At 38.2% G+C, this 72089-nt stretch overlaps 2 long non-coding RNA genes across 6 annotated transcripts; one reads left to right on the plus strand and one right to left on the minus strand.

Moving 5' to 3' along the window:
- Window positions 1-30680: 30680 nt before the first annotated feature.
- Window positions 30681-38877, minus strand: LOC147648373 (uncharacterized). 5 transcript variants are annotated; one of them, XR_015280207.1, is made up of 6 exons: window positions 38458-38875; window positions 37992-38031; window positions 36793-36918; window positions 34711-34991; window positions 32209-32321; window positions 30681-32098 (listed from the first exon to the last, which is right to left on the minus strand). It is a non-coding gene; the product is annotated as an uncharacterized LOC147648373 (long non-coding RNA). The 5 variants fall into 5 exon arrangements; XR_015280208.1 differs by having other exon boundaries at window positions 31509-32098; window positions 32452-34991; window positions 38458-38877; XR_015280205.1 differs by lacking the exon at window positions 36793-36918.
- LOC111941724 (uncharacterized) lies at window positions 32922-52264 on the plus strand. The gene is made up of 6 exons (XR_015280210.1): window positions 32922-38307; window positions 38411-38990; window positions 41113-41243; window positions 41467-41606; window positions 42483-42636; window positions 49636-52264. It is a non-coding gene; the product is annotated as an uncharacterized LOC111941724 (long non-coding RNA).
- The last annotated feature ends 19825 nt before the right edge of the window (window positions 52265-72089 follow it).

Consider the following 72089-nt stretch of genomic DNA (forward strand, 5'->3'; position numbering starts at 1 on the left):
TACACATGAAGTATGTCAGTACAATATAAAAAAGAAACCATAAGCATGACATATATAGTACAGCCTAAAAACTGCACACTAAATACTTGTTTTCTTCCCATATGGCATGTCTGCAGTCACCAGATGAAATCCCAGTTGATAACTCTGCAGGCTTATTGCATAACAGGAACCGATTTGTTGATGAAAGCCAAGAAAAGATTAAACAGAGATTTTTCAGGGTCAACCCACTTTACATCCATTCAGATTTGTTGTAATTTTAAAAGCATTCTTTGCAAATGTACAGCAAATAGCTATGGCTAAGCTTTAAGCATGGTAAGGAATTAGACCAGACGGTATCCTCCTACATTCAGTTCTTGAAGTATTCATACTTCCACTGAAATTGCAGGAGTAAGAACTGTAGTTTTGTAGATAGTAGATCAGTCTAAACAACTAAAAATGAGATATCTGTTATGAATATCCAAATCCCTATCTAGCAAGGTACAGGAAATATCTTTTGCTCTAAAGGAGATTATCAAGATTTTTGGAAAATATTTGTAATAAATTATGTATATATGTTTACCAGATTCTAGTTCTGAAATACATGAAATAATATTTTAATGTCTTAAAGGTAAAAATTTATATTTATATAAACAAACTGTGGAATTGAAGTCATTGATGCAGTCTATGCAAAACTAGTATCTGCTTTTGCATGTGAAGCTGGGCAAAAATTCTTCTGTGAGTCATATAGCCTACAAAACCTCCTGTTTCAAAGCAGCTGAAAGTAACTAGGTTTTTCTGAATAGTTTCAGCTATAAAAAAAGCTACAGAAAATCTTGGTAAATTTTGAAGTTACTCATATCATTATCTTGGTTCTTGATTTACATAAAGAGGAGAGATGACAGTCTATATACACATAAAACATAAATATATATATTTATATAGGGCATCTTTATGTATATATATATATATATCAGATTTCAAGGTTATATACATATATACCATATATACCACATCTATATAATCATATGTATATATATATTAAACATAATTAAACATAACAAAACTGTTAAATGTTTTAAATGCTATATGCATATATATTCAAAACTCTAACATTGAGAGCCTATTAAAATATATTTCTAGGCTTACTATCACCATTCTTATAGGGGTCAGTAGGAAAGCATCTCTTCAATGGGGAAAGATCTGTTCTCCCACATGCATTATACACTTCAAACACAATGCATGAGAAATCACTAATTCAGATCCTACAAAGAGTGCATGTTCTGTTTTTTGCTCTAGGATGCTGCAAGATGTTCCTGTGAGAATCTGAACAATATGAAGCTATTTACAACCAAACTTTTAGAAAGTCTTATAGAAAAAAAAAACAACTAACAGTCCTGACCTGAACTACACCCAGGCAAGCACCTAAAAGACGAAGGGATATATTAGGAATTTGTCTCTTGAGATTAGTCAGATTCATATCTGTCTTTCTGGAAACAGTGTCTGAAATCCTGACCTGGAAACAGGCCCTCCTGTTTCATGGACACTCAGCCTGGTCAACATGATCTTCAGCCTCCTCCCAGCTGTTAAATGAAAAGCTTTCATTTAAAAAAAATTATGCTGCTAATAAAAAATACTAAGCAATTGCCCATGAAGTTTCAATTACTTCATTAGTAGTTTCAGTAAAGTTTTTAGGAACGCATTAAAAAGGACTGGAATAGGCCATTATAAAAATTTGATGCATGTACTGGAACTTACTTTAGAAACAGGATGACAGTTTAAGAAGGTTGTCCTAAGTTTTTATTTTATTAATATATCTACATAACTAATTTTGATAAATTGAGAGAGAGAGAGAGAGATATGATTGCATTGTCTCTTGCATATTATTCAAGTCACAGTCTTCACAAGCTTACAGCTACAAGAGCAATTTGCAGTAGAAGCAGGTAATAGTGCTTCCATGTCAGTTACTGCAGGGAGGTCATAAGACAGAACTAACTTGATGATGTAAGAATCTTGAATTTCACTCTTGTCTTCAGCATCTAAATGCATTGCTCTCTTTATCAAGCTCTCTGAAAATTAACCACAAATTCGATACATCTTTTGACATTTAAAAACCTCTAGGTAGATATGAAAACTCTAGTGTTATTGAGCTTCCTTGTTACATTCAAAGATCAGTAATAAAAGGAAAGTTTCAAAATATTTCACCCAGAAGAAGCACCAGGATATTCCTTACTGAAAAGTAGAAGAGTTCATTAAAAAAAAATGCTATTTTCTATCCTCAATCTTTCATTTTTCTTTCAAGATTACTTATCTTCTTGGATAATTTTTAATCCTCCAAAATATTATATGTAAGAGAAAAAACTATGACCTATGTGAAAACATTAAGGATTTACAGCTTTAATACTTAAAATATGGTCCATCTTATATTTTGTAGCTTTATATTCATTTGCTTTACAAGCACTTTTATGTCAAGGCTCTCTTTCACTGAGGTGTAAGCTATACACTTCAAGTGAAAACGGACAACATTTTTCCTTCTTCCTTTCTACAGTCATTGCAGATGCATAATTTAAACAATGTAATATAATTTTTTTTACAGATAGATTCATAGAATCATTTAGGCTGGAAAAGGCCTCTAAGGTCATTGAGTCCAGCCATTAACCCATTAACTGTTTCCCCTCTAAAATCATAACTTTGGGTGTCACAACCACAACCATCTTTTGAACACTTTCAGGGGCGTGACTCTAATGCTTCCCTGGGAAGCCAATTCAATGCTTAGTCAGCCTTTCAATGAAGAAATTCTTCCAGATGTTCAACTTGAATCTCCTCTAGAAGAGTTTGAGAACAGTGCCCCTGTCCTGTCACTGGTTGCCTGGGAAAGAGGCCAACCTCTATCCAGCTACGCCCTCCTGTCATGTGATTATTTAGAGTGATATGGTCTCACCTCATCCTCCTTTTCTCCAGGATAAACACCCCCTCCTCAATCAGCCTTTCCTCACAGGACTTTTGCTCCAGACTCTTCCCCAGCTCTGTTGACCTTCTCTGAATGTGCTCCATCACCTCAATGTCTTTCTTGAATGGAGGGGTCCAGAGCTGGACACAGACCTCAAGGTACAGCCTGACCAGTGCTGAGTACAGAGGGACAATCACTGCCCTGGTCCACACTATTTCTGGTAGAAGCCAGGGTGCCACTGGCCTGCATGTAAGCTCCTAGAGAAAATCCATGCAGTTATACTTGAACTCAAGAAAATCCTTAGAACACAGTTGGTGTGAAACCTCTGTTACCCCAAACCAGTTTAAAACAATTTTTGTTCTGTGTTTATTTTGAAATGTCCGCTCCAAATTTTTATCAATAAAAAAAAAAAAAATAAATTGTCTCATTACAAAGCAGAAAGAAATTTTGACCCAGTGCAGCGTAGGAGCAGAAGAGAACTGTAAATGGAAATAACAAAGGTCAGGGCATCAATTTTGAAGATTATACTGAAATTAGACAAAAAAAAAATAACCCTCTATGAGATCTTTGAGTATCTGTCTTCAAAATAATTCAAATCACTTACAGGAACCATCTGGAGATATTCTAGAGACCTCAGCTATTCAGAATGGGTTAGGCAGCTGATCAGTAGATGAATGAAGTAACTGATATCTTATATCATATACTGAAGAAAGGCACTCTTAAATACCTGTTACTTACTTATTCATATTGATGTAGAATTCAAATTAGAAGTTAACATTAGAAATACTAATAAACATTCACCTGGATGATGTTATGGTACATCAGTCAGCTTAAGCAATACTGTTTTCTGAAGCATGTTTAGCTTTTTCAGGTATCTTCTATTTAGCAGTGGGATTTTTTGTTTCTTCCTCACTAGCTAAACAGCAGCATTACAAAAGTAAGTAAAATATATTATTAAATAAATAAATAAATAAAAAATGTCTAAAACTGCTGCGTTGCATTATACAAAAAAAAATATCTAGCTTAGCATGCAGAAGAATTTATTTCTTGTCTTTCATGAGGGGGCTGCGTGTCTAGCCTCTTATAGTCAAGAAAGCACTATTGAATTTAATTTCTCATCTCAGTGACAAAGGTATGAAGGATCCTTCTGAAAATAAATAAATATTTTTGACTGTTTTTAAAAATAATTTATCTAGGGATCACAGAGCTGATTGTGATTTATTTGTTATAGGGATCCCAGTTCAGCAGGGCAGCACATGGAAAGCAACATGCAAGAAGTCTAACCACTCCAAACACTGAGTCATCTTCCTGGTGGGCCCAGCTTAAATTTCTTAAATACAATTTACATTCTCCAGCATTATCACTAAATAAAACTCATTAAAATGAAGATTAATATAGGGTGGAGTTTACTAAAGTGAATAATAAATAGTCCATCTGAAATTACGTGATGAAGCCAACTAACGCAGTCGAAATTTCAAGAGCCTTTTGCAATAATAGGCACTGTGTCTTTCACTATCGACAGTTCTAGGAGAGCAAACAAACCTCTTGATAACATTCATTTTTCAGTTTCAAGATTAGAGCAACAGTGTCTAGTTGCTCCTCCTGCTCTCTTGGCATAGCTAGCAGTGCCATGGCTGTTTAAATTTGGACAAATGCAATGAAAGAGAGGCTCAGGCAACACTTCAGCTGACAGAGCAGCCACCACATCAATTCACTTCTTTTTAGTTAGCTTGTAAAATTTATGTGCTGCACTCGGCTGAATCCTGCTCAAACAAATGCCTGAAGGCACTTAGGTAAATGCAAGATCAGGTTCCTCACACCTGAGCTTACCCTGTAGTCAGCTTTTCAATAGAGCCACATGCCTCTCTTTGATGGAATCAGCTGCTTTTGCTCTGACCAGCTGGCACCAGGAACTGCAGTCTAGTAGTAAACCCTCTCTGCAAGACTTGTGTCTTTCCCTAAATACCAAGGACCAAAATTCGAATTTACTTCCAATGTATATATTGGAATGAAACACATTATGCACGGGAAGCATACATTTTCTGTCTGGTACAATATAGCACGGAGGTGAAGGGAGAGGACAGACAGCACAGAAGCATAAATAATAATTAAGTAGTTTTATTACAGGTGAAGTGATAATGAATACTGGAAGTGACTGAAGTGAAGGCTGGGATGTCAGGCAGCTATGCAGGTAAGAGGTACAATCTGACAACCACTCTGTGGGAAATGGAAAGATAGAAACTTCCACAGAGGCTGAAGGGTTCAATCTGCAGCCTTAGAAAGAGCTTGGGTTAATGTAATGATAAATGTACACAGACATTAGGTAGAAAAATCATAAATTTATGATCCTATAGTTGTAAGAAAGAATATGCCTTGAGTAAGTAAGAAATTAGGTAAAATAGTGAGAGGTTTACACTGTAATAATGTGACTTATAGGGCAGGCTGAGGATCTAGAAGCCACAACAGAGGTGTGTCTGGGGATGTGACTTATCCGTTTATTGGCTAAAAGACGGATGCAGTGCAGCAGAATTAAGCAAAGGTGCTAGGTCATTAAGTAGAAACAAGTTTTGCGCTAACTGTCTTTCGGACCAATATGTCCAATATTGCGGTGTGAGGAAGAAACCCTTGACTACCTTGAGCTATGGCTGACTTATTGCTTCTCTCCAAAAATCACACCTTTGAGACTGATATCTTTTCTGGCTTACTTGAACAATAAATCATCTTAAATAGCATGGTGGTCCCATTCCTCATTTTTCATCTCAACACCACTCCTTTGGAAGCAGGAAAAAAAATCTCAAATCAGGATGTCTACCTTCTGTCTCTCTCACCTGAGACCTGTGATTAAACCACAATAAGTAGTGCTTAGAGGTATGACATCTATTTAAAGGGAAGAAAAATGCCCTTTACTAGATCTTTCAACATTTCATTACTGGGGCTTTCCTACTATTAACACAGCATTAAACCACATAGTAATACACACACACACAAAAAATACATATTGTATCACAAGTGTTAGGTATGTATTAATAAATACAGACATATTTTAAGTGGCAAGGGTGGGGTAAGAACAGATGCATACCAAGAGCTAATCTATTTATATCATAGACCACAGAAAAGACTGATGAGGTGGTGGTTTTCTTCCTGTGATACTTTCATAAAATATGCCAGTGTGCTAACCTGATAAAACAACCCTAGAAACTGAAACACAACCCACAGCTGAAGAACCACAAGGAAAGAGCATGAACCAAAATAGTTTTCTCTGGAACATTTCTTCACTCTAAACAAAATTAAGGGTCAAATTCAAAAGGAAATGAATCCGTAAATCTGAGGAAGAAAGGAGATAAATCCACCTATCCTTCATCTTACTTTTTCATGCTAATTTATACATGCAATATGAGGAATAAATATTAAAAAGCAGACCTTCAAAAAGATTCTAACTCTTTTGAGTAACTAAGTCACTATCTGAATGATGTCTACTAAAGAAAGGGTTTTCCTCTAATGCCTGTTCAACATAGAAGTATGCTCCTTTGGTGCACATAAAAATCCATTTATACTGCTCTAAATTCTTGTGCCTGTGTTTCTAAACATACACTTGGTTTATTGACAGTAAAACTAGCAGCTACAAGGATTCTTCATTTCTTTATATTCAGAAGCTCCAAAGAGTCTCAGTTCCTTATCCAGTTGTTCTGAAGCCTCAGATATACAGAACCAAGTCTGCATGCAGATATCCTCATCTTTCCTTGTCTGGCATTTCTGAATGAAAGTCACTCTTTAGTTCCCATCTCCTCTTTTCTCAAGAAAGCCTGATTTGGTGCTTAAAAATTTCTTACTCAAACAGGATTAAAAACCAGCACTAAAATCTTTGAAAAAGAACCATTTTCACAGTACAAAATACTAGAAAATGGTCCCAAGGCAACAATACTGTTCATGGTAACTTCATGGATTACTGAGTGGAATTAATAAAAATTAAAGGATTTTATCCTGCTCCTTTCCTACTAGTAGTATTTGGTTAAATTTTTGCAAACTGTTAATGTGTCCTCCTTTATAACAGCAAAATGACTTAACAAAAAGAAAGAAAAAAATTATGATATGCAATTTCCTTAGATAAACAATAGTATAAAAATCTAATGGCTCCAAGGACATTTTGCTCTAAGGCAGAGGTAGTCATGGTTTGTAAACAATGTTGGTAAATTCACAGTTATAATACTATGATCAACCACAAGGACTTCTCCAGAAAAGAATACAGACCTAACTCTGTCTTGTCATTTGTCTCTGTCATTTGAGAAAGAGTCACATAAAAATTCTGTATAAATCTGAGGAATACAAACAGTCCCTGTCTTTACCTGTGCTTCAGGGGTGATCATAGTGATACACACTGAATTATGTCAGCTGCTTTATGGAATTGTTTCCTCCATTAATGTCCCCAGTTGATATTATTTAATCCTATTTTCTAAGACTTGGTAAATCCTTGTCCAGAAAACATGTTATACTTTAATTGCAAGACATCAGTATTTTCTCTAGATTTACTCTCTCTTCACTTGGTTTAGGAATTTTAGTTAAGCATGGAATTACCTAATCCAGTATTCAGTGCATGGCAAACTCTTCCAAGAGCTATTATATTCTCCTAGGCATAAAAAGATAGATGACTGAACTTGTGCTTCTGAGTATCTTCACAAAATGCTGTGAGCTGATTCATCACTGAAGTACTAATGTTTGAAGACAAATATTGGTAGTTCAGTGTCCCAACTATAAAATCTTCAGAATACCATATAAAAGAACTGCCACAGGTGAACATTGTTTCAAGCAACATTCATTTAAGAGACTTAGATGTAAGACAAATCCATTAAGAAAACCTTAATCAGAATCACTCACAGAGAAATATATAAGAAATGCCCTCTACAAAAGACTAGAAAAGGGGACATTAGCATTTTATAACCTTTATACTATGTGAAAAACCTGACTACATAACAAAGTTTTATTCTTATGAGACCAATGGCAGCTTCTCTTGGTTATACAATGAAACTGGTGGTTCCTTAGCTTAAATACTTGCCTAAGCAAAATAAAAACCCCAGAACAATTCTTTTTGGTGAGACAGAAGAAAGTGAAGTGGTTTAAAATTTTTATTTATGTATCAGGAAAAAGGCAAAATCTGTCCAAAGGTACATTTTTAAAAAAATGAAAATATGCTCTTCAGAGAATATACCACTACCAGATAAAGGCAGTATCAGAAATATTCAGAAATGCATCTGAATATTTCCATCAACCCTTTGCTTGTTTGCTAAAAGATTCAGGTGAGCCTACATTTGGTGAAATGAAGATTTGTTTCTGCAATTAAAGCACTGGAGTGGAAGACCTGTCTCCACCACAGAATCAGTGTATAGCTTTAGGCAAGACTGCTTTTCAGTCCCTCTTGTAAAACTGGGGTAGCATTTCTCTTATCCAGTCTTTTCAATCAGCAACAGTTAATGTACTTTTGTTTGTTGCTTAATACATAAAGGGTGTTTCTAAAGAGCCATTACTCCACAGGTTAATAAAATTTAATGGTCACTTCTCTGAAAGGCCCCAAACTCCATCCTGACAACAAAGGCAAAGAGAGGGCTTCCTTTTATATGCAGTCATTATGGTTAATTACAGTTATAGCCTGCATTGCTAAAGAACCATTTCCACTGAATAGCAATTCCACCAGGAGGAAAACACATCTCGGTGCTGATGATGCCACCTGCTTAACTATTAAACCTCAAGTGCTGGCTTTTGTTCCACGAGTCTACCACAGAGACCTTCCTCTGGGGCAAAGCACCGGTGCGTGAATGTGACAGATTTTGCCTGGCTGGAGGGCAAACAGGACATGCCCATAGGGTAAACCTTGGTCAAGTGCATTTCCATTTCATTAAAGATAGATGCTGAACTGATCCAAATTGTTTCAATATTCTGGAATCTACCTCTATATTTTCACTAATTGAAACGTTTCAGCTTGCTGGTAAGATCTGGATTAAAAGGTCAGAATATTAAGGAGCTTCATGATCTGGAAATAACAGGTTTTGACACGCTGTTCTAACAAAGCTACAATTCTCTTCTTCCACCATGATGCATGTAATTCCATTCTGTCCTATTTCCCAGAACCGGAGGTAAACAAAAACACATTAGAATGATACTTTCAGAGGGCAGGATGTTTTCAGCAGCATTAACATTGAGATTTCATGCAGTTCAGCCTTCTGAACCATGCATTTTTTTTCTGGACATTCAGTGTGGTTTATTTTTAAATCTTGTTGATCATGGAAAGCTGTCTTCTCCTTTCCTCTTTCATGACAAATCAAGATTTCTCATCCGCATTTTGATGGCTTCTAACCTAATACTAGCTTCTACTCTTAACAATTGTGCATTACAGTAATTGAAAACGCAAAACAGGAGCACATTATTTACAAAAACAGAGACCTGAGGTTCTCAGTTCTCTAATTACAGCTGAGCTGAACATAGTTACTTCATAGATTTTTTATGAATTTCTGATTTTGTTCTCATTATTGAATAACATGGACATCTATTAAAAGAATAATAGCATAAAAAAATAAAATAGACCATTAAAATCTCAACAAGATGCATTTAAATTGAAATATGCCCTAACATTGAAACATTACCCATCATTCTGTATTTATCAGGGCAAAAATATATGAAATTCATTTTATGTTTAATCAGCTTCACTTCATTCTTGTTGCATACATTATATAATAAGGAAAGTAGTGTTGTTTCCTTTAATTAATTTATAAGCCTCGACACACAAGTTTGCTTCTTGTATTTGAAGAGTTCATCGTGTTTCAGGATATATTTTTGCATAATTTAATATGTGAAGACCATATTATGAAAGACAAACCACAAACAAAACTAAAACACTTGGTAACTCTTACCTAACAATGAAAAGAATTAGATGTCTGTAGGAAACCATAAGGACAAGGTTAATTTACTCTCCAGTGGATGTGAAATTTCCATCATATGTCTTTTATCTGCTATCCAGTCTGCTAGGTCTTTCAGGAATTTAGCATATGACTTTCTTAAGTAAAAAGAAGCAGTGGAGACAAGAACATGCTTTAATACTAATAGTGTTTTTATATCTTTTATATTCATACTGTGTTTCATTTGATATTTCATTTGATATATAATAGGTTGGAGACATTAACTACAGAGGCAGAATTTCTAGTGTACATGGATCAAAAAAGTCAAAGGAACACTAAATATTTAGTTGGCAAGTTTGACTCAAAGTATAAATTTTCTTTTTCATTAATATACAAGAAAAATTCACTGTCAAATAAAGTTTTTCACTATCATTTGACAAAAGGCATTGAAGAACTTATTTGCCTGTTCATATGCAACAGAAATAAAGGGAAGACTGAGTTATTTATCTGCCATTCCTATTCTCAGTTTCACAATTGTGAAATTCTGGTCAGAAGGACCCACAGCAGCTCAGACCAAAGCCCAACCCTGCCAGCAAAGTCTCCAACACTGGGCAAGGGCAGATGGTGATCAGCAGGCAAATGCTTACACTGTCCCTGAATATACTCACATTTATTTGCAGAGATCTCCAGCCCAGGGATGCTGTAACCCATAAATAGTGTTCAATAGCTCTGCCTACAGTTTTCTTCTTTCTGCAGGAACCTCTTTGTGAATGTGGATAATTGTGTTAATCTGGTAAAGTCATACATATCAATAGGCTGAAATATCAGACAGTTCATGTCTCCACTATAAGGTAGGTAAGGGAAAGAAAAAAAATGCATTCCTTTTTTTCAGGTTTGAATTTAGCCATAATTTACATTGATTGAAGATATAAGAATCTGTAATACGACCTTTGTGAGAAGATATAAGGATATTCTAGAACCTGAAAACTGGTAAGATGTTCAACTTCTAGAAGATAAAAGCAATAAAGGTGAAGAATCTACGATAAATATTTTCAACAGAACACATTTCTTGTGGATTAGTACAGAAAATCTTATACAACTACCACTGCATGCATAAAAAAAATGTAGAAAAACCTTTAGACAAAAAAACAACTTCTTAAACCCCATAAGAAGCACCTGACATATAAAAACAGGAGAAAGCTTGAAACCAAGTGCTGATTTCTTCCATCTGATACTGAACTGAAAAACAGCAAGACCAGGAATTGCTACTTCAGTCTTGAAGATCTGACATTTATTTTGTAGACAATTGTAAATCCCCAGCAGTCTGATCAAAACACAAACCTTGATCCTGTGCTAACAAAAAGACTGGTTATGAAACATTAGAGAAAATGATCCATTACAGATTATTTGGTTGGATGAGTGTGTTTCCTTGTATTTATTTAGGTCATGACAGAACTTTTAAGAGCTGGATTAATCTGGGTTTTAACAGTGAGCTACTTCTACTTGTCAGTGTATGTTTAGAGGGGGCAATTTACTCTGCTTTTCCAACTAATGTACTCCTGTTTAGCATTTTCAATTACTGTAATACATAACTGTCAAGAGTAGAAACTAGTATTAGGTTAAAAACTGTCAAAAGGAGGAAGGGGAAATAACTTCAAACTGTCCTCTTACACTGGAGAAGTTAAAGAGTTCTCTGCTTCCACCTGTTGGTAAAAAAAAGCCCCCAAACCTCATCCATGAAGCTAGTCTGCCTGCATACTCATCTACACAAATGCTTAGGAAGCAAAAACTCTCATAATTTGTTGTGACACAGCTGCTGAAGATTTTTACAGTCAAGAGAAGGCCACATGAAGTATGGTGCTCTGTCAATCCAACAGTCCAGTCTTCTTACTCATTGAAACCAATGCATGTGTCCTCTATTAATGCTGCTAAGAGTCACTGTCCTCTAATTATCTAAGACCTTCAAAACACAAACATGCATGATGAATCAGCAAGTTCAATTAAAAGTGAAAGAAAACACATTAAAACAGCAAGCAGTTCCAAATTTCCGAGATTTAAAATGGAGATTGCTCACTCAGTTGGACTGCTGGTTCTTACAGCTTGCATTTCTTGTATATTTTCAGTGAATTGTTGATGTTCTGTTATCTGCAATTGGCAGTGATGCTTTTTGTTACAGACTCAAGGTTTCCTGTTTTCTTGGTGTCTTAAACAGTTAACTAAAGACAGTTAAAAACTGTCTTTGCCAAGTGTGCCACTGAATCTTACTTTTTTATTAAAACATATTTAGGCTCTTCTTATCTTTTAATCTGTTCTCCATTTTCTTCTCAACTTTTCAAGTTTTACCATGTTATTAAAAATGCTCCTTCTGCATTTCGACCTTGCATATTTCTCATCCCACAGCTTTCATTTTCTTTCAAGAGCTATTCACTTATTTGGCTTTCAATTTTCTTTGTCCCTGAACTCCTTTTCCTGTTTCCTTTTTTTCTAATCATTAATGCTTCTGTACAATTTTAAACCATTGTTTAAAATTAAATACTTTCTGAGTACAAAGCTTACAAACCCCTATCAGGTTTGTTTTTTTTAACTGTTATCAGGTTTTGACTTCTATGGCAATACCAAAAAGTTTTAGTGTTCCTCTATCAAAGCAGGGACAAAATTAGTAATCACATTTTCCACTAGATTCTCAAGCTACACAGTTCACATTGAAATTCCAAGCATTTTGTCCACCTCATCCTCCATAGGTCATTGCTAGTTTTCTGCTAAAACATTTTCATGCAATTTCTAATGGATTCCTATTCCACTATAAAAATATTATACAGTTTGAAGAACTACTAATAAATGTAGGAGCAACAAGTAACAAGATTGTTATCGTGGGATACTATTAATCATTCTGGATAATGAAAAGAAATATAAGAAAAACTTATTTAGGGAAATATGAGAGTAAGTATTATTATAGAAGTGCTGTTTTTCTATTTATTTGGTATACCTGCATATCATGCTTCAATTGCCTACATTATGCCTAAATTATATTAAATTATATTTTGGTGACCTATTCTTTTCTCAGTCCACTTTCGTCCTACTGCTTATAATTAGCATATTTTCTAGCAGACATCTCACTTTTGACTCAAAATCTCACAGTGGTTCCTGGGAAGATCAGGGGAAAGAGCCAGAAGAAAAGCATGTACAGCCCTTTATCACTTTTAGGCATATTGAAATTCTACAAGTTACTCTACCTTTCTATCATTTTTTTTATATGACATTTAATTATGTCTTGTTTTATTAACCAAATCCCAGATAAAATGAAAAATGCTTTTAAGCTCTTATGCTGCACAGGTATTGCGTATTGTTTTGCTGAGGCAATCCCTGAAACAAAAGCTTGTATCTCAACAATTTAAGTGTTTGTTTCTAAGGAATCTCAGATAACCACAACTTGAACAACTGACCTTTGTGTGAAAGTTCTGTGTAATGTGTGCAGTATGTAACATTCCAGTAGTATTTAAATGGCCATCAAAGAGCTTGCGGATTTTTAGTCCCAATCTGACTTCCTCCTAAGCAGTCTGGTTTTACAAAAAACACCACAAAAACAGGAAAGCTCATTTTGTAATGGGTAGAGTGGTTGGGTGGCCAGTGTCTTCCAGTTTTAGATCAGAGACTGCATAACAGGAACATGAAGGTTTCATTTCCAGCCAAGTTTCAACATATGTAATTGAGCGTTAAAGAGTTTTTCCAAGAAATTTCCTGCTAACAGCAGGAGCTTTCTTTCCATGCCAAAAATGGCTTTTCTTTAATGAAAGTTGCATGATGCAGTGCAGAGGAAGCATGGAAACAAATCAAAGTAGGGTACTTTGAAAGATGTCAGATGAAAAGACCTGGCAGCACCTTTGAGAGAGGAAGCACTCTAAATAGATATTCAGCTGTTCAACAGACAGTTCAAACGGGATGAAAAAGGAATACAGAAGAGCTCCTCACCCTGCCAGTTAGACCCAACGACATAATTGCTTATGTTGTTCACAATCTGCTCACCTAACAAAGGCAATAAAATACTTTTGCATACAAAATACTAATTGTCAGAAAACGTGCTGAAACCCCCCATGTACAGAACTATTTATTGAGATATTTAACCATGCTACTGACGTAAACATATACATGATGCCTGTGGGGTTTTTTCCTTCCTTTTTCTTGAAAATTTTCAGAACCAACTTGTAATGCCAAAGAAACAAATAATTCTTTTTGTGTACCAAAACATTTTAAGTGGTTATATTTATTAAAGCTTAGCTGAAGAAATTCCACACTGGGGTTGGATAAGACTTTATACCTGACCCTTGAAAAGCCACTGCTTGTGAACAGGACGCAATTTTCTCTATTATGATAAAAATCAAAGTGATAAAGGTTTTATCTGTTAGTATATTACTTAAATTGCAACTAGGCCTAGAGGTAACAACTGAACTGGGCATTGTATACATTTATATAATAACAGGATATTTTTCCAAACACTGAAGTAGGTGGGGAAAAATCCTGTGTATTTCTGACTGAGAATTCAGACTTATTTTTTTCTGGTTTCTTATAGGAATTCAATCAGTTAAAAATATGCATAATTCACGACCTTAATTAAAAGATGGTCTGTGTGTCTCAGAGAAGTGAATATCTAAGCCTATCTAAATAAGTATATTTCAGGTCAAGTAGCAAGATTCTCCCACTCAAGCTTCACCACTTCAGGCCTGTTCTTTAGCCTCTGTCAAGATACAGCCAGTTTATTTTTGGGAATTATTTATCTGCCAGGTTGCAAAATAAATCTACACACACTGAACTTCAGATAAACCATGCTCCACAGCTGCTATTGATGTAGCTTGAATAATAAATGTATGAGATTCAGTTGTTTGAAAACTGATGGGTCAAATACTAAGGGAAAAAATCTACTTATCTCTTTAATATTCATCTGTATTCCTCATGGATCAATTTAAAGGTCTGAAACTAGAAAAATAGTTTGTATTTTTAGTTTGTATTACTACACTGACAGCAGTGCTCATTCATTATAGCAAGGAAATTACCTCTGAGGACCTTGAATTCTGTTATATAGCCTTGGAGCTTAAGAGCACTTATGCCATGCTTATTTAGGATGGCTGCTGAAAACAAAATTAGATTTGACAGGTAGGACAAATGTTATAGTGTCTGCATGACATTTAGTTTGATTATGAAATGAGTGTTTGAGAGTTCAACACAACATCTGCACAGCACAATATCAGCACAACAGCTCTGCAGATTAGTGGAGAAGATTACGGGACACTAAAATTATAAAGGCACTTCAACATCGAGCGGACTCCAGTCGTTTCACGCTGGTTTGGAGAAACAGAGCGTGGCACACACTGGAGCAGTAAGACACACCTAAGGTCTAATATAATAATGCCTCAAATCTCAGTGCTCTCAAGCAGTACCACATAAATGCAGAACACCCCAGTGGCAATTTAAGTTGCTGTGTGAAGCGACTTCATGTGTAAGTAAACAATGGGAAAAGAGAAGGAACTGGTCTTCTTTAACATTAGTAGTCTGGCATCTCATCTGACTAAAAAAACATTACTCAAACTGCTAAGATGGATCAGCTGAACCAATGTAAAGGCATTTGTCTTTTTTACAAAAATTAAAAGACTCACAAAATTTGTTTGCTTATGAAATCTGGTTAATTTCAGTTTGTATTTTACATTATTTGTCCTTAAAGTAAGAGATTAATACTAAACCAGAAATATCTTTGCTTAACTGCTGCCTGTAGAAAATACATATTGTCATTTAAAGCATGGAATTCACAGGTTGGTTAGACATATGCTTCAGATTCAAACAAATTTTCTCCATTCAGTAGACCTAGAAAGTTGGGCTGTGGAGTCTACCACCCAGTGCTGGCATCACACAGAGCTGGAATTACAGAAGCTTTCTATCCTATTAGCAAAAAAAAATATATAATTTCACTGATGAAAACTTCATACTAAAAATCAGTTTTTTAGCTACTCCTGTATGATGGACCCTCACATCAACCATGATTTCTTATGTCTATCAAATACCCAGTCTCTTCTTGCATATACTTTCATTCAACCATAAGGAAGTAAATGAGACCAGAAATCAGTCACATTTGCAGGAGAACACGATGCTATTAGTAAAAGAGAAGAAACAAAATTGAGTCATTAGATTCAGGAGAGATGAATGCCACCCTGCCAAACACTGTGCCAATCTCTCTGCCAGTGCCAGATGGTTTCCTTGGGAGGTTGTTCAATAGTCTCAGAAATCTCTGAGATTGCTGTCAATCAGGCCAAATTTTAATTTGCATTTTCATCCCGCTAATTTTATGTAGAGTTTTATGCTCATATACTCTCTGGAAATTGTTTTTAAGTCTCTTCTGAGCATCTAACTTCATGCATTACAAATCATCTGCTTTCAACATCCAGCCTGATTCTAGACAGTTTTGCCATTACAATGTATTATTTCATAAAAGAGCACAGTTAAATCATACATTAAGGTAAGGAGTTCATCTATTTTTGACCGAGCAAAGTTAATCTTTTTCTTCCAATATCACTTAGAAACAGCAAGCCAGCCTGCAGAACCCTAAATTACCTCTGACATCCCAACACTTTCATATTTAGGAAACAAGTTGAGAATAAGATTGAACACTAATTTTGCAATGCAACAACTGTGTAAAATTATGTGTCTCACATTTATTTAATGTATTGGAAAGTCTGCTGTGTTTTATTAAGACTGCTAATGAACCCTAGCTATATATCAGGAATATAGAATATTTAACAGCTGTCAAGTTTAAAACTAAGTCACAATTTGCTTTGATATGATTCTTTATGACTAATTTTTTTTGCAATGTGTACATGAAAAATCTGTCATACACTATGTTTTAGTTACATACCTTTTCTTTTTCCTTCCCAGAAGAGTTAAAGTTGTTTGTTGTAAGACTTTCTGTATTTTTTTTTTTTCCAGATGACAGAGTCTTCTTGCACTAAATGTTACATCAAGTAGAGTAACATGAATATCATTCAGTATATTTTTAGAGGCACTCAGTGGAAAAGAAAGTATTTTAAAGAACATAATCCAAGGACACAAAGTGAAGTACTGCTGAAGGCAGACCCAGTTTGTGAGATAAACAATAAATACACTAGGAATCATATGGCTGCAACAGATACAACTGAAAAAAATGGAACCAGAACTCATCTGTAAGTCCAAAATTTGAAAAAGACTAACCCAGATATTGAGTTTTAGGCCTTTCTCCACTTCAGATGCTCTGTCAAAGCATTGATTCATCTTATCAGAGTAAATGTAATCTGAATATCTCTCTTGCAGTTATTGCTGTTCTACCATCGGCATGAAGCACAACTGTATCAGGACTCAGATAAGGCTGCCACATCCCTACATGCATTTTCACACAGGCAGGTTATTAAATACTTCATACTTACACAAAATCTGAAGGAAAAAATTAAGTTTAAGATTAGCTTGAAGGTTCAATTATTCAGTACTTTGTTTGCAAGAGGTAGAGAAATTAACATGTTTGAGAAACAAGGACTATCTTTTCCATTGGGGCAGGCAGGAAATTTATAGTAATAAAACAGGTGGTTCCATGAAATTTCCTTTGCCAGGATACAGGTGAAGCATGAGCATGCACAGCAAGTATTTTAAGAGATATAATTTCTATGTTTCATTTTCTGACACACAGTAATCTGTCCTGACTCCAAAAACTTCAATAGAAAGTCAGATAGAGAGCACAGTTTCCTTGCTTGCATCCCTGTACATATTATCTGCACAACATTTCCTTGACAGCGTATTTACGAGGAATTCTTTTCAATCCAAAATGCACGTGTCCATAAGACCTTCCTTTACTGACACCTATAGAAAAGTTGATATTATTGAAAATTTCAGATTAGTGGCTGTCCTGTTGATTAATGGTTGCTTCTGTTGTAACTCATAATAAAATTGGACTAAATTCCTTATGCTATTACTTGTATAGGCAAGTACAAAATCATACTTTTCTTAGAAAAGGATCAATTCTTTTTCCTTTGGATTACATAAAGCAGCAGTGAGGGTGGTTGTGACTGCATGTGTACACACACCACTTATGTTGAAGTAAAGGCAGCATAAAACAAATTGAATCAAGCAATCTGTTAGAAGGCAGAAAGTTAATTCCTTTGTGAACAAACACCCCACTAAAAAAAAAATCATGGTTTTGCCTCACTGTGGAGAAAAGGGTCAAGAAAGGATTGAACCAGTCAAACATTTTAGCATAGAACCAGAACATAAATCATGAAGAAAACTTAATCAAGTTTTCCCCATCTTTTAATACATAATTTTCTAACTAGTATAAATAGCACTTTTTTTCTTTTTTGCACGAAGTAAAAAAGCTAAGACAGAGACACTGAAAATTTCAAAACACTGCAATTGTTTAGATAAATTTGATTTGAACAGCAATACCAGAGAAGTCAGAGGATGCACTATCTAGGAGGTTCCTTCAGGTGAGAAAATCCTGGATATATTACTTGTTTGCCAGGCAGTAACATCACTTTTATGAAAAATTCATGTTGCATAATTGTCTTTCAGGTTTCTGTCAAAAATACTAATTACTTTGTTATTATAGTGCCAAAAGGGTAATTAAAAATTTATTACCACGACAGTCAAATTTACTCCAAAGCAATGGATAAGGACCAAGTCATGTTCTTGATTTCTTGTTGGTGCATTTAAACTGAGAAATATAAGGCAGCAGATGTCATGCATCTATAGTAAGTCTTTAAAATAACCTGCGTGGATCTTTGTTTTCTGCAGAACCGCTGTGCTTGGTCACTTGGTTAAGCAAAGCGTTGTTTTACGAGGGAGGAAGTTAGCATTTCATTTGAACAGACAATTACAGACTCTGCTTTCAGAGGCATGTCTAGCATATAAAATCTCTGCTGAGACAGTTGCACTATCCTTTCCAAGCTTATGAAGTATCACTCAGTCACTTGATTAGCTGTCAGATGCAGTAATCAGTTCCTTAACAGTTTATGAACAGTAAATCAAACCACTAAGAACATTCAGTGCTAATTTGGCAGCCTTCCCTATTTCCTACCACTGGAGATCTGGGAAAAAAGAGAAAAACAATAAAGGAAATGGTATAGCACAACACTCAGGTGCCACACAAGACTGTTTCATGTTTTATATTTGCTTGTTCTAGGGTTGATCACCATGAAGAAAAATCATCAGATAAGACAGGAATTCAGGAAGATTGTTAGGATCACAATGGCTGTGGGAGACAACTTGGAATAAGCTTCAATATTTGCAGTAATTTTCAATAATTTGTAAACAAATAATCTTTAATTTACAGTTATTTTTAGTAGACCACAGTTTTTGTTTTTTTTTAAAATTACCTCAAGATTTAATTTCATAAAGCTAAATGTAAGCTTGTTATATAGGAGTGGGGGGGAAATAAAAAAAAAAAAGAGAAAAAATTTAAATAAATGAGGTATAGGTCTTTTACTGAATCTGTGATGTCTGTAGGAAAAGATCAGAAAAGTTAAGATATATTCTTCATATACAGGAAGTATAAAAAGAGATTATGAAATTGCAAAAACATACTGTTTAAAAACGTGATCGTTGTTGCTATATTTCAGAACAGATGGAATGTCTTTCACTTGCCTGGCATTTATTTAAGTAATACATTATATCATAATAAATCTGCTGTCAGAAAGGAAATTCATCCTTAGAGGCCTTTTCACTGAGGACACCTTAGGTATAAAAAGGTATAAAACAACAGAAGTCAGAAGTAGGTTTACCATCGAGGATCTCAATCTCTCTTTGAAATTATTCTCTAGAAATATGCAGGATAAAAAACCTGATTACAACAGGATCTACTTGAATATTTACACAAGTTCTACTTCTATTTTCAGTTATAAAATGTTACACCATTCTAACACAGATTCATAGAATCCAAATAGTATTTATTGGTTTTGATTCTATTATCTCCATTCACATTGATGTTATCTCTCAGAGATAACAAAGTCAGATACTTGAGTTCCAAAGTCAGATACTTGAGATATACCCAGGAAGGTCTTACCTCTGACAATCCTCAGCAGTACTGAAATTTGTGAATGTTAAATAAAAACAAATGATCAGTAATTAAGACTTGTTTAGTTTTGGGCTGAGACATTATTTTTGGTATCTAAGACAAAAGTAAAATTAAAATCCCTTAGCAGAAAATTCTGGCTAGCAAGAGAAGTGAAACTAATACTACTAGCTCAGAACACTGAAATAAAAGACTATTAATTGTCATCTATTGATGTGTTGCTGAGTACATCATTATAGCACATTAGCATTTCTTAAATCCTTTCAGTGACTTGTCCAAACAATATTCCTGGAAGACAGCATCTCACTAGGAAGAGAAACACATGATTAAGGAAAACCATTACATTTCCATCTGTTTTTAGAAGCACAACTACAGAGAGAGACCGTGCTGTCAATGGTAATTTTAGCAGTCATTACTCATGGCGCTGTAGCAAGGCAATACCAATACCTCTTTTCCTTGACACTTTCTATCTGCAGTATCAAGGAAAATACCAGAAGTGTTTCCTGTGTGAGCGTGTGTTTCCTCTTATTTCCACCCATGTGACAAGCATTACTGTCAGTAAGCCAAGTTTCCACCACCTGTTTATAACAATATCATTGCTTTCTAAGCCTTTCTGAAATAGATCTGCAAAGAAGGCACTAGCTAAAACAAAGAAGCCACACTTTGCATGATAAGACTGCCCTGAATTTTCATTTTAAGAACTGCATTGGGTATTAGATATGAACTATTTTAGTGTAATATGTGAAATACTTTTCACAACTGAACACTAAGGAAGGAAATTTCTTCATTGGTAACTAAAAGACACACCAGGATACAAATAAACACTTAACAAAAAAAGGATAATATCACTTCAGTTTTATTGCAATCAGAAATACTTCCTTAGTGTATAGTTTAAAATTTTCCTTTGGTTTTGTTTTAGGTCTTTTCTTCACTCCAGTTTTTCTAATTTAAAGACTAGGAATTTGTTTCCCTATCATTGTGCCATTAACTTATTGTTACATTGACAACAATGCCAGTCTTCTTTTTCAAAAACAATCATATTTACCCCTTAATAAGCCAAACAGTAGCAGCATAAGAAAAATAAAACACTCCAGTGTAATCCACAGGTTTTGGTTAGACATGAATAATCAAGTGCTATAGCTAGAGACAGCCACTGGCTTCATTGTCCTGGTGGAATGATGTGGAAACCATGATACATGAAGGCACTGGAGAAATTAATGGAGAACTGTGAAAGGGACCCCACAGGGGATGAGTGTGAGGAGTCCTCCCCCAGAGGAAGAAGAGGCAGCAGAAATGGCATGTGATTGACTGCAACAGCCATTCCCATCCTTCTGTGCTGATGGAGGAGAGGAGGTAGAGAATCATAAATAAAGATAAGCCCAGGAAGAAGGTGATATCAAAAATGTTAATCCAATTTCTACTGTAACTGTGAGCTTCTATTTGAAAGACACTGTGACTGAGAACTTTTATCAGAAAAGACACCATGGTCTTTGGACCTTTAGCAGAGAGGCAAGGCATACAGAAATTGTTCTCCAAGCAAGGATGTTGGAATGTTTGGCTTAGGAATGCAGTTACAGCCAAAACAAGGTTTGAGTTTTGGAACTTGGGGAACATGGGGAAGGGTAAAAAAGAAAATTATTATGGGGAGGGGAGGGGAGAGGAGGGGAGGGGAGGGGAGGGGAGGGGAGGGGAGGGGAGGGGAGGGGAGGGGAGGGGAGGGGAGGGGAGGGGAGGGGAGGGGAGGGGAGGGGAGGGGAGGGGAGGGGAGGGGAGGGGAGGGGAGGGGAGGGGAGGGGAGGGGAGGGGAGGGGAGGGGAGAGGAGGGGAGGGGAGAGGAGAGGGGAGGGGAGGGGAGGGGAGGGGAGGGGAGGGGAGGGGAGGGGAGAGGAGGGGAGGGGAGAGGAGAGGAGAGGAGAGGAGAGGAGAGGAGAGGAGAGGAGAGGAGAGGAGAGGAGAGGAGAGGAGAGGAGAGGAGAGGAGAGGAGAGGAGAGGAGAGGAGAGGAGAGGAGAGGAGAGGAGAGGAGAGGAGAGGAGAGGAGAGGAGAGGAGAGGAGAGGAGAGGAGAGGAGAGGAGAGGAGAGGAGAGGAGAGGAGAGGAGAGGAGAGGAGAGGAGAGGAGAGGAGAGGAGAGGAGAGGAGAGGAGAGGAGAGGAGAGGAGAGGAGAGGAGAGGAGAGGAGAGGAGAGGAGAGGAGAGGAGAGGAGAGGAGAGGAGAGGAGAGGAGAGGAGAGGAGAGGAGAGGAGAGGAGAGGAGAGGAGAGGAGAGGAGAGGAGAGGAGAGGAGAGGAGAGGAGAGGAGAGGAGAGGAGAGGAGAGGAGAGGAGAGGAGAGGAGAGGAGAGGAGAGGAGAGGAGAGGAGAGGAGAGGAGAGGAGAGGAGAGGAGAGGAGAGGAGAGGAGAGGAGAGGAGAGGAGAGGAGAGGAGAGGAGAGGAGAGGAGAGGAGAGGAGAGGAGAGGAGAGGAGAGGAGAGGAGAGGAGAGGAGAGGAGAGGAGAGGAGAGGAGAGACTTCTAACTGACCTCTTTTTTTCTTTTTTGCATCACACATGTCACTAGCTTTGTCAGCCAAATCCATCCGACTGTCTGTTATGTTTTGTTAGATTTGGGAAAGTGCTCTAGGCCATCAGAATAACAAAGTACATTTTGCAGATATCAGGCAGCTCCACTTGAAAGGATTCAGTTCTTGAAATTCAGCCTTTCAGACATACATATAGAAAAAATTGCTGTCACACAATCCTTGATGTCCAAAGAGAGATAATTTCTGCAGTTTTGAACAAATTATTTAAATTATTAAACTCATTTATTGCTAAATATTACATGTATAGTGTAGGTACACACCATTTCAAAAAACCTTCCTGGCTTTTTATGTCTGCTACTGTTCTGGTCAGTTACTTGAATAAACCCTGTATCACAAGACAAAAAAAAAATGTTCATGGTGTTAAACCAAATCAGGATCAAAGTAGTATATTCATTTATTATTGACATGTAATTAACTGGCAATCACTGAACTACACTTTGAGATCAGTGTCAGCGATGCAACTCATGAACTACACATCAGGAGCCCTTCAGAAAATGCCGATAAACACCCCCAGTCCCTGAGCTCCCCTCTGTCACTAATCCCAGGAAGGGCAATCCCTGCAGCATCTCTGGAGCAGCCCCAGGGGAAGGAGGTTCTCCCCTCCTGAGATCCTGGCTGCAAACCCTGCAGGGTGGAGCTGCTGTGGGAGCTCCCAGCCCGCAGCCCAGGTCCTTCTCCATCACCCAGCACCGAGCAGGAGCAGAGGCTGCCCAGGGCACCCCCGGCAGGGCAGAGCTCAGGACACCCCTGCGTGACTCGTGTGGTGTCAGACGGAGCTCTGATGGCATCTGCTCCCATGGCACCATCCCTTCTGCCACGGCAGCCCTGCTGCTTCAGCCAGACCTCTCCTTGGGCTGATTATTTTTTTTATTTATTTATTTTTATTATTATTTTAGGGATCTCTTTCATTCCCTAAATGCTGCTTAATCCAGCCAACTATCACAATCTCCAGCCTGATCAGTTTTTGGGGCAACACTCCCTGAGTGTTTTAAATTTGTGATTTAAATACACCACACTGTCAGAGAGTTCCTCAGGTAGATTCCTACCTGTTCTCTTGTTGGCTTGCCAAATGTAGGTGCTGTGAAGACTCTGCAAGTCTGCAACAAAATTCCAATTGATTTCAAACAAAATAGATAGTTTTTCTGGGTCATGGAATCCAGTCTATGCTGCTTCATTCACTACATGGAAAAATCTATTTTTTACAGAGATATTTGAATACTATTCTCAACAGAAGCTTTGGAGGCAAAAAGAATTGCAGACTTTCTTTTTTTTCATTAATATGTACGACTTTTCAACATAATATGTACAACATAATATATACAACATGATATGAAAGATCACTCTGTTTCTTAATGAAAACACAGTAACTCATTGTAGATTGAAATGTGACATTCAACCATTTTACTTCACTCGGGCATATTTCATACACTTCTAAAAAAATTGTGACAGAGAAGAAAATTCAATTTGTCTTTGTTTGATCAATGATGAAATTCTCATTTAAAAAATGGAAGATAATATCTTTTATAGCCACACTATAAATACATATAGAAAACTAGATACTTCTTTCATTCCGTGTTTAAGGTCATGTACATATAAAATACAAACAAGAAATAAACAGAGATATATTATTTTCCTTTGGTTTCATGCCCATACAATATAGCAAGCAAAACAGAATTCAATGTCAGAATTCTAGATGTTCACTAGGAACATGCAAGTTATTGATTGAACTACTCTAGGATCAGCACACAGTGCCAAAAAAATAAAGCAGTCTCTTGTCCATGTAAGAGCATTGCATGGGCAGCTGTTGCATCCTTCTAATCCAGATCACAGTCAGATCAGCACTTTATCAAAACTGTCACTCATAAGAAAGATACAGTCCTGCTACTTTGTTAAAAACATACAATGATTTCATTACCGTGGTAGATTTTATAATTGCATATGGATCATAAACACAGAGGTCTAGCCATTAAATATGAACTTGGTGTCTCACACTACTGATTTAGGAAAGTTACAAAATTTCAGCTGTATTAATTTCTCTTGAGTACAATCAAGAACTGTTAGATTTTACCTAGAGAAGGTCTTCTGAAACTGAAGAGCACAAACCTTCCTTGCCTTCTCACCTCTCTACAATTAATGGAAGATCATTGCCGAAGCAGATGAAAAGAAGTATGTGCATGAAAAGCCTCCAAGGTAAAGTCAACTATGGTGACACAGATGGTAAAAGATCTTTACCTAGAGACACTGCAGCTGTACATGAAAATACTCCTCTCCCTGATACTAGCTTTAGTCATAGCTGGGGTAATTGGAAGGTACTGGTAGCTTTTTTTACAGCAGCACCACATTAAAAACACAATGTATACTGGAATCAGGTTCAATATTCATATTGATATGAATTCATCATTTATATGATGAATATGAATGATACTCAAAATGCAGCAGTGAACTGCCACGATAGTTTCTGATGTGCTATTAGGAAGGATTCTGAAGCCATTTTTTGCTGTAACTGCAGCTCTGGGCCACATTTACACAGAGCTGAGGGAATCATTTTCTCCTGAAATCGCTGATAAGTGTGCTTTGCCTGAAAACACTCTACATCCTGTTTAAAAGCAGAGGAAAACAGAGGGCTGGGTGGAAAGAAGCAGAGCTCAAGAAAAATTGGTATTTTACTGAGAAAAGCTCTTAAAAATGAGCTTCAGGTATCTCTGACTTTAAGGAAACTGAAAGAGCTCTACACATCACATAGCTTTTTCTCAGTATTAAAACTGTACTAGAATTCTATAGCTTTCTCTTTGCTCTACTCTACCCTCACCAAAGAAAGATTTTCTATCTTACTGGAGAAAAGTTCTAAAAAACTTTGGAAACTTCAATCAACCTTCTGCAATCAGATGCCCTGGCCCTGGTTTAAGGCTGCAAAAAATTCCAACAGAAACTGTTGAGAATGCCTGAGAGAACACAGTTTCTCTCCCATTTTGGTTTGGTTAAATGCAGAAGGGAGAAACAGCCTTACTCTTTCCTTAATCCCATGTACCCTCATATTTGAGACACTACAGACATCTGACCGTGAAAACATAAAAAATAAGCAACATTCTACACAGGCTCCAGTTTGTACCTTTTAATTTTTACAATGATTAAAAAGAAGGGAGTTGGCATCTGTAGCTCACATAGTTTCTCTCTTTGATCAGTGCATGAAAACATTTTCCTGGAAAAGTTACATAAAATGCATCAGGACAGGAAAACCCCTGCCATCCCACAGATACAACACTGTAGGAAAGAAGCTTATTGGTTCAATTGCGCTTACATAATTCATGGCTTTCCTGTGATAAGACAAATTAAGGTAATAAGTATGTCATTTCTTTTTCTGCATTGTGTTTGGAGTGATTTTTTTTAAGTTTGTTGGGGGTTTTTTGTTAGTTTTTTTTGTTTTGTTTTGTTTTGTTTTTATTTTACTAATACTATATGTCCATGAACTGCAGTGTAATTCTCAACCAAGTTTACTCCAAGTTATCATTATGAGTGAATTTTGTTAGTCTGGTGCTACCTTTCCTCTCCTCTGTCTACTCTTGTTCTTTCCATGTCTTTCTTTTCTTTGTATATTTTCTTCATTATATTTTTTTATGGAAAGGATCAAATCAGTTATATGCCTCCCTTCCATTGCAACCAAATTGATTTAAAAATAAACCTGCTTCGTATATACATCTTGTCACATCACTGCAACTGCCCCAAGGGATTCATTAAATAGAACCTCAGCTGCCCTGACTCAGAGGTGAGTTGTAACATGGTGCATACAGACTCGCATCAGGATGAATATCAGGTGTTTTTTGGGAGAAGCAAAGTTGTCCCTGAAATTGATGCAGAACACCATAATTAGGATATCATTAGGAGTTAATTTCTGGAAGAATATCTATCTGTGCAGACAAAGGAATCAAACCTACTTTCCCTATGTAGATTCGTAGGGTAACTTAGGTTGCTACCTTTACGATCAAGTCCAGTCATTAACCCAGCACTACCAGGACCATCATTAATCACGTTCCCAAGCATCTACATGGGTTTTGCACCCTTTCTGGACCCTTCACCAGCTCTATTGCCCTTCTCTGGAGGTGCATCAGCTCCTCAAAGTACTCCTTGAATTTAGGGGCCCAGAGCTGAACCCAGAATTCGAGGTGAGGCCTCACCAGTGCCGAGTACAGGGGAACAATCACTGCCCTGCTCCTGCTGGCCACACTATTGCTGATACAGGCCAGGATGCCATTGGCCTTCTTGGCCACCTGGGCACACCTGGCTCATGTTCAGTGCATCAACCAGGACCCTCAGGACCCTTTCCACCAAGCCTGTGGTGTATGCCCATGGTGATGGACACAACTCATTCCCAATTTATTTAGCCTCTTTGCTAAAAACAAAAGAGCAAAACAAAAAGGATAGTCACCTATGGGTATGTTTTATGGAACTTTGTCATAGTTCTTCATTGATTCTTTTATTTCACTAATATCCAGACCATATATTCTCCACATAACTTTTGTGGGAGGAAAATATCACCATCAAATAAGGCCCAGTTTCATAATAGTCATCTCAAGGGAGTGAAATCTGTCAGTTATCTGTGTGAAAGGATCTGTGTACCCAGGACTGTACCACCATACATTCCATCCCAGCAACAAAAACCTTTCCTATCACTCCCCAAATTAGAAACATTTACACCTTGATGGCAAGGAGTCCCTGCAGTCCAAAGGATCTCACTGCCTTGGTAGTAAATGCAGGGGCGTTTATTGAAAGGAACTACAATTAAAAACACTGAATGAATCCTCACTGGATGATTATCCCAAATATTATCTGAGCACCTCTTGAAAGATGCTGAGGGTTTAAAATGGCAGGAGGGAGGAAAGAGACCACACTGTTTCGATCTGTGTCTTTCTTCCTACCCTCCGATACCTTCCTCAATACTGTCTGTGCAGGACACCTACAGTACACAGCTTCGTCCAAATTACTATCCAGGAATTGAATTTGACCATACTACAGCAATACAACAGCTCAAAAGCTCTGGCTTACTGTGCACATACCACCTAAATGTAAGCCATCCTACAATAAGAACAAGAATGATTAGCAGGAGGATATGACTCCTGAATCTGCCTGCCCATATAGCTATTTCCTACAAACCATACTTACTGAAGCAAATAGCATTTTTTCTCTTCATATTGAAAACTTAATTTCCCCCTTACTTCTCCAGAAGAAAGAGGGGTAAACCCACATCCTCCACCAAAACACCAAAGCCCCCACATCCCAGTAGTTTATAGGTTAAAAACCCCAAATGAAATATACTTGTCAAAAAGAACTCTTTGTAAGGAAAGTCAATCAAACCTGCATTACATCAGTAACAGCTGACCTTGCAGTATCACATTTATCAGCTGTTCTGCGATACAGGACTTTTAAGATACTGCACCTTCACCTACGAAAATTGCCTCAATCAGTGATTGAATCTGCATATTTTTGTCTAAAGGCAGCCATGGTTTATGGCACAATGTCTCACTAGTATGAAAATTCAAATGACTGCACACATCAGGGAATATTAAATCACACAAGTCAAATTTTATTTTCTCTAAGGAAGATTCCAGCTCTCTCCAGTGTTCTAGATAAGATAGTTCTATTGCAAATAGGAAAAAAGCTAACTCACTTTTTGAGGGATTGTTGTCTTGGAACTTCAATATAATAGAAGGAATAACTTAAAATAATCACTGAATTGCTAATCCAAAAATTACTGCCAATAACAGGTTGTATCCTTTTTCTCTTTAGTCATCTCTATAAATAGATTACAATATGACTGTATAAATTCCATGTCTGAGCCTCAGTTCACTTATCTGTGGGATAGACTTTGATATGTGTGCTGCTGAGAACAGTAAGGATAACAATAGAAAGATATCTAAAATGAGGACTAGTCTCTTGGTTTTCATATAGGATGGGAAACCAGTTGTTATTTTTGTAATTCAGAGCACTTATATTTATTGATAAAGGATGCTATGTCATCTGGCAGAACGAAATCCATCACACTGTGCAAAGGAACCTGTTCACAATTTTATCAGACGACAATAACACTCATGACAACACTCTTCTTATCCACTCTTCTACTCTTAGCAGATCCCCCATTATTTTGAGGTACCCAGGCTGCCCCAAAATGTCTAATGAATGAATAAAAATGAGAAATAAGTGCCTTTACTACACTGGGTAGTTCTAACAAATACTGACATTTTAATAACATCTTTTTCAGAATATAAAGATATTGCTGTCAAATATTCTAAGAGATGTTTAAATTCAAGCATATGCATTTACATTCTTGCTATGTTCTGATATTTCAAAGGAGATATTGGATTGTTAGCAATGTCCTGTGACTAAGTTTAGTCAACAATAAAACAAATATGCAGATACACACTAACTCACTAACACCACTTGAACTACCCATTAAATTTATATTCTGATCCTAAAATGAGCTAAGATAAAGAAGAGGACAGCTCAGTAGGACTAAGTTTTCTGTTTCAACTGAAGGTTGTTGCTGGAGAACTGTGGAAGTGGAAAAGAATAGACACACAATCATAAGCAAAAATTATATCCTACAGGAGAGATTTGCATTCAAGATGAAGTGTAAAACAAAACAAATAGCTATCTATTCTTTTCATTAATAATGCTACTGCATGGGATTTATACATCAAACCAAAGGACAGTGTAGTGTGTTGGCCCTGGCTGGACACCTAGTGCCCACCAAAACTGTTCTATCATTCTATCACCCTCCTTAGCTGGGCAGGAGGGAGAAAATACAATGAAAGGCTTGGGTGTTGAGATAAAAACAGGAATGGGTTACTCACCAATTACCATCACAAGTAAATTGAATCAGAGAAGGATAATGAGGAATAAAAACCTAATTTTAAACCCAACCCTCCTTTCTTCCCTGGCTCAACCTCAGTCCCAGTTCTCTATCTCCTCTTTTTAAGCACCAAAGATAGACAGGAATGGGGGTTGTGGTCAGCTCATGTTGTCTTTGCTGCTCCTTCTTTCTCTTCCTATTCTGCTCCAGTGTGGGACCCCTCCTGTGGTCCCCCAACCCCTTGCCCACCAGCTGGAGGCCTGTGTCCTCAGTGAGCAGCAGGTTCTCAACAAGCAATGGCCCTCCTGATTCAGGTGGGCACTGTGGACTCTGCAGACTGTTCTTGTTCTCCTGCATGGCAGGACATCTGGAAGATTACTACCCTCTGCCAGTGCCAGGCTGGGCCCTGGAGAAGGCAGCTGGCCTGAAGCTTGCCCAGTGTCCTGAGGGAGCAACACAGGGCTGGGTTGATGTCCAAGTGTTAGATAAACTACTGTCAGTACAATTACCTAGATAAGGTTTAGATTTGGACATGCATCAGTGTCCTAAGGTGACGTTGACAAAGCTTGGGGAGAAGTACTCTTTACTGATAGTGAAAACAATGAATGCAGAATTTACAGGCAGCACTCTCAAGATGAGGAAGAAACTCATAAAGCCAACTCAGCAACTGTGCTGAAATCAGCTCTGTCTGGATAAAAGATAATTCTAACAGGAGGAGATCACAGCCACTTACTCATGGCCCACTGACCCAAGAAAGCCACCAGATATGAGCATGCAGATTAATCAGTATAAGAAGCAAGGGAATCCTTTATCCAATAGAATATAAAACACTAATTAATAAGAAAACATACAACTTGTAGACAATGAACATTACTGTCTTTGATAAAACATATAAAAACAATTAAAAGTTGTGACAGTCATCTTGCTGTCTTTACAGGTTAGCCACCCCACACCCTTTCTCTGCAAAACTGTAAATAAAGCAAATACTTCGACTCTGTGTGAGGATTGGCTTCTTCACATGGGGTGAAAGAACCCATTTTGGGAAAACAGCTTTGCTGAGGACACATTAATAAACATGATTTTCTAACCATTTTTGCCTGTACCTGGCCCATCCTGGGAGCAAGGTGGGGGCAAACAAAGCACCAGAGGTTTGAAAACCAACACTACGTGGTTGCTGTGGCCCAACAAGTCACCAATCACCACTTGACCCATGACAGCGACCAAGAGGGCAGGATAAGGAAGAAACTCATGGATAAATGACCTGCTGAATTCAGGCCATTTGTCAACAACCACTTAACTTTTAAAGAAGGAAAGGACAAAACAAAAATGAAATAGGACAACACTGAATTTGCTCTGTCTTTAAAAAGTCAAGCTTTTTCATGAGTTCCCAAAATTAATTTTTATTAGTTTTTATTTTGGCTAATGAAAAAGAAAGATACAGTGTACAGAAACCTTTTACTAGAACAAGACTCATTTAATAACACTTACATCACATTGCAAATCAAGAAGAACATAAACCTACCATAGGCCAAGAAAGAATGAAGTCCCAAATACAGATAGAGAATTGTATTTGGACTCCCTGGATATTATTTTAGGGTAGGCAAAAATGACTCTTACAATGAATTACTTGATTGAGGATGAAGGACAAATTTATGCCCTAAATTACACTATGTGATACCTATATGTGAGTAAACACATGCAGTTGGAAAAGGGACTTATCACTCATGAAAAAAGTTTCACTTTTGAGGCCTTAGTGAGATCTGAAAGCAGTTTTCAAGAGTTAAGCTCTTTTTTGTCTCGAGTCTTTACTCAACTTATACAAAGCATGATCTGAACATCTAGACAACTGCGGATTTTCTTGATGAAAATAATGTCTCACAAGAAAAAGGTTCTCAAAGGATAACGATATAAGTGATTTTTTTTCTTTCTTTACTTATGTTTTATATTTCAAACATATTTCCATAAGGATGAATCCATTTTCACAAAGACAAAAGCAAACATCTATCACAAAGTATCTCATTTAAACCACAAACCTGATTCCCTTTTACACTCATTCTTTATAAAACACAGAGCTGAGTACACTGCTAGGGCTGTGTCCTGGTTTGGGGAAAATTTGGGAGAGAACCTCTGAATGGGGTCCCTCCAGAAAGCAAATTAAAGTGGCCCCTCCCCCAACAGGTTCAGGAAAAGATTTCCTTGGAGAAAAGCGAAAAAAAATGTTTATTTAACATAAATTGAATAATATTAAACAATAAAACCTCTCATTGTTCAATGAGATGGCAAATCCAAAAAAGTCCTTTTCATGTGGTGTAGCTTGGTTTGCTCAGTCTCTAATCAGTCCCTCCAGTGCTGGAAAGTGCTGAGACCCAGGCCCTGGTGGGCCACAGGTGTGAGCTCTTGGGGTTTGGCTGGGTTTTCAGTCCAGAGCAGGTTTGAACAGACTGAAGAAAAAAAAGTAAAAAAAAAACTCTGGGGAACTTTTCTGTCTCAGCTTGCTGAAAACTAACAGCAAAGGAGAGCTCAGTCCCACTGTCTGTCCATGCTGCAGACAGCACAGTCCAGGAGCAGGATGCAGGGGAGTGAGTGCCATTTCTGGACACAAACTGCATGCTTCTTCTTTCCCCCCACTTCCCTCTCAGAGCCAGTCTTAAAGGTGCAGAATTTAATATCCAGCATAAATAGAAGACACAGTTGGGGATAAAAGCATCATAACGTCATCCCGGGACAGGTTTTCATGATGGTTCCTTGACTAATGATGAGACTGTGCTAATCTATTCCTCTCTTCAGTTACCTGAAAGCAAAGCTCACAGTTATTTTATTGATACAAAGGCCATTTCTTACTCTTCATCACAAAGAGCTACTAAAAATAACTGGGAGATTTACCTTTGTCTTACTACTTACTATATTTAAATATGTATTCAGATAGACACAAAGTTAGGGTCCATTTTTGTTCCTAGATTCTGCAGAAGTTCATTCTTGGCAACGAAGCTTGTAATTATTTTCTTCCATTTATGCTGGGCATGAAAACATTAATAACAGAGAATCAATATAAGCATTTTCTGAATTTAAAGCTTCAATTTTCTGGAAGAATAAAGTTTGTAAAATACGTAAGGAAACAGTAATTCCTGTATTTTTATTCCTTACCTTTATTAATTTCCATATATTTTCCACAAAGTTAATAGTCCTGGATTCAAAAGGTCAACTGGATGTCTCTTGTTTTTCTTCACAAATGAGCTTATATCAATTTTTTGCATGCACAAAATAATGAAGAAAGATATTGACCTGCCTGAATTTCTTCAAAAAATAATAGAATACATCTCACAGAATTAGTCTGTAGGCTAATTACTGTATTTAAGAAAGCAATTTTCTGTTTATAGTCTTCTGCACCTCCAATTTTAGAAATATGATTGGACAACATAATTTCAAAATACTGCTGATTCTTTAAATCAGTTTCTACAAACTTTCTCTTGGTAGTAGAAAAAATTTTCAAATTTGTACTCTGTTCATATTGTAATTTTTATTGCAAATTTTGACACAGAACTTCTCTAAACTTAACTGAGATATTTGCATAGGAAATGGGATAATGTTTCCTGCCTGAACACTTCAGCAGACCCTTTTTTTTTTTTTTTTAAGTGTTATATAAGAAGGCAGAAGCACAATCCAGATGGCCTTCATCTCAGCTGTAATAATCACCCAAGTTTGTCAGGCAGTGTTGGAAGGCAAGTCAGGCAGGTAGAGAAGCAGCTTAATATCACTTCCTTAGTACTTCTTTTTTTAGGCAACAGGTCTACAAATTATTTAGGAAACCTCAGAAGTACTTATACTTAGATCAAACCTGACTAAAGCAGAATCTTGTTTACATACACATAAATACCCTGTAACTGAAGACAGAATAGTTAAATCATAGCAACTAAGCCCACTGAATAAAATTATGTTAATATTATGAAGTCTTTTTGGTAAGAACTGTGTCTTCATTGGAGTTCATACATTAAATAAACACCAGATGTCATATCACATTAAAAACATTCTAACATTGATGTTTATTATAGATTCCTGTTTTGATTAATATTTCCTCCTTGACTATTCCCCATTTTCCTCCATTTCTCTTCATTTTCTACTCAAAGAGAATATTCCTAGTATTTCTCTGGGTAGATTCTATAGCAAACTGTCTAAGAGATAAACAATACAAACAGCCAAATCAAATGCATTGCTACCATTGCTACTTAATTACAGTTCATTTACTCCCTGTTTGTCATCTTGCATTCATTGCAGCACAGAAACCAAGCAGTCAGAAAAACCAGAGACTCTATAATACATTAGGCTCATGCACTACTTTCTATTCCTTTTCCAATTTCAGTCTCTGTCCCTTAGAAATAACTTTGAAGCAGCAGCTTTGATGCAGATCAAAGTGAAGACTTTTGCACAAACCTCAGAACTATTAGGTCCCCAGCGTTTCTTTTCCATTTTTGCAGACTTTTGCAGATTTTTTGCAGATTTCTGCAGATTTTTGCAGAGCTTCAATCAATGATTTTTTGATGAAGCAAAAGGGATTCATGTTTACAGGTATATTGAGAATAAGTATGTTACACATAGTAATTTGCACAAACTATTTTACACTATAGAGTTTCACATAAGTATCCATATTCAAGCATTCACTATGATTGTCTCATGCTTCTTCCACAGATCTCTGCATACATTTCTCTCTTATTACCATCACAGATAGGTTTACTGAACTGTGAAGAATCTTCAGAATCTTCTGGAAGGCTGCATTCTCTTTAACCTCACCATGTACTAATGAATTGGTCTTAAAGTCTGTAGGTTTCTGTTGCTTTAAAGGATTTGGTAGGTTGCACAATGATCTCTACACAGAATTTCTAGCAGGAAAAAAGTGGGGAAGCAAAAGTAAACCATGGCAAACTAAGATAATGCATTACCATCCATGGAGACTATGATAAATACCATGCATGTGTTAAGGGAGAGGAAAAGTTACATTTCTTTGGATATACTCAAGGGTGTAAGGACACTGGGCCAAGGAGGAGACAGATTGTATTCTGAAGATGTCCTTATCAACTGGTCACTCAGAAATAAAGATTTTTCTGTACAACAACAAGCACCCTTGGCTTAATGTTATGCTGCCACAGGATATACCATGCTTACACAACCAGTGATACTGAAGCAAACTTGTATAGTTACTGGCAAACATTTGGTTCTCTCACACTCACACAACTCCCTATACTTAATCCCTTCCACAGCAAGGGAAAGCCCTTAGTTTTCATTGTACTCAAATTTCTTTTCAAGTATTTTCTCACGGGCAGAGCTGTCTTAAACCACAGTTTCAGCAAATTCCTGCTTAAGAGAGGATATTAAGTAAGATGCCAAAACACGTATCTGCAGAAACATTACCTGTTAGAAATGCATGATGAGTGATTATGGAGCAATCAGGGAAAAACAAAATACTTCTCTTCAAAAAAGTATGGTGAAAATACATGCTTATCTGTGTTCCTCTTCACATTCTAGCAGTGCTGGGAGTCTAGGCAGATATTTGTTGCTTCCCTTCACTGGTTCTCACTCTGCAGCTGAGTGTTTGGTGTGACTTGTGTCACTACTTGCAGAGTTTCAGCCTGGAAATTTTCATAGCTTCATGAAAATTTTCATAGCTGGTCCATCAAAGTTCCTTGGCTGTTCTGCCAGAGAAATAAGATCCAAAGATGCCTCTTTAATATAAAACTGCTCCATGATCTCGGGGCCATCCTTAACAAGCCTTCTGGTGTCCTATCCATCAACATGAACCTCAGTTTAAGTTGAGCCACGCATGATCTAGACTCAAAGCTCATTAAGTGTTTGCTAGTTGCAACCAGGATGCTTCCTGTATAATTTGAGCCAATAAAAATGAAAAAAAAATAAACTCCTTTTCATTATTTTAAAAATGGGGAAATGACATGATGTCTCAACTTCTTCCCCCTCAATGTATTCATTTTCAGCAAAACATTCACTGTATTTAGAACAGCACAACAGATTTCTTTATTCTAACCCATATTTCCTTGTTGCTGTCAGAAAAACACATTTTTTTCCCTGACAAGCTTTATTTCAGGTAGTGTTAGGCTGTCTGTTGAAGCACACAACAGATATTGCCTACACAATACCTCTTCAGCAAGAAAATGCAGGCAACAGCTTATAAAAACTTGCCTGACTATGAAAGGTGAGATTGGATGGTATGTCTGGAGTAAAACCAAGTTCCTCTGAAAAATGTGACAAGTAATAGCTAAATCCCAATGGTAACTCCATTTAACGGCAACTCTATTAAAAGGAAGGTTAGGTTTTAAGGATATAAAAACATCAGAAGTTAAAAAGTAGTACACAGAAAGCTAAAATCTGAGAGAAACACAGCAGTGTGCTATTTTCTGTTGAAGTCCTTGATCCTATATGCAAATGAACTATCACACACACAAATTTTTCTCAGTGTTTGTCACTTGCAGCTTCTAATCTAATTAGTAGTTTTAAAATACTTTTTAAAAATACTTTCAGACGTGTAATCTTTTTCATCCCATCCTGTCCCTATGATCAGCAATAGTACAGACAAATTATATGGACCCTCATAATGAGCCAGGTCTGTTCCTTTGTAGCAGACTCTTTGCAGCATCAAAATGAACTGAAATTGTGGCTTGAAGTCTACACTTAATAACTGTGGCTGTTCAGACCACTTTTATAATTGGTATTTGTCACTGACCCGTATCTATCTTCACCTGTATGTGTCTCAACTATTTAAATTCTAAACCAAATCCCCTGTAACACAGCAGGTAATAAATGCTCTCAGAGATACTACAAGCCCTGTTAAAACACTTTCTCCCACACGGGTTCAGGCTGTGTCTTGGCTAGCAGCATGAAAAAATAATTCAGCTCTTCTAAACTTCAGGGTATGATTTATGTCAATTCAGATCTTGCATGAATTTTGCTTTTCACATTTATCTATTTCTTTTAATCTGGTTTCCCTGTCCTCCATTTCATACAGCTCTGGTTATAAAACTACTTTTTTCCTGAAATTCTCAGCAGCTAATTTGTATAAAGAATATATATTACTGACGGGAAGCTTAGGGATATTAGGAAAGGTTGTCTGTGATTTCAATTGATTAGTTTCTTTGCTAGGTTCATTGATATCCTTCACTATGTACTGGGAAGAGTTTTATTTCCTAGCACAGTATTGAGTTGCAAGACCATATTAAATGCCCTTTGAAATGTGAAGATTATGGGGGTTTAGGTCCTGGGTTACCAGTTTTCTCTGTTCTCTTCATAGTGATAAAATTCTTGAAATTTTTTCACATTTTCCTCCAAGATGGCTGAAGGAAACAAAGCCAAATGGAAATCTGGGTAGTAGAAATGCAAACTAGTCTCACACAGAAGCCTTCAGAGCACAAGACACACCATGCTGGAACAGACTGGAGTAGTAAGGACAGGGCAGTACTTTTATAAAACAACAAATACACTTACTTGACAGGTTACATGCTATGCCACTATCTGAATTTCAGAAAAAGAGGCATATTCCTGAAGGTTTCCTCAGCTCAACATTAGTGAGAGCGTTTTGAAACTCAAGGATGGTCAGACCTATACTTTAACCTAAATTAAAGAATAGAGGATTATTCATTGTTATCCAATTTTGCAACATTCTACACACTCAAGTCTTTACAGCAATTTAGACATACTTAATCTCTTCTTAAGCTAAAGATATGTGAAATCTGAAGTTTCCTCAGTTGTTTTCTATGTTTACTGGTTAATCTGTGCTTCAGTAAGTACTATAATCCACTGCAAAACTCCCTTCATAGGCAGGTTCTCTTTTCAGCTGCAGTCTGTGGCATTCATTACCCTGCAGGAGTCATATAGCAGAGACAGATTTTTCTCTTAATGAATACTAAAGTGGAATGGTTGAGCCTAAAAGAGAGACTCACTGGCAAGGTTTTAATGGCAAGACAGCTCCAGTGAGACCACTAAGTCTGAATATCACATCAATTTAGGTGTCTGATTAAAAAGATAGGACTATTAGCCTTAGGCACTCTGTTCAAAATACAAAACTTAAAATTTATAATCACTTCTTAGTGTTTTCAATTTAATTTTACTGAAAATTTGTAGGTTTGCATAAAAATCAGAAAGTACAAAAGGGTACTTCCAAAAGGTAATACCTCTTCTTGTCCCTTTGCTAGTCCACAAGGAAAATAATAGTGTCCTTTAAGTGTTAAAGGCTCCCAAACCCTGTTCATGCTTCTTAATACTGACAAAAGCTGAGCTCGTTTTTGATAAATCTACAGTCAGGAGACCAGGGTAAGCACCAAGCTGCCTTTGATCGTCTTCTCTGATGAATATTGTATAAAGACAAAATAACATGTGGTAAGAGAGATACAGATTTGCTCTTCCTGCTTTTGCTGCTATTACAGTGACACCTGCTGTCTCATTCTGCCTTTTTAAGTAATAAATGCCTAAGAAAAAAAAAGAGGCAGCTTCAGAAATAACCTTTACAATCATTCTAGTTACTCGTAAAAACATTTCCCCGAAGTGCATTATTCAGTCTGGTTCACGTACACTGTCACATTTTCAGGAGTGGTGGATTGACCCTGGCTGGATGCCAGGTGCCCACCCAAGTCAGAGGGGAGAGAAGGGAAGAGCAACAGGGTAACTCACAGAGAGAAAAAATATACCTGCTGGCAGGATCCTGACCATTTCTCCGGAGAGCTGATGCTTTATAGAAAAAAAAAAGAATCAATAAACAAATAAATAAATAATCAGCAATTGATGCTACATTTGAGATTCGCCCAGAGCAGGAGCAGCAGTCTGGCTGCGGCAATCGTTTTAACAGACCGCGGCCTTGCAGCCGCGTGGTCTCAGCAGCATTTAACTACGGGACACCCAAAACTCCTGCGAGAACCATCACCGCCATCCCGGGCAGGGGCGTGCAGCTCCACGGGCCGGGACCTCTGCTGACACCCCGTGGCTCTAACACAAAATGGCATCAGGGTGCTCCTCACAGAATGACGTCCCCGTGGCTCTAACACAAAATGACCTCAGGGTGCTCCTCACAGAATGACGTCCCCGTGGCTCTAGCACAAAATGACCTCAGGGTGCTCCTCACAGAATGACGTCCCCGTGGCTCTAACACAAAATTACCTCAGGGTGCTCCTCACAGAATGACGTCCCCGTGGCTCTAACACAAAATGACGGCAAGGCTCGGAGGGCAGTGACGGACACCTCCCGGTGCAGCAGCTCGGGGCCTGGCAGCAGTGCCCGCCCAGCCCTCGCTGCCCCCTGACCCGTCCGCAGCACCGTGCTGGGCCGCACCCGCCTCCGGCCTCAGCCAGAAACCCCATGGCCCCGGCACCGGAGAGCTCTTGTAGCCTGTGAAGGAAGCAGACACGTCGCACCGGGGCACCCGGCACGGCTGGGCCCCTGCCCAGCGCCTGAGCCGGGGATCGAGTCACCGGCGCCGCTTGGTGCCCAGGGTCCTGACACAGGCCTGCTGGCAAGGAGCTCTTGCCCCAGCACAGCACATCACACTAGCTCACAGCAGCACCGGGAGATTCCCTGTGTTGGGATCTACCGGAGTCGCGCACACAGGGCAGTTTTTGCAAATGCAGCTGGCAGTCCTTGCCCACCCAGCAGCGGAGATGCTGCAGGCAGAAATATGGGCATACAGACTTGAGGTAAGTGTCAGCTTATTCTGTAATGTGAGATTTTTAAGAAGTTAATGACGGTAAGCTGAAAAATGCACGGTTTTTTCTGGATTTCCTCCAAAGGGATTCAGGGAGATATTTGATTCATACAAAGCCAAACACGTATGTTCTCATACCCTTAATGAGTGAGTTCACCTTGCTCAGCACAATACATAGCAGAGTGAATGGCAAGGGCTAATAAGATAAATAATATCCTGGGCCAAAGAATCCAACACTGGAAGGACTAAATCTTAAAATTTGGCTATTTGAGATATTACTGAAGATTCGCTAACCCATAAGTAAAAGAAAGTTTGTGTTGTACTATTCTGAAAAAGTAATAAATTAAATTCTAGTTAAGTATCTCTTCTGAACACAGAATAAAGACAAGCAAGCCTTTATGTGAAGTGAAATTTTAGTGCAATAAAAAATCAAGCACTAAAAAGAATAAACACAGTAAGTAGGAAAGTAATGTTTATTCTTGTATTTCAGGTCAAAATTTTAATAGTTACCTCTAATTGAATCCAAATAATGACTGACATGCTACGGCACAAAACCCCATATCAAGTTAGAGAATGATGACATTTGCCCCCATGGACATGTCTCACCAAGATATTTGTTACCAAGTCCATCATCTGCACTGATGTAATTATATATTATCTCTATAGAGAACTGGCAACACAGGGATCATGGACCTAACAGAACCTATGTATAAATTGTCATAGGCAAACATAAATATGTTAGCAGTTTTGTGTCAATGAAGAAGGCTAGACTGGGCAAATACATGGCCAGTTAAAAGAAAAGTCTTTAAAAACAAAGACCCATGCGAGAAGGAGCTATTAATGTCATTTATATATCATTTGCTGACCATTTTTGAAGTGAAGGGGGGAACCCCACTAGCTTCCAAACTATTTCTCTTATAGTAGAACCAGCAAACCAGTCTTTCTCGGTCCAAACACCAAAACCATATTAGTGAGATAATGAAATTGGCGAGATAATGGAAATGAACACTGTTCACAACCCATGGTCACACTTGTAGGTACTGCTGCAAACTCTGAGTCTGCCGTTAGCAATAAGCTAGAATTTTATGCTAGTTCTGGGCCTTTTTGTTGTTTGTCGTGGCTTTCTTCCTAATTCTTTAAATAAATATTTGACTTCAAAAGACCTTCAGAACTGCTACATGAAGTTTTTCCTTCAGCAATGTTCAAACCTATCTGGATCTGGGAGAGGAGGTGAGCTGAACAAAGATGAAAGGCAGCAGATTCAACCACTAAGTGTGACCATTATGTAACCATTCAGCAACTTTTCCTACTGTGCTTAGGGAGCCCCTTCTCTAAATCCACACCTACAACCTGGCAATGTGGGGCTTGCCTTGGACAACATTAGGTCTGGAAGCTCTGTTAAGAGCAAATTGTTATTTCATTTTTAAGAAGCAAAGGGAATAAACAAGCTACAAGTCAGGGGAAAAGTTTAGTGTAATACATGCCAGAGGCAATAGGTTCCTACATCTTTATTCACTCTCTTACAAAACCACAGTCTTTTCATTTGAAGTCTCATAGGCAATCACATAGCAACATTGTCACCTGCAGCGATTTTGAAGACATCAAATAAAGGAAACTGTATTTAGATATCTCAGGTATGGAGAAATTATTTAGAAGAGATTAAGGAAATTCAAAATATGATGGTCAAACATTTTTCTTTAAGAAAGCATTACCAGTAATACAAACATGAATTTCCATTCTCAAATCTTTACCGATTTTCTCATGGCAGCACCCAAACAATGTAAACATAAAACTAGAATTTTATCTGTCATTGGAATGCCAGAGGCTCTGGAGTTCAGAGCAGACCTTTGTAAACCAAATGAGTGCAGTCCAGTATATCAATGCACTCTCCTCATAATTTTCCAATCTTTTTAGTGAAATATGTTTAGCCTTTCTGGTGTAAAAATTTTGCTTGTGACCATTGTTCACCCCCCATAAACAAAGCAACCACCTGTTATTTAAAACTGGAGTAACAGAAGTACTGAGCACCTTCAACCTACTGAAATCAATGCTAGTTCAGTTTCTATACAGTCTTGTGAGTCTGACCTTCATCTCATTTTTCCTTTCATCCAAAGCTGACTGTAAAATTTGGTTCAAAGGAATAAAGAAGTGAAAGACATTTCTGGTCTGGATGGCAGTGGAAGAACTCAATCTCTACAGAAAATCAGAAGCATTCCAGTGGAGCTTGACAACCAGAGCAGACTTGGTAGGTACTGACACTTGTCAGCTTGTCTGCCATACAGGAACATACTTGATATGGAAATTTTATGAAAAGCAGTGCCAGATGTTCTTATACTTAGCAACCCACTTACCCTACTAATTTCTTGGTGTCAGCTCCAGGAGAGCCAATTCTTTATAAGCAAAAACAACTTAATACAGAAAAGATTTCTATCAGCAATAAGTATTCATTTTTCTGCATATTCTTCAAGAGGCAGACAAGAAACGGAAGCCACCATTAGCCAGAACAACACTGTTAACAAGAAACATTAGGCCACCTCTTTGGAATTGGAATATATGCCAGACACTTGACACAAGGTTCTATCAAGCAAAAACAAAGTACAAATCAGAGGTGAGTATTGTAAAAATGTCAGACTGTGCAATCAGGGTTTACCCTGTGTTTTACCTTCAGTGCTTACCCTTCATGCTGCAGGCAGAAAACCTAGACTAGTCAAAGACTTCGGCTTTGTGCTCTTCACCTTCTCCTCTATGTCACTGTATGAGATGCAGCCAGTGCATCTCAGCACAGTCCTACTATCTCACAGAAATAACATGCAGAATAAGCAAAGCTGTGCAACAAGAGAGAACTGCTAAGAAAGGAAGAAAAAACAGATTTTGGGGAAGGCTTAACAGCATAACTTGACACAGGATGAGCTCACAAACAAACTGGAGTCTCCAAATCTGTCAGGATTAGTGCCCGAGCTGCAGCAGCATGATATACCTGCAACATCAGTTCTGCCAAGAACTTTGCTTGAGCTGTGGAAAGGTACAGCTTACTGCCTTTTCTTTCCTTTGATGAATTAAGTATTAAGGAAAGAAAATAATTTATATATTGGAATTATATAAGAACAGGTAAAAAATAAAATTACTCACATTTTCTACAGCCAAAGTTGTAGTCATAAGTTAGCATAAATAATTGAAAGTAATACTAAAGCAGTGGGAAGGAAAGATGGTGGCAAGTCTGCCACCTTCTCTGTATTTCCACAGGAAATGTAGTTTTACATTCGCAGTTCTGTGCACAATTTCAGGCAGTAGGAAAAGAAAAACTGAACAGGCTTAGAATGAGTAAGGTGACAAAAGAGTACCTTGATTCACTGAAGTAAGGGAGCAAAATCTTTCATGTCTGTAGCAAAAAAGAGCCTATTCAGAGGAATTGTTTCCAAATTAGGCTCTGATACTTATCCAAATTATGAATCTATTTTCAGATTTTCTGAATCCTCTTACATAGGGTCACCAGCAGTTTGATGGAGCCACCCAAGATCTGGGAAAGAGAACCAACCTGCCATGTCTCAGTTTTTGTAGTTTCCAGCTGTGGCTGTGGCTGGAAGGGTGATGCATAGCACTGCTAGTGAATTACATTACAGAAATGTAATGTTTTCAGGGTTTGTATATTTTTTGGTTTGTGGGTTTTGGGCTTTTGGGGGGGTTTGTGTGTGGTTGTGTGATGGATTTTGTTGGTTGGTTGAATCTGGGACTTGTTTGGGTTTTTGGTTTGTTTTTTTGTTGTTTTAATTTCTTTGCTTTTAAAGAAAGTCTGAAAATGTTATTGAAAACTAAAATTCTTGAAATGTTCTTTTCAGTTGTTTCACTCCTGCATAAACATTCCCATTAATATCTTATGCAGAAATGTCCATTTCAGCTAATTTCTTAATTTTTTGTCTGGGAAAAAAAAAAAAAAAAAAAAAATGAACAGTAAAGTTTTTGAAGAAGTTAAAATGAATTGCGTAGGACTTCAGGGTATTTCCTGTACAAGCTAAAACTTCTAAATGGCTGCCAAGTTCTTCTTTTCCTGATTTCACAGACAGTGTCTCCAGTCTTGATGGCCACTGGAGTTTTCCCTTCCCAATATTTCTACACAGAAGCTCTGTATTACTTCTGGGTCCCTCCTGCACAGCCAGGGTGTCTGATAGAATAGCCTAAATCTTGAGATGCGTTGATTAAAAAGTACAGAGTAGTTGGCCAAAGAGAGCCTTTGACGTCTTGCTCTGTTGGCTGCCTGCCAAAGAGCTTTACTTTGCCAGCAGGTTGTCAAGTGACTTACTAAGAATTGTTTCAGTGTTGCATTAAAAACAAAGGAATGCACAAAGTTAACCACTATTTATATGGCAGATACTTTTACAGTAGGGTTTCTGTCCCTTCGGATTGGAAAAATATTTAAAACACTTTTTAGCTAGGAAAAATGCACTTCCATAATACAGTAAGCACTGGAAAAACAAAATCTACTGTAAGAAGAGGAGTGGACAAGACGTGAAGAAAAAAAAAAAAAATTCAGCTATATGTTCAGCATTGAAATATCAACACAATATATATATTTTCCGTCAATCAAAACACAGAGATTTTGAAGGTGTTAAAAAGGCATGTCTGGAAGTATAGACAGAAATGTCAAATTGCTGAGCTATAGTGAAGGCTGAGAATAGAGATCAGAAATCACGGTGGCTGGAAAATGCAGTACTGAGCAGACACTGCATTTCCTGAGCTCATGATCTCACAACAGTTCTGCAGTGCATGTCAGTACCTAGAAATGTAATTATTGCTGGGAAGACACTTTATTTTTTCTGGGAATCTGAATCACACATTATTCAGTCAGCAATATTTCAAAGACTAGCTTGAGAAAAATCACTACTGAGAAAATATCAGCTGAGAAGTAGTGATCCTCCTACAGCATTGATGAAGTTAGTACAGCTTTTAGAAAAAGAGAAAGAAAATGGATGTTTTCTGCAAGCTATATGAGCTTTTAGCATGATAATTACTAGGAAATATTTTCTGTAAACAGCAATGTATTCAGATTAGTAAAGTCCTAATCAACAAAATTACTATGTTTTGATTTTGGTAGAAAGAAGTAAATATTCTGAGGGATTCATCATTGGTGATAAGACCCTCCTTCCAAAGTACTGCTCCAGTTTTCTCCAGCTTGTTAAAAAAGTGTTTTCTCTGGGTTCCTAAAATATCTATGTGACATGAATGACTTCACTGCAGCTTATTCCCTAAATATCAGGAAACCATAGGACAAGGTGCCCTACAACGTACAGCACTGGTTTTTTTTAAAGGGACAAATGTCCATTACAGCCCAACAGTTTCTTCAGGCATACGAACACCTTAATAGACGTCTCATCTTTCCTGCATACTTAACATGAGGGGTTTTTTTCCCTTGGAACTTAAATTCCCACAGAGATTTATACCTCAGAACATACAAAAAGCACCAAAATGCTGCATCCTTATCAGTTTCAGGGCAAGATACTTGTTTTTCTTCTACCTACTCACTCTTCCTCATCATTTGTCACTCCTCAAGCTTAACACCTTGATTTTTGGCGTAGGAAAGTATTTGCCTCCAACAAAAACCAGTAAGTAACCAGAAAGATGGAACAGTATTAGGATTCAAACCCTAAAGATGTTGAGCCAGCCATCATGAAAAGTAAGATTGCCCAGAAGAGACCTGAATGTCTTAAGATGTGATTGGGATAAGGATTGAGAAGTGGTCATGCCATGGTAGGAGGCCATCTTGAAATCAGTTACTAAATTACTTTTATTAGGAGTCAGAAAATATATTAGCATCATGTACTTTAGCATCATTTCATCCTTCAGTGACCTATAACAGAGGAAATCCCTTCTTTATGAATAACACACTATCTGACATAAAAATCTATCCAGGCCTTGATTTCTTCTATCTGTAAGGTTCTCACAGGAAAAGAGTAACTATTCAGTAAATACAATAAAAAGAAAAAAAAGTTCAGTGATCCTTCTTATGCTTTGCAATTTCCTGCTTTACTGAATACCAGCAAATTACACATCTCCCTGAAGTGTTATCTTTCTTTGCCTGTTTGTAAAGGTTGTGTGTAGATTTCACATTTTAGTTTCTTACTGATATTTTTATGCTTCTGTGGAATAAAACTACTAGGATGCAATGGAATGTCCCTTTTAATCTGTACAGCAAGATGAATATTATGACTGTACCAGGAGAAAGATAAAAGGTAAAAATGGAACAGGACAGGTTTTTTTTCTTTCACTCATTACATTCTCAAATTTGTGACACTAGAGAAAATAGTCTAGATTCACAGTTAAACATTATTTAAATTATTAATGGTATCATGTGCTCAGAGTCTCCTACTTATTTAACTGTGTCTCTTGATATAGATCATGTACAGATGCACCTATAGGGATCGTCCTTTGAGTTTCCAGTGCTCAGTTTTTGGAAGGTAGCATCCCAAATATTGAGTGTGACTCCTGGAAGGGCTAAGTAAACACACAGGCTAAGTGCTGAGGACTACTAATCCAGGAATACTCACAGATGCTCAGTATCTCAGAGATCTGACACTCTCTTACTTTACCTCGCCTTCCTTCTCTCAATGAGAGTGTTGAACCCTTCTTGTCTACACTTTAAAACCCCACAAAAAAGCAACACAAGAAAAAGAAAAAAAAAACCCAAAACCACAAAACAGCAACAACAGCAGCAACAACAACCATGAAATTGCATACATTCTGGGAAAACTTGGTGAAGAAATGTCAGGTTTCCTGCATTGTTCTCTTTAAATCAAATATTTAAAGAAAAATCAGTGCTGGTGTACACTATAATCACAAAGATCTCCACAGAAGAAATGTATCTTAATCCCAGAACCAAACCAGTTATACAACCCTTTCAATACAAACCCATAATAAACTTTCTGCCACTAGAAGGCAGCAAAGCTCCAATAGTAACATACATTTCATTTCTTTGACACAGGACAGGGAGAAAATTCTGTTAATAAAATGAAATATTATTTTCCCTGTGTGCACACTCAGTGGTTTATGATTTCTCTCATATTTTTGCTCTTAGTTCATATGCATAACTGAAGAGTATTCATTTGCAGTGAGTTACTTAAACCTCTGTATCCGTGCCTGTCAGTGGCAAAGAGACTGTTAGCTGAAAGAAAGCCAAAGTAATTTCACAGATTAGCTGATGTAAGTATAAAATGTGAATCAGAAAGTAGGGTATCACTGAGTTCCCCTGAGGTAATATCTATGTCTACATCCATAAATATCCAAAATGTTTATCTCTCCACTTTGTGTGCATCTAGTGCACTCTAGTCTCCAAAATTAATCTTACGGTATAGGTATTATACTACTAAACTTTTCAAATGAGGAATCCCAGTTTTCACAGAGTCCCTGGCATATCTGAGCTCTGTGTTAGTGAGATAACCCTACTGCTTTTCAATATCAGTAAAAGGCACTGCCAATGATATTCCCAGCTCAGATTTCCTCAGCTATCTACAAGCTTCTGCACAGGATACAAAAGCCTTCAGCAAAACCCAGCCACCAGCTTATATTGTGTATTGAAATAAACAAACTCAAAGTCTAGGTCCTAAAGTCAGTGTAAGACTTATAAAGGCCATGGAGCACTGTTCTGCAAATCCTGGAAAGTCTTCTCCCTAAGTTATTGGTAAATGATGGAGGGATAGGGCATTCACAAGGCAGCAATCTTAGGGCATCTAAGACCAAAGTGCTGCAGACACAGAGGCCTCCAAGAAACATTGTGAAATATTTCTAACAGACAAATCTAAACATTAACAAATGTTAATAGGAGATACAACACTCCTGATCTGTGTCTGGCAATGCAGCATGTGTGTCCTTTCCAAAATACTGCCCTTTCAACTCAATAATAATTTTCACAGATCTTGGCACTCCTAGGAGTTTGTGGGACACTTCATGAGAGAATGCAGGAAGTGTGATCCCTAACTTACTTCTGTGCCTAGGATCCCCCCACCACTGCCATCAGTCCCAGCTCCAGCATGAGGACCAGAGTTATTCTGGGTCATCCTGCTGCCCAAGAGGGGAAATATGGGCAGGAAGGCAGGGCTTTGGTCAGGCACATCACTGTGCTTCAGACTGAAGTGAGAAAAAAGGGAAGACATACACATGTGCACAGGCCCCCACACTGAAAATATTCAGAAATTTGACAACAAGTAAAAATCAATAAAATATGCTTGATTAACAATCAGTACAGAATAGAGCAAGAAAATTATTCAGAATGCTCAGTTTGGTCTAAATTTTTTATCATCTCTCAGTTTGTGAAAATTTTCAGAGTATCACTTGCAGTTTCATGACTAAATCACTATGAAAATTTAAAAATCCACATTAAATTAAATTTTTCATGATCATTTAACAAATAACTTGCAAATGAACATAGAGATGAGCAAACATAGATTAAAAAGATCCTGTCTCAAGCCTTTTGCTTTCACCCTGAACACAAAGCATGACTGAGTCACCAGTCAGTAATGTGGACACATCTGTTCTCATTAATTCTAAAGGGCAAAAAGCAGTGCAAAACTTCTTCTCTCTTAAGATTTTGGACAGGATTTAGGTAAAACATTTTTTCTGTAGCAATATATTTTATTTCTACAAGGCTCAATATTCTTCTCAACTTGGCTCACAGATCATGGTCTGTAGTAATACTAATATAATGCAAAGTAGTGGGGATCTCAGGGTGGTGTGGGAAGTGTGTTAGTGAGGAACTCTACCAACATAGGCTGACAACATCCAATAGCTGAAAACGGAAATGTGAAGCAGACAAAAGCACCAAAGAAGGGTGATCCAAGTGCCAAGCCCCTTTACTGCAGCCATGTTAGCCAGCCAGGGCTGCCAGAAGGGATTCGGAAGTAAAAAAACACACAGGCCATTGCAGCCACACTGCATCCACCAGCACGGAGCTCAGTTGCAGTGCCACCCTGCATGAGCTGGAAGGCAGCTGGTAGAGCTTCATGGCATAAGGAACGGGCAATACCTTTTGCTGCTGCATGCACATTAAACATTGATCCTTTCTTTTGTAGCCAGCAGATTGCCTTCAGGCGTTGCCAACACCAGTTTTTGCTCTCTGCTCTGTAAACAACTTAGAGGAGGTTTTGGAAAGGAAACCTGGAGTCCTGGATTATACTATGTCTATCTCTGCTAAAAAGGCCAAATTGCCTACATTATCTAAAAATTATTCCCAAAATTGCTCTCCTCAGTAAGTAGAGTAACAAATGTCAAAAGGCTCTACTTCTGATATGCATGGAGAGGAAGGGGAAATTGATTTTATAATAATATTTTTTTACTGATACCTACCCTGATGTGCGCAGATCTGTATAATCTGTCAAATTGTCAGCAATACTAATCATAGTACATTGTGCACTATCCTTGGAAATATTTTCTTCTGAATTTCCATCTACATATGTTTAACTTTCTCTAGTGTGATATTCTTTCTCATTTACATGTTGTAGCTGAATGATGTATGACAAAAGGTGTAGGATAAGATGGCATCTCAGATGGAAGAATGGAAGAGCCAAGCCCATTAAAAGACTTTTTCTGAGATATCTTCTTGATGTTGATCAGTGTGGGTTTAGCTGGACAGAAAATATACCTCTCCTGAAGGATTTTCAGTAGTCACTTAAAAAACCCTCAGCAATGAGAAGTGTATAACAAACAGATAATAATTGAACTATATAGAAATTATGTTACCAAAATTTACAGTTCATCAAGAGAAATATGTGCATGTGTGAAATGCTCACAGCTCCTTATAAAAATAATTGACACCACTTGTTTGCAGAATGCTAAAACTATGCAGAATACAAAAAGTTAACTTTCTTTTCATATTAGGAAAACTTTTGCTGCATATTATAGTATCAAGGTAAAATCACTTTCCTTTTGGAAGTTGTGCCACATTTGTCATGGTGAGGCTCTTATTATGGCTCTTTTTAGTGATTCTTTAGCACAGTTGATTTCATAATGAACCAAATTTCTGCAAATTCTGACAATTCTGTTAAGTCTGTAAGTGAGGCAGATTCAAAGCCTGTGTGTTTTGCAAAATGAAAGTCCGGAATAGAGGAAATAGGGAAGAATTATCTGTAGGCAAGGCAAGTGCAGCTGGCAGACATGGGGGAGGAGCTCTGAATTATTCCTGTTTGTTTTGAGGATGGTTTCCTTGGCTACTTAAAACAATGCAACAACTTTTCTGGGCATATGCAAGCAGCAAAGTGCCACTCAATGCCTTCCACTAGCTGAAAAAAATAAAAAATAAAAAATAAATCAATGATTCTTTTGACACTGAACAGTGGAAACTGCTGAGATTTAGAATAACCAAACTTTTCTTAAAGCTAAATCAGAGCATGCAGTGAGGTAACTCACAGTAGCCCCCAAAGGCATATAAGGTGGTTGGTGTTCAGATGAATTCTTCAAAAGCACCTATTACTATTTGCAAACAAATACATCTGCCAAATATGTGATGCTCTTCCTTTAAGTGCTCTGCATTCCCTCTTCCTCCAGTACAGTTCCCAGCAGCTACTTGGTGATCAAAATGAAGCTTGGAAAGGTTCACTATTCAATTCCCTGGCTGCTGCCTTTTTCAGACCATTCTGCACCTTATTTTTATTCAGTACAGGAGATGAAAAGTCACCACTGTTCCCCAGAAGTGAGAGAGGGAGGAGCAGAGCACGGAGCTACAGCCACACTTGTGTGCCTTCCCTGCTCAAGCTGGAGAGCTGGCTGCAGCGCAGTCTTCCTACAAGAGCTTCATTGCAGATCAGAACAAATAACTTCTTTTGCCCCATATGGCAGGAAGGTGGAAACAGTGTTGCCAGACCTTCCAGTGGTGCAGCCACAGGTCCTGATTCCCCTCACCTACCACAAGGACTTTTACGGCCCTGGTTATTTGACAACTTCTGAGAAATATTATTAAGTTCATTATCCCAGCACTCTGCATCACCTCTAAATCAGACATATACCTGTTTATCTGCCCAAAAGTAAGTCAATTTGTGGAAAATGAGGGCATGGGAATTGTTTTATCAGTTTTGCTTTGAAACATACTGTATGTACTCTATCTTTGTCCACTCAGAAGGAATGTAACTTACATCCCAGACTCGGGGTTTTCAACTTTGTTAGGTATCACCATTGAGAAGTAAACTTATCTGAATCTCTGCAGATGTCAGGTTTATCTCATCATGGCCTTGTACAAAAACCTGTTATGTATAAGGAAAACATGCCCAGGATTAAGCCTTTTACAAACTGTATAAAGAAAAATAGTAGCTTTCTGATACCTAAATATTCCAGATACCAGCATTTAGGTAGCAAAAATATCTCTATGGAAAAGCATTTCAAGCATAAACTTGTCTACCATTTTGCAGGCCTGAGGCATGCACTCATTTTGCTGATTCATATTCTCTGCTTCAGCAGTTTGTCCAGTGAGAGGAGAGAAACATCTACTGGAAGAAAACAGAAGTAAAACTAAAGTCTGCTCCACTCAAGGACATGGATATGTCACTTTTTCACAATGTACCTGGCAGTTCAGCATTGGAACAAGTGGTTCATAAGCCAGGCCTGAACTAGCAAACATAGTGGAGCCTGCTTTTCTTAGATGCCTCTCCTCTGCATTCCCTCCAAGACAGCCTGATGTGCAAGCCTCTCTGCATATTATTGTTACAAGTCAGTCAGGCAGTCACTGCGTGGCATTCAGTGCACCAGCTGTCACTGCACAATAGCATTCGTTCCACTGAACAATAAATTAAATCTCCCCCAAGTGCTAGCCATACCCTGCTCTGAGCCTTACTATCACTTGACACATGTTATTCCGCACAGTACATGCAGGAATCCAGGGTTGGTGATGCAGACATGGGGATTCTTACTTGAAATTCCTCATCAAATGAAAGTTTTGATTTTTTTCCTCCTTTCAGTAGCAAATCTATAAGTGTTTTTAAGAAAGAATGAGTTTGCAGGCAGGTGGTAGACAGAGAGATGCAGAGCAAAGGCAGTTCTGTTGATAGTTCTTGCTGAAATTGCCCTGCAGAAGGTAGTGACTGGCAGCTCTGAACTGTGTTTGTACTTCCTGGGGCCCCATTAGGAAAACAGACATATTTTGTCTGAGATAGGAAAAAGAGGCATATGTTTGCCTCGTCCTTTGTCTTGTGGGGAAAACTACTTTATACCATCATGGACTGTTGCATTTCTCATTTAAAAACCCCACCGCATTTGAGAATCTTTACAATGTTTGAGATTAAGCATGGAAGTAGACACCGGGAATGGCCAGACATCACTTCTAACTTATTCTAGATGCTCACTGTCCTCATCACCACTGCTTTCTTCATGTCAGATTGTTCCTTACTGTTTCTCCTTGGCTTGTATGGGGCACTCACAGATCCATTTTCTTAATCCAAAGCAGGCGCTCAGCCCTTCAGCCTTAGACATTGTTTTGGCCTCTTGAACTGTGACCAGCTGGGCCAGGATTAGTATCTTCACGCCTAGCTGCATGACAGTCTCTTTTATTCTTATTAGAGTGGCATGGAGGTCCTCATGACTAGAAATTTGTTATGATCTGTATCATCCAAAATTAGGAAACAGAAGGCCGAGTATTAATGGTCAAGACTGGGGAAAAAAAAAAAAAAAATAAAGGTTAGAAACTTTAAAGCTGTGAAAATAGGACCTACACTTTCCAGCATTTTCAGGTTTTGATTTGGCTTGGTTTGATTTTGTTGTTGTTTTTATCTCTAAACAATTGGATTTGAAACAACTGGGTTTGAAGCTACCAACATTCCTGTGGGATAGAAGCACTGTTTCTGATCAGCTCTGCAAGCCAGCAGAGCTCTGCAACCTGCAGGAACAACTACACAGACTGTAACTAGCTTTGGAAGAAATGCACTATGTTCAGTGTCTTGCAAACTGTTTTGCTTTTGGAGGCATCGCTCTACATTCTGTGTCTATTAGCCTTGAATGAATGCTCCCCAAGAGCAACAATACTGCTCTTTGTTCAGCACCTTATGCTGCTTACTGGCTACTGTCCCAAAGAATAACCAGAATGCTGAAATAATTACAGTCTGTCCTAAGTACTTGCTAAATTACCACAGACCACTGTGCAAGTGATCACTGGGTGAAATACAAGCTTTCCATGCATGTTTGAGTACCTGATTCAAGACAAAACATATTCAAGTGTGGCATGATGTGGCCTTGCCAAAACCCAACTTTGTGAATCTGTGAAAAAAAAACAAACAAAAAAACAACAAAGTAAAAAATAAACTAATCTGGGAGCATTCATCTCTCAATTTCCTTTTATCCAAAATAAGTAATACCTCAGTTTAAGTTTTGGAAATTGGTTTTACAATTTTTAAAAATTATTTAGAAGATCAAGGATGATAAACAATAAATGCTATTAGATCTAATCTAATCTTATCTAATCATGTGCAGGAATTTTTTTTAGCTCTGATGATTATTTAATAAAATATGTAACAGGAAGCCATCAGTAACAAGAGATGAAAACATACAATAAATGAATCTGTAACTTCAAGCTGGATTGAATTGTAAGAAGGGGAAAGTGAGCTATTTTTCAGAGACCCCATATTCTATATTTAAATTAACTTGTCACCTATAGATCAGATTAATTTATTTTCATGCAATGAAAATCTAGTTTCTAGGCAGAACTGCTTCTAGTTGGATTTCTAAATCAGTTAACTCTTTTCATCTTGTATTATCCAATCTTTTTGAATCACTTCATTTCAACAGTGATCTTGCACATCCTGTTCACTTGTATCACCAGAAGAATAACACCAGTATTACACCAGTATGATACCAGTCCTGGTGAGTTCAGGTGGGGAGATTTTAGACTTTTTTCCCCTTCCTTTTGAAAATATACCCTATCAACAGATTACTAGAGATACTGTTATATTTTATATGCACTCCTGAAGATAAATCTGGAAGATGGATTGAAATTTTGATTACTTGTCTTATATACATCTAAGTTAACTTCTATGATTGTTTTTCATGAGTCCTCTAATGGATACAGCAACACTGCCAGGCCCACGGCTGTGGAGATTATTGGAGAAGACGTACTTTGCCCTAGGCAAAAACAACAGCTCTGGTAGTGCTGTGACACCCAGGTAAAAGTCCCAGGGCTTGTGGTACAACACAGGCAGAGACACTGGAGCTGACTGCTGCTACTGGTAGAGAGAAGAAAGGTGGTGCTGCCAATACCAGTTAAAGTGTCACGAACCAAAGACAATTCCAGCAGCCAGGATGACCCATCTCCAGACAACCATTTCATTTCCCACAGCTTTGTGCTCCATGTCAGCCTGGGTCACATGCTGTTTGTACTCTCTTAGCACCAAACACTTTTGCAGGATTGTAAGGACAATAAATAGAATGAAATAGAGGATGTTGAAAACCCAACTATACCTGTGTCTTGACATCAGCAACACAATCGGCTGTCACACCAGATTGGCCCAAACCCCCCAAGTGTGCTGCTACTACTCACACAGACCTTTCTCTGGTCCCCTGGAAAGACAAATCCTGCTGCTGGAGCAATGGAGGTTTCTGGGGCACAGAGATGTGGAGGGCAGAGGCCAGCCTGGGAACCTATCATCCTTCCAGGTCTCCTTTTCTATTCCTATCATGTGGCAGACCCCTCTTACCAGCTCCAAGCTCAGCTATGTTCCCAAGGCTCAGGGCCCCTTTGCACCTATGGGACCCATCAGATGCCATGCCATGCACAGGTGTAACTGGAAAGGCTGCTAATCCTCCCAGCCTGCCACAGGGACTTGTGGGCAGGACTGCACACATGGTGACTTCCCTGATGAGCAACCTCCACTTCTTGAGACAGGTTTGTAAATGGCCTTGGAGTAGGGCTTAAAAACATTGTTCTAAAGAAATTATGACAGTAGCATGAACAGCACACTATAACCTATATAAGACAGTGATCAAAGTGACTTTTTTTTTTTTTATTATCCAGATTAGGACAGTAGATTGTCCAAAAGCTTATTTTCAGAGTACCCCTTAGAAGAGGCAATGAGAGGAATACATGTATTAGAAGCAGGGTGGTAAAACTGCATCAGGGTAGTGCTAATATTGTCATATTGGGGGATCCATTAATAGCTAGGAAAAGTAGTGAAAAGTGTCAGAACTTAGAGATGTAGAAGTTAATTTGTGTAAACAGGACTACAGATAATTAGACAGAACTTCAGAATGTTGCTTCATAGCTAAATATAGGGACTGCATAATGACAGATGACATTTAGCAATGATGAATGGTGTACATTGGAGGAAATATTTTGCTCAGGGTACTGAGTGGTAATGATTCAGGAAAAGGTATCTCCTTTTGTGTGGACAGTGCAACACAGAAATTGTTAACTAGATGATAAAAATTTTAAAAAAGAGAAAAAAGGGCATTACAGATGCTTTATAATTAATTAAATGAACTAATTTAGTTCAGTCCACTAGACATGCAACAAGAACAAGAGTTTCAAACTTACAAGTAAAGGCTGAGGTGTTCAGAATGATTCAGCTGGGAAAGAGAATAACTGGAGGTGATAGCAAGGGCATATAGTTGACAAATGTTCACATATCTTTTTAATTTCTGCATTCCTAGGTAGATGTGGAACTAAAGCTGTTTACTTGCTTTGTAAAAAAGATGAAGGGTTTTGGATTTAAGTTGGGTTTTTTTTGTGTTTGGGAGGGTTTTTTGGGTTTCTTGTTTGGTTTGGTGGTTTTTTTCTTTGCTTGTTGGTTTGGTTTTGGGTTTTTTTTTTCTGATGTTGTGGTCCTTCATTGAGATGGAGTTAAAAACTTCTGGAAAGCAAAAGTAACCAAGCAGGAAATATCCAGTGTTATCATGGGTGGTATGAGGATGGAGAAGACCAACATACAGAGGGCCAGTCTGTATATCTGAAACCATGGGCCCTGGGAAAAGTATCTTTTTCCTGCAGTCAAACAACACTGAGGAATGGAGAGCTTTCATCCTCTTTGGTTTTGGCTGGAAACTTCTCTTGATAGACTTTTTTTGCTAGAATTTCTGTGTCCCTTTCCAGAAGTAGTAAATGGGTTTTGGCAGAGTGATATTGAGTGTCATGATTTTTGCTTCAAAAAATTTCTGACCATATCTAATTAAAAGAGAAAAAAACACGTCATAGAACCCAGAAAGGAATATGCTCTGAGGAATATACTTCATTTGCATAGTAAATCATAAGCTAAGGAAATTCTGTAAATGCTTGCAAAACCAAGAGGTAAGTGGAAAGATGGTGTCCCTACTGATAAGACTTATACAGGTTCCAGGATATCAGAAATTAACATCTCTGCTTTCATGTAGTCAAGTGCTGCAGTCCTAGCACAGCCTTACTCAGCAGTTTGGCATCAGAAGTTTGTAGCATCTGCCCAAGTCAAAAAGCAGATTTTACACTTATTTAAAATTAGCTTCTTCCCCTGCTCAATTCTTCTTGCCTACTATTTCAGTGAAACAGGTTTCACTGAGTTGCAGCAGAGCACCACGTTAGCAAAGATACATAATTAATACGCTAGAAAATTAATTAGCCTGGTGCTCAGTAAGGAAATTTGTTCATGGTAACACGATTCTGAATAATCATTTATCTCTTGCTTTCACTGAGTGAACAGTTTGCAAGCATCAACAGCTATTGCAGGCAGTTACATCACTGATCTGTCATTCTTTCACGGCCATACCATATGGACAATAATAACTTAAATGGAGTCTAGCAGATGTTAAGGACATAGTGCAAGGCTGGGAATGCACAGATAGGACCAGTGTGTTTGCATTGAGATGTTTCATGTTAAATTTTTTACCTAATAATTAAAAATATTTGTATTTTTCAACATATATATGTATATAGTGAAAATCTGCATTTATGTTTAGAGTGATGAAGAAATTGAGCAAGCAGATGGCACTACAGAGAAATATTTCTATGAAGTTAATTGATTTTCTGAGTCTGCATGCCTTTCTACAAAACAGGGAGAAAAATGATGAAAGATAATGCTTTAATCAGTTAGATTAGCAAAACAGCTTTCGTGCAGTTATTCAAATAAGGGCAAGAGATCCTCTTTAAACCCAAAGTACACAAAAGGTAGTATTTTTTTTCCCCCCTGAGCTTTGCAGAATGCATTCCATCATTTGTATATGGTACAGAAGAGACACTGCAACTCTGCTCATATATGCATATACACTGAGAAAAAACAGAAACTAAGAGCATTTTTTGATCTTTTTGTTTTCTCAGTACTAACATGCATGAGGAAGGATGCCTGAGCCACTCCTTCAATCAATGAGCAGTATCTCCAAAGAGCACTCTCTTCTCCTATGCCCAAGGCCCTAGGAACAAGGGAAGTGCCACGAGAAAGACTGGGTCCACAGGTCATCTCTTTCATACCACAAACACCCCTGTCCTTACTTACTCTGTGAATTTGGGAAAAAAAAATAATGGTGTCTGGGTGCTTCACAAAAGGAAGTGAAAAATTCCAAAGCAGACAGGAAACACCACACTGCAATGAAGCCAGCCTTGTGACAAGGGAACATCCCCTTATGGACAGACCTTGAGAACGCAAACAATTTTACATGTAAGCACTTGAACACACATACACACGTGTGCATATATACACACACACACATAAGCATCTTCCACAAGTCTCAGAGGTTAGAGTTTGACACACTGAACCTTGGGCTGGACCTGGACAATACTTCTGGTTTTGTGACTAATGCAAATTTAAGGTCATTCTCAGAATTTTGAGAATAATCCTGCACTTGTGAACTTCTCACTCTGGGTTGAAGTGCTCTGTCTGCAATTACTTCAGAGTGTCAGGGTTGTGAGGGTTATTCTAGTTACTCATAAAGTAAAAAGGAGTTAGGGTAATTGTCTTATTTTCCACCTGCAAGCTCATTTTTACAATAGTTTATCTTCATATTGAGAGCAGTGAAAAAATATGGTATTCATATCAATATATTAATATTAGTCTCACATATTAATTAAAGTATAATAAATTAACAACACAGAATTAGAAATTGCATATGTTAGTCAAAAATGGAAAAATGCTATCTTGAACAATAGAAAATTTCACAATAAAATAAAATGCTGTTCATGATATAAGTCTTTAGGTTCAGTTATGTGAAGCAACTTGAACTGAAGAATTGAAGGCAGGCAGGCAGGCAGGCAGGCAGGCAGGCAGGCGGGAAGGCAGGCAGGAAGGAAGGAAGGAAGGCAGGAAGGCAGGAAGGCAGGAAGGCAGGAAGGAAGGCAGGAAGGCAGGAAGGCAGGAAGGCAGGAAGGCAGGAAGGCAGGAAGGCAGGCAGGAAATCAGGAAGGCAGGAAGGCAGGCAGGAAGGCAGGCAGGAAGGCAGGCAGGAAGGCAGGCAGGCAGGAAGGCAGGCAGGAAGGCAGGCAGGCAGGAAGGAAGGCAGGAAGGCAGGAAGGCAGGAAGGCAGGAAGGAAGGCAGGAAGGCAGGAAGGAAGGCAGGAAGGCAGGAAGGCAGGAAGGAAGGCAGGAAGGAAGGCAGGAAGGAAGGCAGGCAGGAAGGCAGGCAGGAAGGAAGGCAGGAAGGAAGGCAGGAAGGAAGGCAGGAAGGAAGGAAGGCAGGAAGGAAGGCAGGAAGGCAGGAAGGCAGGAAGGCAGGAAGGAAGGCAGGAAGGAAGGCAGGAAGGAAGGCAGGAAGGAAGGCAGGAAGGAAGGCAGGAAGGAAGGAAGGAAGGAAGGAAGGAAGGAAGGAAGGAAGGAAGGAAGGAAGGAAGGAAGGAAGGAAGGAAGGAAGGAAGGAAGGAAGGAAGGAAGGAAGGAAGGAAGGAAGGAAGGAAGGAAGGAAGGAAGGAAGGAAGGAAGGAAGGAAGGAAGGAAGGAAGGAAGGAAGGAAGGAAGGAAGGGAGGAAGGAAGGAAGGAAGGTTTATTAATGGATTCTAAATACTTCAAACAAGGAAGTGGGCTGTTTCAGAAAGCCTAGTAGAGATGGACTGCATGGAAAGCAGTGATTTTCTGTGTTTTAAATGAAGGAACTACTGAAATATGCTGCATGTGTATTTTTACTCATTTTTTGTAATGAATCCAAAACCCTAAAACTAGAAAACACCCTGTTTCTGTGTCACATAGGGAATATTCAATGCTTTTCGGAACAATATCTTGCATTTGCGTGAAGTGAGCATTATAGTAATGTGTGCTTCCCATCAGAGGTTCAGCCTGGAGCTAAAATCAACAAAAGCATATATACCTAAACATAACTGTATCATTGCATCTCCATGGAGGCCAAAATAAATAGATGGATATACTGTCAAAATCCCCAAATACTTTTGATAGATGAATGCATTGCAGTTATAGCGAATATACAAATAAAACCATCCCATGTATTGTGTAACCTTTACAGAAAAAGTGCCCAGAAACTTCATACAATTAAGCCAGGCAAATTTGTTGTCCCTCCTCACCATGTGAAAATGCATGTAACTGAGGAAAACTCAAGAAACTTTTTCTCCATGGTTTTGATTCCTCCACAGATTGCAGTAGATCTATTTCTACCAGATCTGTCCATTTTCATTGTATCTCTGTCCTTTTCCACTTTAAAAAGGCTAGGATGCTCAGGCCTATAGCTGAAATCAGTAAGAGCCCAGAGTGATTAATTTTTTTGCTGGGGGAGGAAAAGAAGAAGAGTGCCTCCTTACATCTCTGCCTCAGCATTGCTGCAGGGTAGTATGCCTACAGGGCTCTGAGGGAGAACATCAAAGTGATGCTGCTTGCTAGTTCTTGTTCCTCTCTTTCTTTTCCACTTTGGACTTGCAACCTGTAATTTTTTGAGCAAACTAGGTGTTCCCAGATCTTGCCTCCATGTACTTGCAAGATAATTATCTGTTCCAGCCTTTCCTCTTCCCGGAGGACCCACACTTACCTAATGAGCTAAGAAGGAGGCAGAATAATGCACTAATGACATTTACTGAGAATTTTAAGTAGAGAAGAGTTAAGGAACAGAAATGAGAGTGAGAAAGCACTTACAGAGGCCCAGTGTAAGTCATCATGACTCATCAGAATGTAACTAAAAGAGCAGTAGCATACCAAATGGAGTATTTTCAGGACAGACGCTGCTTCTCATTTGCAGCAAACAAACAGACAAGAAGGCAGGAAGCTATCATTGATTTTAATTAGTGGTTCAATTATGACCAGCACATCAGGACTATATTAATTGAAACAGAAAGGTTGTTATCTGCTTAATCAGATCTGAATTTCTCTATGCATCAGGGTTTATTTCATCAGAAGAAACTTAGCTTGCTGGAGACTGACCTATTTGAGAAGAAAAAAAACCCCACAAAATCCAGCAGTAATTAATGCTGCTGATGTTGTTGCATGCTTTAGAAAATGTCATATAACTCATCAGAATTACGGAATGCTTACATGAGAGCAGGGGAGGAGCCACTGTCATATGTGGTCATTTCAAAGGAAGCTGCTGCCTGTCCATGAGTCCACCTGCACAGAAACAGGTCACAGACCTACCCACTCAGTTTCAGGAAAGCTTCTTTATTTCATGGAATTACAGAATGATTCAGGTTGGAAAAGATCTCAAAGACCATTTAGTTCCAACACCCCTTCCCTGAACAGGATATCTTCTACTATATCATGTTACTTAAAACCCTATGCAACCTGGGCCAGAAGGGATGGGAAGTTCAGCGCCTCATCATACTCACAGTAAGGAATTTCATCCTAATTTCTAATCTCTGATTTTAAAGCCCTTCTTTCTTGTCCTTGTGAAAAGTCCCCTTCCAACTTCATTTAAGCTCTCTTTGGGTACTGAAAGGTCACAAATAGGTCACCCAAGAGCCTTTTCTTCTGTGGGGTGAACAAATACAATTCACCCTGTCCCCACAGACAAGGTGCTCCAGCAGTCAAACCATATTTGTGGTCCTTCCCTTGCCCTAGTCCAACAGGTCCATGTCCTTCCTGTGCGGACCCCAGAGCTGGATGCAGGGTTCCAGGTGGGGTCTCACCAGAGCAGAGCAGAGCAGAGGGACAGAATCCCCTCCCTCCCCTGCTGCCCACACTGCTCTGGATGCAGCCCAGGACACGTTTGGCTCTCTGGGCTGGGAGTGCCCATGGCTGGGTCATGTCCAGCATCTCACCCACCAGCACCCCCAGGGCCTTCTCACAGGGCTGCTCTCCATCTGTTCAGCCCCAGCCTATGCTGATACCAGGTGTTGCTCTGACCCAGGTGCAGCATCTTGTGCTTGGTTTTGTTAAACCTCATGAGGTTCCCATGGGCCCAGTTCTCAAGCTTGCCCAGCTCCCTCTGACATCCTTCTGGTGTGTCAGTAGTGGCATCTCTTTATTTACTGAGTATGCATTCCATCCTTTTGTCTATGTCTATGCCAATGACCTCTTCCTTCTTTTTTCTTCTTCCCTTCTCCAATGCTGTAGTCACACCATCACAGAAGGCAACTGGGTCGCTCAGGCAGGACTCGCCCTTGGTGAAGCTGTGTTGGATATCTTGCATCACCTTCCTATTCTCCATGTGCCTTAGCACACCCTCCAAAGGGCTCTGTTCTTTCCTGGGCACATAGGTGAGGATGATGGGTTGGTTGTTCCCAGGGTCCTACTTTCTGACCCTTTTTAAGATGAGACAATATCTTCCTTTTTCCAGTCACCTTGAACTTCCCCTTACTGTTATGGCTTTTAGAGTATCATGTAGAATGGTTTTACAACATTAGGCAATTCTCTTAGATCTCTGGGATGCATCTCATTTTCGTGGCTGTAAAAGTCTGAAAGCTGAACTGTGCTGAAGGGCTGAGTCCAACACCACAAAAAAAGCATGATCAGCTACCAGATATTTATACATAACATTACATCAGGACTCATAGAAAAGTTTAATTTCACAAGGTAGCACTGGCTCTATTTATATAAACTTATGGTTTAAAATGTATGTGAATAAAAGGGAAACATGGATTTTAGAATTACTGGCTTGTGAGTTAGGTGGGGTAGTGTATGAATAGTGCAGAGCAGTGATGTAGGAACAACCCATATCTAGAAGTTGGATGAAATCATTCTGCATTATTTGGGTACAGGAAACTTCACACACTCTTCATTAGAAGAAACTCACTGAGTTCAAAACTTACTGAGAGCTACAATTTTTGCATAACTAACTCAAATACTTAGCAATGATATAAAAAAAAAAAAGCAAGAGTCACAAAATTGCTCACACTATCCATAGCAAATGGCGCTATTAACTTTGTCAACTTCAAGCCCTTCATTTCCTAAGTGTGTACCTGAAGATACATGTACTATCCATTGGGTTTATCTCTTTTACTTTCTACTCTGAGTCACATGAATTACTAGTTATTAAGTTGTCAAAAGCCCTTTTTTATATTTGAGTCTATATTTAGAACTAATTATGTTTTTTTCAAGTACCAGGCACTTTTCAGCACTGATCACATTAAGAGACTCTAGCTCTATATATTTAGTCATTTGGAAAGTGTTTAAGCCAACAAAAAGATAGGAGTAGGCTGAAACATCCCAGGAAGCCTTGATTGCAGCTAAGAGCTGCAGCAGGTTCAAGAAAGCTTTTGGGAATAGTAAATGGATTTTTAAGTTGGGTCTTACTTCCCTTGCTGCATAGACCAATAGAAGACAAGAAGCAACTAAAATAAAAAATTTTTAAAAATAATTTTATTAAGATTATTATTATAGATTATTATTATTATTATATATTTTTTTATTAAGCTATTTTTTCCTACATGTTTGAAGATGTGACCTTACACCTCCAAATCCCTCATAAACATAGCATTCAAAGCTAGATATATGACATATGTCACTATTTTTCAGCTGTAACAGGACAATGTGGATCTCTTGATTCATGATGCCAGCATGTTAAAACTTATCCATAGCCAGAAGACATGCATTTTTTCAATATGAATTCAATCCAAGAATTTTTTGATTGATTCAATAAAGTCTAAGAGAGCACAGACATGGGAAGTACGAGCATGTGTCCAAGTCATACAGAATATGGGAAAAAGCCCTAGTGTCCAGTGATGCACATAGACAAAGGTAGAGAAATTGCTTCCATCAGGACTTGTACAATCTAGAAGACGACTTAAAAGAAAACACAAAAATCAGAAAACTGCAATTTATTGGAATGTTAATGTTAAAATGAATGTTAAAAATTCACTTCTAAAGAGTGAAGTTTAACCAGACCTGAGGAATTTTCAGGCAAAATTGAAAAAACAAACCATAAAAAGCCTATTGTACAATAATTTTCCTTAAGGTGGAAACCCTTCACAATGCTCAACATAAAAATGGTAGATATTAGAAGAGAAGTCTCTCTGTTATCTGTAGGTCTTTTAATTTTCCTGGAAAGCTTCAGTCAGCAGCATCACAGAGTATATCCCCCTAATTTCCCATAGAAAGCTAAATTCTGCTAATATGAAAAAACCTTTGCCTTGGGGATTTTTCCTGTTATCTTTCTTCAAAGCTAGAGGAGAGGATTCCTTGCCATGAATTGGCCATTCTGCTTCATACAGATACAAGCTGAGCTGGCCGCTTAATATTTCTACCATTTGAGCTCTACAGCTTGAGTCCCAGGGCTTGAACTTGTGGAGTACAATTTGTGGCCAGTGGTTCTTGCTGTTGTTTGACACCAAATCACTTTGCCTGTCTCTTTCGTTATTTCCAGTACGTGTTTTATGGGTTTTTGTCATTTGCAGGACAGAACAATGAGATTTTTATATATAATTTCACAAGCTGTATCTTTTCGTTGACAGGAAAGTTAAGGGCAGTGGGCTAGCTGCCTGATGGAGGAAAGAAGCTAACTTGATGCTAACTTAACATAGTGGATGCCCAATTACCACATAGCTAAAAAGGAAACACCTAATTCTAGAAAACAGTCATGAGGACAATGTCACAGGAAGACCTACAAATTTGCACAGCAGTGCAGGAAACCTCAGTCACTGACTGAATGTCTTTGCAAGTTCAAACCATGTGAATTTGTAGCAAGCCTTACTTTCCTCAGGGGGAGAAGGAAAGGACGGGGAGCTGTCCTTCGGCCAGGCTCCTTCCTAAGGCACCTGCCACTCTTGCAAGATGCCAAACCCAAGTTACACATTTCCTGAATGACTGAGCTTGGGCACTGAGCGAGGCTATCCCTTGCTCCTGACCCTCTGACTAGTGAGAAAGCTACCCAGAGTAATGGCCCTCCATCTCCGGTCTGATGCCGGATCCCTGTGTCAGCACTCCATTCCCCTTCACAGCTGGATAGCATGTTCTCCTGCAACCACACTGGAGTGTCCCTGCTGCAGTCACAACTTTGCTCTGCACAATGGGTGTGGGCAATGTCACTTTCCAGTGACACTGTCAGAAGACAGTTTTTAAGAATTTAGGGTTTTCCTAGAAGTCTTGGGGATTTTTAAGAACATGACCCAATATTTTCCCATCACAGTATTTACTACTTTCCCTAATTTCTAAAACTCTGAATTTGTTATTTTTAATACTGCAAATGGCAGAATTGTCATCCAATTTAATTTCTGTCACAGAAGTCCAAGTGGGAAAGCCAAAGTCCTTACCTTATCCCTGTGAATATTTAATATAATAAAAGTCAAGATTAGAAAACGCAATAATGCTTCTTTCAAACCTGTTTTAAGACTTACTGATTTCCCATTCATGCTTAAATCTCACTCTTTAACAATTGCATTTGGACCTTTGTTAAGAAAACACAATAAGCATAATTCTAATACTGTGCAGACATGTAGCTCCATCTTGTGCAGCAGTCATCAGTCCCACTGCTTGCTGGACTACAGTCTTATTTTGTAAGTCAACAGCACCCCTTTAGAAGATTCTATTACCTATTTTTCTTGAAGCATGGTTTCTCACTGGCATTTCACATATAGATTCACTGTACCTGCCTGATGTGCACCCTGTTAGGAAAGAAAATTCTACTTCTTTTTGTTTTTGCAGCCTGTCAACCCACAGTTCTCACAGGTAGCAGAAAGGCTTGAAAATATCCGTTTTTCAAATTTTGTACATTAATAAAGAAAATCAGTTATTTTGATTACTTGAAAAGTGATTTAGAGGTGTTAATACAAAAATCATAGCCAATATGTATCTGGAATGCAAATGGAAAGGATGCTATAGCAGTGAGGTTCCTTCTTCAGGTAATTAAAAATTTAGCTTGGCTAAAAGTTCCTGAATTGTACTATCACTGGGAATGGAGAGCCTCAGATATCTACAGAGCTGATGCTGTCCTTTCAGCAGCTAGTCTGCATTTCACAGGTACATTCTGCTGGATAATTTAAAAAAAAATTCAAACTGCCATTGAGATAAAAATCTGGACTTGCTGGTGATTCTTTGAACCCTCTGCAGACTTTTTGAAATTAAAAATCTAGGTTGGAAACAAAGTAGCCTTATACTTCCTTTGTGTGTGTTCATGTTTCCACCTGCTTCATGCTAGACCAGAAAAACCATGAAAACAGCTATTTATCCTAGGCAAGCCTTTAAGTTTTCTGTTTTTCCAGGAAACTTGCTGCTTTTTGACCCTTTATACCTTCTGGAAACCTTATCTATATACTACTGCTTCTAATGATGGGCTTTACGGCTGGCATGGGAGGGCAAAGGCAGCCATGATTCCACACATCATCAGATGGATGGATCAGATGGATTCTGGAGTCTGGAAAAGAACACCTCACCACAACAGAAAAAGAGTCATTGGCAGGTTCAAATTGGTCAAATTTGTAAGAAACTCATATTTAATGGATGTGAACCTGATCATGATTCTTCAAATGCTGTGCTTTCCTAAGCATGTGTTCTTGTTTCAATGTTTCTGTAATACTTCTGAGTCCTGGGTCTCTGTGGGAAAGTTCTATACAGATTATTGAAATAGGAAAACAGGAAAATTGACTTTTCCTCCATATGATTATAAGCAATTCCCAGCCAGGGAAGACAAAGGTTAACACACAGACTGCATAGGGCATCTGGTGACAAAGTCCTTCTACTTTAAAATAAATAATTAAATAAACATCCTTTCATCTCTATGTTCCTTTCATTTCCCACCACATACAAGGCAAAAGCAGGGAACAGATAATTTCTAGGGGTGTTTTGCTACTATTTTTTTGCTACTTTTTTTTGCTGGCTGACATTAACTAATGTTAATATTTCACCTCTGTTCTTCCTGGGAAAGCCAATGCCATGAAATTTTCATGTTGTCTGTTCACTTTTAACTAGCGCTTGACTGAGGCTGAGAAACCTAAATATGTGTAAATAAAATAGCATATTTCTCTATTTCTATGCTGTGCGCACTGAGAACACTGTGCGTGTGAGAAGATGTGTCATATTGAAAATCAATGAGTTTTGACATGACTGTTGCCAGGTCTTTGAAGAAATCAGATCACTTTCCCCAACCAGCCATTTTCTCACTGCAAAGATTGTGCTTGTGGTCTGGTTTGTGGTAAGATCTGGGGTACAAAATACTCTAGGCATTTTGTCTTTTTTGGATGAGCATTTAAGGCTAGACTCTCTCTAGTTCAACTAAATTGCTGATTTAGATAAATTTTTGATTGTTACTTCAGCATTTACTGCTCTTGTTACCATCACATCCATACAACATTTCCATTGTTGTAGCAGTGGAAAATACTGTGAGGTCAGGTCTCTTGAGCTCTGAGCCATTTGTATTTACTCTTCATAGTCAGGATGAACTAACCTAGACCTATATACAGCATCCTGGAGAATGACAGCTAAAAAATCCTGGTATAGATGTGGCCTGTCAAGGAGGCCCTCGGAGTCAGCTTTCCCAAGTAACGAATTATGAATATGTATGCCAGGTTGTGGGTGGATAACCAAGTGTAGTTTAGCTGATAATTTGATAATTGAGCAGATCGGGTACAATATAATTGCTTCAGTCTCCCTCTTTAAAATCAAGGTGAAAATGTTTTGATTCACAGTTGGTGTGTGAATGATGATGGCAACAAGCAGCAAGTGACTAAGCTATAGACACTTGGTTGCACTGATTGCCGGCACCCTACTGCTCAGAGACCACACAGGGCAGCAGTTGAACAGGAGTGAGTTTGCACTGGTTTGTAGTGGCTAATCTGTGCTGCTTCCCTCTTGCATACCTGTTGTGTCTGCAGCGCCTTAAATTTTCAAAGTGGAGAGAAATAATTCACACAAAGGCATGTTTACAGTGCCTTAATAGTATGTGTGATTGGTGTCAATCAGAAGAGAATTACTAAAACAGTTCACAGTCTGATATACATACATTGCTTCACTTAAGAAAGGTCTCATACACTAAGTTATTGACAGGCTGAAAGCAGGGCGGGTATGTGAATATCAGATGCATCTGAAAAATCTTAAGGAAAAGATGCCATACATAGAGTCTCGGTGAGATGCATGTAATTACTGATTCTTTTCTTGCTTTAGGAGCAAATCATATCACACAGATATTCAGACCACTCCTGCAGTCATGTTATTTTCCTTAGATGCTGACTGTAGATAAGAATGGCCAGATTGCTATTCTTTAATATATATACTATCTTCCCCTGTTCTGTGCAAAAGTTATTGAAGTGTCAAATTTTAATAATGTGCTTTTTTATCCAAGTCTCCCAGAAACAGCAGATCTCTTACTCAAGATGGGTCTGTCATTAATGTACACATAACTGCATTGGAACATGAGCCTTACACAGGCATAGAACCAGGCAGTGCAGAGAGTGTGACTATGAAAGGATACAATACAATCATTTACCAAGAAAATTAGCTGAACGTAAAGCCATATGTAGGCTTCAGCCATCCTCCTTCTACCTCTTTGGAGTTTTTCTCTCCTCACTTAACCTTGTACTGACCCTACCTTTCCCAAAGGCATTTTTGGACTGCCTTTTTATCCAGTCATACCTTCAGGCTAAGGAATGGGAATATTTATTTTGTACATTCACATCCATTTCAGTATGATAATAGGATAATAACATTCATCCTCTGAAAAAAAAAAAAAAGTTTTTCATTCTACAAGCGCACTGTCAGACCAATTAGTTTCCCACAAATGAGGATAAGCTGGCAGACAGGTAGGTAGCTACTCCAGAGGACCCTTGTGCTTGCTGTTAGGGGCTTTCACTGAGAAACCAAAAAAACCCCATGCAATAACAGCTCTATCGCCCCTGTTTTGTTCACCAAGATCAACACAAATTGAGGAGAGAAGGTGCTGCTTTTGAATACGTAACCTTTAACTGTGAGCTAACCCTTACCTACAACCCAGCTGCAGGTTTGTGAGACTTGGGTTCAGAAAACAAGAAATCATCCTTCTCATATCTACATTTAGAATGGCCACATTCAGGGGTATAATCTGCTCATGGCTCCATGCAGCAATGTCTCCTTGGCACATATATACAATGGTGTTTTTGCTGAAGAACCACCTGAATCTGGTGGAATAGTCAGAGGCAATTACCACAGGATACCTGCCTGCAGAGTGTGGTGGTTATAGAAATTGAATTATCTGTCCTTCCTAGAAACAGTCTGGCTGGCAGAGACCAAGGAACAGTGACAAGCAACATGCAACAGCCTCTTGTGTATCTCCTGTGGCTGCACAGAAGGACTCCATTCCCCTCAATTCAGGGATTTTCAGTACATTTGATGTACATTCAGATGAATATGGAATTAGAACATATCATGAAGTTATGACCCTTAAAACTTTATTTGAAGAGTCAACCTTTTTTTTTCTGAAAAGATTTCAAAGTCTACCATTCAATATAAAGGTCCTTATGAAGAATTCAGGAGGTTTTATCACAAAATTTTCTGTATACTAACACACACTTTTCCTGCATACACTTACATGTTGGACTTCAAACATCAACTGCATATGCCAAAGTCTTATTATTCCTCAAAGGTATTTTTCCTTCTTTTGAGCACATCTGTATTACTGATTTTTTATTTGTTTTGGTAATACTCCCTCTGTGGTTAAGGGAGGTATTTATGTACTCCCTTGGCATACTGAGCAGCATCCCAATGAATCACTTTCCTCCCTTGATTTGAAACACCTTAGAATGACTACGATAGTACTGAGGAGGTGATGAATTCAATTTCTCCTTCATGTTGAAGGCTGCACAGTAAATCGTGGTACAGTTAGTCACCACAGAGAGGAACTGGCAATGAGGAGATCTTATGCATTTACTACCTCTCTTTCATTGTACATCATATCCTCTGAATGTTAGCTCACTGTCTTTTCAAAAGAAATCACATTTTTTCCATAATTTCCTCCTTTTTCACTCTGAAGAAACTACTACTATCAGAAAATACTGATAGTGTGTATTTAGCAGTGATTACGTAGGCCAAACATTATGACAGGAAGGGTTTGTAATTAGCCATGCTGTTATGCTGTTTAGATTCATGTTTCTTCAATAGATGCTGTTATGCTGTATCATTACCTATAAATCTTTGCAAAATAGTAATACAAATATTAAAGTCTGACAGGAAAGGGAAGCTCTCCCATTTGTAATAATTTGTTGTTGTTGTAAAGTCAAGGTGGCATTTAATTTAAATATGAAGTAAACAGGTCAAATCACAGGGCTATCACTTGTGAGAAACTACTTTATATAGAAGCAATTCCTGCATCATCTTTCCTTGTTTTTACTTCAGCCTACCCCATCCTTCTGTCCAGTAACAATTCCGGGTAGTAGCACTTTTCAAAGTGACATGCTAGGATACAAGTGCCAACTTGAAGTTTCTAGAACACCCCAGAAACCATAGTAGATGGCAGCACCCAATAAATAATATAATATTTATATATATATATATATTTATATATAGTGAATAAATGTCACTCAACTTACACCTGCTACTGTGGCCAAATCTAAGGGTATAGCAATTGCCTCAATTCATAGGGGTAAAAATCTTAATGATGAAGATGGTGATGTAATGATAATGATGATAACTAATTGGTCTAGAGGAGGAAATTCACAAGTGAAACCAAAGTCATTCATGGAAACACTAATGACAGCTAATAAATCAAATTATACTGCAGAAAATGCAAGTCAGCAGCACAGCCCAGCTCAGTGTAGGTGACTAGAAAGCAGTGACCATTGATTTGGGGTGAACTGCAGGGCTTCGTATATAAACCTTCCACTTCTGCAGCTATGCTACCAATTAAAGTGCGACCAAAAAAAAAATACAGTGACCATTCGCAGATGTGAAACCTGCTGTGACAGGGAATAATGACTCAGGAAAAGAAATTGCTATGGCAAGATGCTGAATTGGGTGACATCATGCTGATAATCTTAAAGTATGTTTTGGAGGCAAAGTACCAGAAGAAATTCACTGAAACCAGAAAACTCAGTTCTGTTGCAAATATCATATGATCAGTATTCAATGCTAACTGAATTAAACAAAGACCCAGTGAATCACAGTAAATTGTTGAGCCAAGTTCACATATCCAGATATATATGATCACTAAGACTCACACTTTCATCTCAGTCTTTTTCGTTAGGAGTCATTGCTTATGTACAGAAACCACTTCTCTTGAGTTTATATTAAATTTAAAACCTGGAATCAAATAACTTTTTGCAATACATTTCTATATGTTATGTGTCTGTAACTGGTTATTTATGAAACGGGTGTGTTCAAAGTACATTAGAGGTACAATGCAATGAGAATGGGTTCTTTTGTATCTGATTTTTACTTTTGTAATACTAAAATTTCAGTCTCATTTAGGTGGAAAATTACATTCATAACACTGATATGCTTCAGGTTTATTTGATTTTTTTATTTTCTCATGGTGATAGGAATTTGGAAAAGTTTCTAGGTAATTTGGGGAAGCTTAGGTTCTTGATGTTGCAGTAATTTTTGCTTAGCTATTAAAGTAGTAATATATATATATATATATATATATATATATATATATTTATATGTTTGCAATTTAGGTGGCTCAGTGGGAGAATTCTCAGTAAAGTAGAAATGTTGGATTTCTCTCTTTGTTAGACAACTAGGTAGGAAGTTCTGTTTGGAAAAGAAGGCATACCTTGCCTAATGTGATGTTATCCCCTAAAATGAGCTTGTTTATTTGAACCACAAGATCACATCTGGCAACAGGAACAAGGAATAGAGTGCTAGGAGGGCCACTACACAAAGAATTTATGGCCTAAGCTTATTAAGGGCAGCAAGGAAACTAGACTCATCATCACTGTCTGAAGTGAAATTTTGGCAAAGTGGGTTCCTGCAGGTTCTAGGTCAGCACAAGCCATTGTCAGTCTTGCAGTGTTTCCCAAACTTTTGCAAAAGTGATTTTAAATGTGGGAATAGTTTTAAAGACAGGTTAGAACCCCATCACCACTTACGATTTCTTCTATTTTTGCAGCAGTCTAAGAGAAAGCAAGGGAAGGTGTTTGTGCACCCAGTCCCTCTGATATGATGGCATTGAAGCCATAGTCTTACTATATTCCTTCTATACAATACGATCTTTTTACTAGATAAAAATTGGGAGGGTTTGGTTTGTATGTGGGAGTATGGCTATAAATTCTTTCTCTGAAAGTATAATAGAGATTTTCATTTTCATATGCTTTTTCTTTTTAAATCAATTTAAGTTGGAGGATAAGGACAGGGAAAAAAACATGCCAATAAGAAAGAGGGTTACTTCTAATAAATATGTATATCAAGTCCAGACAGGGAAGAGGAGGGGGCATCGTTCAGGTCCTAGCTTTCATCTGTGCTAAAAGCAATTGCAATTCTTCACAGATAGCATCAGCAAATTTATGCATATTGTCAAAACACCGCTGCATTGAAGACACTCAATTATCAAGTTAAAAATCTGCTTTTTCAGTTTACATAGTTCCTGAAAACATTTACCCATTAATAATCTGTGTATGTACAAATCATAGGGAACAAGTTGTCCCTGCCTCACTCTCAGATTCCATCAAGGGCAATCTCCACTACAGTGAATAAGCCTATTTTCAGGTTTAACAACCCACCATGTTTGCAGTGACAGATTTCATAACCATCAGTTATCTATCCAAAAACTTAGGTGTTTACAGTTTTCTAAGTCTTTGTACATGTTTGTACTCCTTGATCTCAAATTTAGTTGCCTATTTTACATGATTTGGAGCAAGTTTTTCTCCCAGTATTGCAGAATAGGATCTTAAAAGGGGCCAACTCCACGATAATTAGCACTGGAAGTTACATCCTTGTGTTAGGGGTATAAACCTAAAGAAGGAGGCTTACAATGTTCCTGGATTTTTTCTGGTCTAAAGTAGGATTAGTGCAGTCCCATGTAAAATGTGGAGCTTGTGGTGGGCTCTATGGGAGGACATTCACACACTGATGTGCTATTAAGATGTCTGAACATGAAACTCTTGGATCTCAGTGAATGTCCAGGCATTATTTTGGAAGTCTGAGTTACTGAAAAAAGGACCCAGATCATTTCTGGGAAGGTAGGCAGGCATGAACAACTTTGGCAGATCCCATTTTACGCAATGGAATAGGCCTATAGTGAAGTATCACCAGTCACCCATTTAAGCCCAGTCCTGGGCTCAAACGTCTGGAAAGATGCTAGAACAGTTCTTCCTACAATACATTTCTCAGATAATGGAGGTAAACACTACTGCTGTTTTCCCAAAAGAATTTTTCAGCATTACACTGCTTACTTCTTCTATTTATAACATGCATGAAAATAACCATGAGGACCAATAGGTGAAATGAATGAAAAATCTTTTTTTAAAAACTCTTCAAAGCAATACAACATGAATTTAGTAATTTTATGCTGCAGGAATTAAGATGGACACAAATTGTTCCCACAAAGAGGATGCTGAATTTGGGGAGGTGCTAAATGTCTTAAACAAATTATAGCACAGCATGTGGTTGTATAGCCTAAGGGACACAGATCTGCTGCCACCACAAAACCCCCAGAGTTCTGGGAATGCATCAGGGCATCTAAGGACAAGGATCAATGTGGCAAGAGACTGATAGCCACTGACTTTGGTAGAGAAACACAACAGCATCCTCCAAGACCAGTGCTTAGAAAATGTGTCATATTTTTAAGTGCGGTAAACAGTGATCTGAGTGAGACTGATCATCTAGGAAGGGAGCAGATGGCACTGGGGAATCCTGGCAGAGACAAGATCACATGCTAATGAGTCTTTTAAAAACAAGAAGGGATCTG

This window comes from Cyanistes caeruleus, chromosome Z (assembly GCF_971803275.1).
Source record: "Cyanistes caeruleus chromosome Z, bCyaCae1.hap1.1, whole genome shotgun sequence".
NCBI lineage: Eukaryota > Metazoa > Chordata > Aves > Passeriformes > Paridae > Cyanistes > Cyanistes caeruleus.